Source organism: Podarcis raffonei, chromosome 17 (assembly GCF_027172205.1).
Source record: "Podarcis raffonei isolate rPodRaf1 chromosome 17, rPodRaf1.pri, whole genome shotgun sequence".
Taxonomy (NCBI): domain Eukaryota; kingdom Metazoa; phylum Chordata; class Lepidosauria; order Squamata; family Lacertidae; genus Podarcis; species Podarcis raffonei.
Genome location: NC_070618.1, coordinates 24,874,048 through 24,946,136, shown reverse-complemented (window position 1 = coordinate 24,946,136; position 72,089 = coordinate 24,874,048). Strand labels below are relative to the sequence as shown.

Genomic DNA, 72,089 nt, shown 5'->3' with positions numbered 1-72,089 from the left:
GGCCAATAAAGCGAGATGAGTGCCGCAACCCCAGAGTCGGCCACGACTGGACCTAATGGTCAGGGGTCTCTTTACCTTTACCTTTAAAGCTGCACCAATCCAGATATTCCCCAATGCTACTATATTCAACATTCAGGCGTCTTCATCCAGGCCACTACAGTATAGCATATTGTACCACTGGGGATATATTGTCCCTCGAATTGTTGCTGAACTACAACTAGCATCAGTCCTAGCAATCATGGCCAGGATGGTGGGACTTATAGTTCAGCAACAACAGAAGGACTCAATGATTCCCACACCTTTCTTACTGGATCTTTGAAATAGCCGGAACAAAAAGACTTTTTGAAACCAAGCTATGTGCGTCATACCCGCCAACATTTCTCCGATGAAAATAGGGACATTCTATTCTTCTTCTTCTTCTATTATTATTATTATTATTATTATTATTATTATTATTATTATTATTACCACTACTACTGCTACTACTGTCTAAAACATAGCACTCTTGGTTGCTTCCAACCTATATAAAAACATAATAAAACATTGAACATTAAAAAACTTCCCTATCCCAGGCTGTTTTCAGATGGCTTGGGTGTCTGATAACTCCATACCCTCCGATGAAAACAGGGATGTCCTAAGGAAAAGTGTGACATTCTGGGATCAAATCAGAAACTTGGACAGTTTCTGTAAATCTGCGACTGTCCCTGGAAAATAGGGACACATGGAGGGTTTGTGTGCATTTCTCTTTTTACCATTGAGGGACATGGAAAGTACACCCAATATCTTGATTTTGAGGTGCCTCTTTTGCTTTTATATCTGAATGCCACGTGATTCCGATTTCCTAACAATAAAACTGTATTCCTATTTTGCTGTGTTATGTGCTTAGAGAGTTAAAGTCTGTTGTGTTCCCTGATATTGATAAATAAATAGATTTTTTAAAATATAAAAATTGGGAACTTCCAAATGCCTAAATAGTAGCCTCAAAAGTATAATTTGTGTGTGTGTGTGTGTGTGTGTGTGTGTGTGAGAGAGAGAGAGAGAGAGAGAGAGAGAGAGAGAGAGTGTTAAGTAAATTTTTGGTGCTTGCTACCAGTTTTGGAATTTATTTACTTTTTATTTTCACTTGGGAACCATCTGAGAGTACCAGGCAGGAAGAACTGCCTAGATGAGAAAACACCCCCAACCCATGCACCCCGAAAACAGGGTTTTCAGCTCTTTAATTCTCTTTAATTCTCCAAAATGGCATTGGATGTTGAAACACCTCCATTTTCAAATTTTGGGTACATTAAAAAAACAATCAAAAATAATAATCAAGGATTTTAGAAAGCCTGGGGAACTTCTTAAGAGATGAGGGACCTATGATACTTTGATTATCTAAAACACGGTAAATGGGTTAATTTGTATTTTGAAAGCTTTGTGTAGTACACTTCGGCAGCGGCTAGCATTTGAATTCCAGCCATCTTTGCATATCAAGCTTTTGAAGCCTTGAAAGCTTTCACCATTTGTTCCGATTAGGTCTGTCTTCAGTAGATAAGTCTCACAGGTAATTTGAAGCACAAGCTCAAAATGAAGTCCGTTTGATGGTCGGAAGCTAGGAAATGTCTCTTACCAATTAATTAAATGCTGTTCTTTTTAAATTCTGGCTTGTGTTCTGTTTTATGTGCCATTCTCTCAGATGTGTGAACCCCAATGCACTTACTGTGGGATACCACCCCCAATTCTCTATCTCCCTCCTCTGTGCTTGTAAAGAGCTGGTTCTTATGTAAGTAAGTAGCTGTACTTCCTTTTTTTTTTTAAAGTCATGTGCTGTATAATGGCCTGCTTTCTCTTCTCTGCGTTTTCACAGGCACACACTCCCACCAGATCATTTTAACTCTATATTACACTTACTGTAGGATGTGGACAATTTGGATCCCTTCCAATCGGGATTCAGGCCTCATCATGGGACTGAAACTGCCTTGGTCGCGCTGGTTGATGATCTCCGGTGGGCTAGGGACAAAGGTGAGAGCTGTTTCCTAGCTCTGCTGGATCTCTCAGCGGCCTTTGATACAATCAACCATAACATCCTTCTGGACCGTCTAGAGGAGCTGGGAGCTGGTGGAACTGTCATACAGCGGTTCCGCTCCTTCCTCCTGTCCATGTCCATAAAGTGGTGGTGGGGAATGAGTGTTCAGACCCCTGGGCCCTCACTTGTCGGGTGTCTCAGGGTTCTGTCCTCTCCCCCATGCTTTGTAACATCTACATGAAGCCGCTGGGAGAGATCAGGGGGTTTGGGCTGGGTGTTCGTCAATATGCAGATGATACCCAGGTCTACATCCCTTTCAAATCAGAACCAGTGAAGGCAGTGAAGGTCCTGTGTGAGTGTCTGCAGGCAGTTGGAGGATGGATGGCGGCCAATGGATTGAAGTTGAATTCTGACAAGACAGAAGTACTGTTCTTGGGGGACAGAGAGAAGACTGGTGTGGAGGACTCCCTGGTCCTGAATGGGGTATTTTGGACTCACAGCTGTCCATGGAGGCGCAGGTCAATTCAGCCATCTACCAGCTCCATCTGGTACGCAGGCTGAGACCCTACCTGCCCGCGGACTGTCTCGTCAGAGTGGTGCATGCCCTGGTTATCTCCCGCTTGGACTTCAATGCGCTCTACATCAGGCTACCTTTGAAGGTGACCCAGAAACTACAACTAATCCAGAATGTGGCAGCTAGACTGGTGATTGGGGGCATCTGCCGAGACATTGGCTCCCAGTACGTTTCCAGGCACAATTCAAAGTGTTGGTGTTGACCTTTAAAGCCCTAAACGGCCTCAGCCCAGTATACCTGAAGGAGTGTCTCCACCCCGATTGTTCTGTCTGGACACTGAGGGCCTTTTCGGTAGTGGCGCCCACCCTGTGGAACGCCCTCCCATCAGATGTCAAAGAGATAAATAACTACCTGACATTTAGAAGACATCTGAAGGCAGCCCTGTTCCGGGAAGTTTTTAATGTGTGACATTTTAATGTACCGTATTTTTTGCCCTATAGGACGCACCATCCCATAAGGCGCACCTAGTTTTTTGGGGGGGAAATAAAGGGAAAAAAATTATTTCCCCCCCAGGCGTGGGGCTGGGGCAGGGGAGGCCCGCCCGAGCTTCCCCCGACCCCAGCCCCCAAACAGGCAGCTCTCTGCAAGCCGTGGGAGCCCAGCGCTGGCTCCCGCTGCTTGCGGAGAAGTCCGCGAAGCCTGAACGCGCTAAACTCAGTGCGCGCAGGCTTCAGCATGCAGGCAACTCTCCGCAAGCAGCGGGAGTGCTCCCGCTGCTTGCGGAGAGATCCGTGAAGCCTGGATGTGCTGAGCTCAGCGCGCGCAGGCTTCAGCATGCAGGCAACTCTCCGCAAGCAGCGGGAGCGCTCCCGCTGCTTGCGGAGAGATCCGTGAAGCCTGGATGTGCTGAGCTCAGCGCGCGCAGGCTTCAGCATGCAGGCAACTCTCCGCAAGCAGCGGGAGCGCTCCCGCTGCTTGCGGAGAGGTCCGCGAAGCCTGGAGAGCGAGAGGGGTCGGTGCGCACCAACCCCTCTCGCTCTCCAGGCTTCACCGAAAGCCTGCATTCGCCCCATAGGATGCACACACATTTCCCCTTCATTTTTGGAGGGGAAAAAGTGCGTCCTATAGGGCGAAAAATACGGTATTTGTAATCTTTGTTGGAAGCCACCCAGAGTGGCGTGGGAAACCCAGCCAGATAGGTGAGGTACAAATAAATTATTATTATTATTAAAACTAAACTGTTCTTTGTTTTGAAGAATTGCTCATTTCCAAGCATGCCTTGGATTATTTAAAGCTAGAAACAAGCACCTGATATGCTCAAACCCTCCAACATTTATCCAATGAAAATAGGGATGTCTCATTCCATAATGATAAATTTACTGTTTATACCGCCACACATCTTACTGGGTTGTCCCAGCCACTCTGGACAGCTTCCAAAATTTAACATTAAAAAAAAGATTCCTATATAGAAGCATGTTCAACTCCCAAGAGATTGCAATTTACTCCCACTATAAAAAACAACAACTGGCAGTGTTCTACCCATTGAGCTTTTTGGGGGGAGCCTTCACCAAAACCAAAGTTGTTGAGCTTGTTGATTGATCAGATTGACCAGGATCGATCAGGAATGCCCCGTGATCGACTGGTTGGACATGCTTGCTGTATAGGATTGCCTTCAGATGGCTTGGGGGTTGGATAACTCCATACCCTCCAACATTTCTCCACTGAAAATAGGGACATCCTAAGGAAAAGTGGGACATTCTAGGATCAAATCAGAAACTGGGATGGCTTCTCTAAATCAGGGACGCCCCTGGAAAATAGGGACACTTGGAGGGTCTGCATTATGCTGATGAATGCAGTCTCGCCATCAGACTTTTTATCAGTGTGTCTGTAGTCTCACCCCACTGTATCTTTCTTTAACACCTTATGTTTGAAGCTGGGTATTCTGAAGACCTCTTTCCTGTTTCACTTCTAGCAGTATTTCCTCCATTGTGCCGTTGGCTGCCAGAACAGACTGCAGAAGATTCCAGGTTCCGAAACCATTGCATTATTAAAACTCTCAGCTTCAGTATGTAGTTACTGGATTAATACCTATGTTTAAGATCATCGACTCATGTAAATGCTTAGAGCAACAAAAGCAAATGTCTTTGTAAATGTGCTATTGTCTTCCTTAAATAAAAGTGTTCAGTTTTAGACAACTTGATGTATCTGTTCAGTTCTGTTTGGAAGGTTAGAATTTTTCCCCTGGCATAATAATCTTGCAAAATGTTATTTGAAAGGCATGTATTTCATTGGGTTTGGGTTAATACTAGATCAGATCCATATACAATACGACATGCACCATGCATGCCAGCAGTAAGGTTAGGGATTACTGTATCAGATTTGAAACTATGGCCACAATTTTCTGCTTTTGGCATAGGCAGGAATGCTTTTTCAAAGTCCCTAGAGCTTCCAGTATGTGCTCTTAATATCTCTCATATTTAATAACACTGAATGCCTTTTTATAATAGTTGCTTTCCTCAATAGATTTCACAATGTTTAGATTTTGTTTGTGGAAGTTTCGAAAGAAACTTCTTTTGTGGAAAAGGTGCACAAGAATGGACTCTTTTTACAAATGTCTCAGAGCCACTAATTAAATTGTCTCCCTTCTAATTAAATGATTTCTGTTCTTGGATCTTTAAAGCGTCTTTGTTTAAGTTTAACATTGGGACAGGCTTCCTCGGCTAATAATTATATATTGGCAGTCTTTAATTAGAAGGACTGTTCACAGTTAATGACCCTGTCCAAGAAGCAGTCAACACAGAGCATGAGCTTCCTATCTCAGTGACCCTTATACCTCCTGCACTATGAACCTTTTCATAGCCAAACAAAGAGAACTTTGCCAGTAAATCTATTACTGCTGAAAGGTTTCGTGGTGAGCAGAGTGCAATGGAGCTTGCAACAGAAATGTGATGCTCTTGGTGGGGTGTTAAAAGAGAATTATTTTTGGCATCCCTTCTGGTTTCTCTGGCCTTCTGTCAAGACAATTAACACTGAAAGACTAATGGGCTGTATTCACCCCAAGATCTACACTCGTCAAGGCCAGAGCTAGACCAGGGACAAGAGTGTTGGCTTATGTGGTTTGGTGCTGAGAAAGAACAACTTGCAAACTCGTGATTTGATTAATTACCAACTTGGATAGCTGGAAGAGTTGATTGTAGGCCATTTAGAACTGCAGATGTGAACTACCTTGTTTTGAACACTATCTTGTTTTGAAACTTGGCGAAGAGAGATCTGTGAAGAACCACGCTGCATGAGTATTAAGATTACTCCCGATGGATTTGCTCTGCAACCCCCTGCCATCAGAGATGAGGCAGATGGTCAAGTGATGGGGCTAAGACCGGCCATAGCTTTGTACTGAGTAGCTAATATGTTTGGAGGGTGAGTCAGGATGATCCCATAAATTGAAATACTTTATTGTCATTTGTACAACTTGTATACAGTGAGATTACACGAGCACATCCCACTCAGCTCTCTTAGTCTTAATTCCCTCGTTTACTGACGCACACCCACCAAACCCGAAAGTCAGTTGCCCTGTTGTTATCTTTTCATTCAGCAGCTTAACAGCCCACGGATAGAAGCTGTTCTTTACCCTGTTGGTGCGACTAATCAGGCTTCTATATCTTCTGCCTGAGGGCAGGAGATCAAGAAAGTGCTGGCCAGGGTGTGAATCATCTCTGAGAAATTTCCTCGCTCTCCTGAGGCAACATTCTTCCGTGATGTCATCCAGTGGATTCACGGGACAGCCCATAATATCTTGTGCTGAATTCACCACCCTCTGTAGGCGCTTCCTATCCGTTGATGTCAAACCAGTGTACCACACTGTGATGCAGTATGAAAGGACACTTTCTATTGGAGACTGGTAGAAGGAGATCATCAAATGTTGATTGACATCTTTCTTCTGCAATATGCTGAGGAAATGGAGTCTCTGTTGGGCTTTCTTAACCACCTGGGTTGTATTGATTTTCCAAGTAAGGTCTTCACTGAGATAAACTCCAAGGAATTTAAAGGAAGAGACTCACTCCACACAGCCCTCCCCGATGTACAGCGGGGCTAGTTCTCCTCTCTTCCCCTGAAAGTCCAACACCATCTCTTTGTCTTGCTGATATTAAGGTGCAAATTGTTCCCTAGGCACCATGTAGATATTTTTTGGACCTCCCCTCTATACGCGGATTCGTCTCCACCTGTTATTAAACCCATTATGGTGGTGTCATCTGCAAACTTAAAGACCCCAACTTTGTGTTCTTCTGACTGTAAAAGTCCCTGGAGTAGCAAGAATATAGGGAATGGTCTAACAATATATTTGCCCATTGTGCCTAGGCATGTCTCTGTGTTACCTGAGGGTTATCAGTCCATCTGCTGCTTTTGTCAATGGGGATGAAAGGTTGGGGGAGCGGTGATGCCTAGGGATGTGGGGAGAAATTTGGTTGGATTCACATTTTTGTGAACCTAACAATACATGAACTGCAACCCAGCTATGCTTCAAAATCCTCAGTCCTCTGAATTTCTTTGATACAGTTCTCCAACAGCAAGAACACAGTGTATACAAAATGTATGTTAGGGAAAAGCAGGCACAAGAAAAACGTGCATAAATTGATGAAAACAACACATGAAAATGTATTATATTAGATAAACATGCAGACAAAAACATGTCTGTTAGGAGAAATACCACTGAGATGCTGACAAACTTTTGATATAGAAATGTGGTGAACTGAACCTAAGATTGCAAAAGAGAAACAGATGGAAACCACAACTGACATATTCATTTATCCCTAGGAATGACTCATCCTTTTGCCCTCTGCCTGGCCAGACGAATTGGATAGCTGAGCTTGAAGATTTTGGAATTCAGTCTTGGAACCGAGCCTAAAGGACACACAAAGGCCTGCCTTAATCTCTGAATCTGGAAGTTAGAACTTTGATAGCCACCATGAGAATCTGAGGAAGAGTTCTGTTAGCAATTTATATGTTTATTTATTCATTGTATATACACCTCACCTTTTCCTCCGGGGTGTGTGTGAACTGCTCTCCCTCTTCCTCATTCAATTCCCACTACAAGGTAGGTTAGGTTGAGAAGTTGGAGCTGGCCCAAGGTCACCAAGTGAGTTTCATGGCCGAGGGAGGAGTTGTACCCATGTGACCCAGGTCCTAGTCTGACACAACAGGAGCAGCAGCAGCAGCAGCAGCAGCAGCAGCAGCAGCAGCAGCAGCAACTTATTATTTATACCATGCCCATCTCACTGGGTTTCCCCAGCCACTCTGGGCGGCTTCCAACAAAAGATTAAAAATACATTAAGACATCAGTCATTAGAAACTTCCCTAAACAGGGCTGCCTTCAGATGTCCTCTAAACATGATATAGTTGTTTATTTCTTTGACATCTGATGGAAGGGCGTTCCACAGGGCAGGCGCCACCACCGAGAAGGCCCTCTGTCTGGTTCCCTGTAATTTTGCTTCTCGTAGGGAGGGAACCACCAGAAGGCCCTCAGAGCTGGACCTCAGTGTCCAGGCTGAACAATGGGGGTGGAGACGCTCCTTCAGGTCTACTGGACCAAGGCCATTTAGGGCTTTAAAAGTCAGCACCAACACTTTGAATTGTGCTCGGAAACTTACTGGGAGCCAACATAGATCTTTCAAGACTGGTGTTATGTGGTCTCGGCGGGCACTCCCAGTCACCAGTCTAGCTGCCGTATTCTGGATTAGTTGTAGTTTCCGGGTCACCTTCAAAGGTAGACCCAAGTACAGCGTGTTGCAGTAGTCCAAGCAGAAGATAACCAGAGCATGCATCACTTTGGCAAGACATTCCGTGGGCAGGTAGGGTCTCAGCCTGTGTACCAGATGGAGCTGGTAGACAGCTGCCCTGGACACAGAATTGGCCTGCGCCTCCATGGACAACTGTAACTACAAAATGACTCCTAGGCTGCGCACCTCGTCCTTTAGTGCACAGTTGCCCCATTCAGGACTAGGGAGTCCCCCACACCCGCCTGCCCCCTGTCCCCCAAAAACAGTACTTCTGTCATGTCAGGATTCAGCCTCAATCTGTTAGCCTCCATCCATCCTCCAACCGCCTCCAGGCACTCACACAGGACTAACCACTACACCACACTGACACTGGAATGCTGGTTGTATCTCATGCTCAGCCTGTATGTACATGCAAAATGAGGTCTCCAGGCGGGCAGAGCTGCTCTGCTGGCATCTGAGCTTACGGGAAGGGAGAGGCAGTAGGAAAGTCAGCACAGTGACAGGAGCTCTGGCTTGTCTTTGGCAATGCATTGGCATCACACTGCCTCACCCTTTGCCCTGTCCCTTCCAATAAGCAACAGTGATCCACCTGCTGGGCAGCTAGTTTGGCGATTTTGCTGCAGCCGGCAAGCCCATTCAACATGTCTGTAAGTAAACCTTCTACCCCGCGAACACCACTCACTGACTTTCATTTCAAGGAAACTCAACCCAAAGTAAATCCTGGGATCCCTAAAACTAAGACGGAGGGGCATGTATGTTTGACCCCCTATCATGTGTTAAAATAGCCCTAGTTTAGAATCCTCCTGAAACTATTGTAAGCTTTATTCCCAAGGTAAAAGTACGATATTTCGTGGATGAATGGAGCAACATGTCCTCCTGACATGGCGACGATAACGCTGACTGTGTAACAGTACCCATATAACTGATAAATCACAACCAGTTTAGTTTATAGTGGTATATAAACGGTAACTTTAGTTATGATACCTCTGCTTAATTTCATTACTTTGATATACTGTTGCTGTCAGGTATCATTATTAATACTTTACAACACAATGTAAACCCATTCAGTGTGTCACTACCTCAGAGAAAAGTCTTTAAGATGCTCAATGGCCGTCAGAGGAGTCTCTGGGAATTTTTTTTAAAAAAACTTTTAGTGAACAGATTGTTCTCAATCAGGGAATACAGAGTTTTATCTCTCTTCCCGCTACTGCCACCTCCAACACTATCTGTCTGGCAAGGAAACAATTAGATTTCTAAAGACAGACATTGCAACGGACGAATTCTGTTACTGGTTGCATCGGACCTGGTGAGTGGGGATTCCATACTTCACATGGCAGCAAACTTTAGTTGTGATGGGTGGTCAGTTTTGGCTCTTGAATGTACTTGTGCACTTGCTTCGCAACATATGTTTATGTCCAGCTTCTGGTGGTTCCCCCACTCTGAGAAGTCAAGCTACAGGGAACCAGGCAGAGGGCCTCCTTGGCAGTGGCGCCCGCCCTGTGGAACGCCCTCCCTTCAAATGTTAAGGAGATAAATAACTTTTAGAAGACATCTGAAAATTGCAGCCCCCTATCGGGAATTTTTTTGTAATGTTTGTTGATTTATTATGTTTTTATATATGTTGGAAGCCTCCCAGTGTGGCTGGGGCAACCCAGCCACATCGGCAGGGAATAATAATAACAATAATAATAATGTCAAAATAATATAAGAAGTGCCCTGCTGGATCAGACCAAAGGCTATACAGTGGTACCTCAGGTTACATACACTTCAGGTTACAGACGCTTCAGGTTACAGACTCCGCTAACCCAGAAATAGTACCTTGGGTTCAGAACTTGGCTTCAGGATGAGAACAGAAATTGTGTGGCGGCGGTGCAGCAGCAGCGGGAGGCCACATTAGCTAAAGTGGTGCTTCAGGTTAAGAACAGTTTCAGGGTAAGAACGGACCTCCGGAATGAATTAAGTATGTAACCAGAGGTACCACTGTACTAGGCCAGCATTCTCTGCTCACAGTGGCCAAACAGATGCCTGCGAGAAACCTGCAAACAAGTCATGAGTTGCACAGTACACTCCCCACTTTTTCTTCCCAGAAACTGGTATTCAGAGGCGTATTGCCCTTGGGAGTGGAGTTAGAACACAGCTAGCAGCCATTGATAGTTTTATCCCCCATGAATTTACTTAAACTGCCTTTAAAGCTATCCAAGATGGTGGCCATCATGATATTTTGTGGGAGTGAACTCCATTGCGTCCTATGTGAATAAGGTGGTTTTTTTTTGCCAATTACTTATAGCTTCTCAAAGTTTTTTGACAAATTAACATCAAATTAATTCAAATTTTACACAGAATTGAAAGTTGACTTCCCGCCCCTCTGCCTTGATGTTTCTGTTAGGATCGTCCTACTCTCGTGTAGGACTCTGGCAGAGACACATGCCCAACTGGCATGTTCTCTCCCTCCTGGTCGATCATTTGGGAGCTTCAAAAGCTTTCTTCTGCCCAAACATCACAGCGATTGATACCAAGAAGCATCAGCACACTTAGGGATCCGCAGAGTATTCGCAGTTTGCGTAACAGAACTCAGTAGCACAGCATTTTGGCTAATCTACTTTTATTTACATATAATACACTCAGAGCATTCTGACTTAGCTCCTTCCTCTTTCTCATCAGACAGCAAAGAGAAAGAAACAAAGGACAATAGTCCCACTTTCCGGAACACAGCAACACAAAATACCCTGTCTCCATCACTTCCCACACTGTGGAATGAAAACATACACCGTCATGTGATAGACAACAATCTCATGACTGCAAACACGGAGCAGGAATCTCAACAGTTTCAACATCCATCCTTATTTGCTGCTCATTATTACATAATGTAAATCTGGGAGACTAATGCCACCTTACTTGATTTGTCTTGGTGTATATTTGCTACCTTTCCTCTCAGGCCTTCAGGCATCTCTTCTCCAGACTGCACATACATGTTTATTGCTTGTCGACTGCAGTGACTTGCACATTGCTGCAAATGCACTGCCACAGACCCATCACAGCGAGGCAGAGCTTATGGCACCCTCAATGTCAGTGCAAGCACCGGCGTTTTTTTGTGGAGATTGTTCACTCTATCATCTGAAGGCTCAAACGATGCATAGCTGTACCAGTTTTGCGTGGCCAGATGGAGACCCCCCCTGGTCCCGAGAGACCACCAGAAGGAATAATGACTCATAACAATGTGTTATGGAATTAAAAATTGGCCACAACTTTATTAAACCTTTCAGATATAGGAAGACCTTGGCTTAGGCATTGGGCGTGTATCCCTCCCAGCCCCACAGCCGGGGGAACTGAGGCTCCTCAGGGTAAATGGGATATGGGAGGGTGCACAGCAAGACACTTGTGTACGCTGGCAGCCCACCCCATATCCCCGCAATGCAGGGGAGTTCACTGACAACATTTCAGTATATGGCCAGTGACTCCCATTTTACAAACCCCTTTAAGAGGGGACCCTGGAATCGCCGCTGTGTGTGTGTGTGTGGGGGTGAGTTGCCACTTCACCCCCCCCCATATAGGGAAGATAGACTAAAGGCTTCCACCTGCCCCAGACCTAAAACCGCCAAAGGTGTACCTCCTATTTAAGCAACTGGTCCCGCCTCCCTGAGGTACTGATTGGCTAACTGAGGTTTGGTGGGAACCTCCAATAACTAGCACAGGGAGGCAGGCCAGCCCAACCAGCTGGTGGGTCACATGTGGGCCGAGGTGCTGTGCACGGTCCCACAAAGGGCGCCCACAAAGGAAGGTGTGAGCGCTCGTTCTAAACACAAAGAGCTGCATTAAGAACTAGTCGTATGCAGAGCAGACCTTGTGAAATCAATCCACAAGGTGAACACAGGTCCATTAATTTCAGTGGGTCTGATACTGTGTAAACATACCCTCCAACATCTCTCTGATGAAAATAGGGAGGTCCTAATAAAATCAACAAAAACAAAAAATAAAATAAAATAGGGGCATCCCATTCCACAATGATAATTTTAGTATTTACACAACCCAGTACACTGTGAGGAGAACCTGAGCTTACAGGGTTAAACAGCTCAGAGTGTACGCCCTGCCTACAAGTTGGGAGGGGGGAGATTATGCGTCATTATGCGTCATTTCCGAGAGTCTCCAGCCTTTGTTCTCTCTCTCTACTTTCGCTTTTGAGGAGAGAGGACGTGTTTTCACGATGCTGTTTGCTGTGATAGACAATGGATAGTCTGCTGTAAATAAAAACTGCTTTTAGCTGCTAAGATCCTGAGTGGACTTTATTTAAGCACACTGAAGAACGCACTGGAGGTTCCAGCTTTCTCTGACCGCTGCTTATCTCTGCGTTTGCTCAGAGCCTTTGGAATGTGGTCTTTGAAGTCCGGAGGCCTATCAGAACTGCGCAGCCGAAGCGGGCTGGATGCCAAGGCTTATCTGAGCAATAAACATATCTTATTGGGTTGCCTCAGCCACTCAGGGCGGTTTCCAACATATATGAAAACATCATAAAACATTAAACATTAAAAAAACTTCCCTATACAGGATTGGCTTCAGATGGCTCAGGGGTCGGACAACAGGGACGTCCTAAGGAAAAGCGGGACATTCCGGGATCAAATCAGAAACTGGGACAGCTTCTCTAAATCAGGGAGAATAGGGACATTTGGTGAGTCTGTGTAAAGCTCTGCTGGAGACAATCCAATATGTATTTCCTACTCCTCACCTTCTGTAACATGGAAATCTAGATGATGAAGTCTCGCCTAGTAAAGGGATTTCAAGGTTCAGAAGATATTGCTTCAAATGAGGGATCTAGAAAAAGATGACCTTCAGATCTCGTCCTGTTCTGCAGTTCTCTCACACACATTTTCTTTTGCTCTACTGCTTTCTTCTAGGTTCCTTCTCACATTATTTATCACAATATGTCACTTCACAATTCCTTGCTGCCTTTTCCTGTGTGATGCCCCACTCCCTGGCTCCCTCAACACAGCCCCTTTCTTGCCCTGTTATATTATCTTCCTGCTTTGAACTCTTACTTGTTTTGCTGCTGCTGTTGTTGTCCAGGATTCTCTGAGGCTGAGACCGAACAACACATTTTCTTTTTCTCTGCTCCGATTTAATCTCAATAATGTTGTTTGCAGCAACGGCGAATGCACACTTTATCTCCTGCTCATGGAGCAGATCTGGAGAGTGCCAAAAATATATATATTTTCATCTCTTTTTTCTTTAGAGTAAAAGTTTCACAAGGGCAAATTGACTTTCAGGGGAGCATGATACAATGAGTTTCTATCTTCATTTATTTGAGCCCTGCCAGTCCATGTCTCTTCATTACACTCGGGTCAGCAACTTTATCCCCCGATTTTAGAACTGAAATTCCCCAGTAATCAGAAGCAACGTTGGGCAAATTTTCTTCCCTGGTATAAATCCGTCGCAGTCAAAGGACTTACGCGAGGGATGAATTTGTCTGAGGGTGTTTTGGCATAGTATCAATCAGTTACTAAAGTTGGCTCTGGCTCTCTTCATTTTCATCACCCTTGGCTGCTCTAGCTGATACTTACATTTGAGTGCTAGTCAGATTTATTGGAGCTCCTTTGAGGGGGTTTAGAATAAACTTAACACTAGTTGGCTTAGGAGGCACAGAGGGGATTGATGCCACAGTGGGCTAGGTCCCCAGTAAAATCTAGCGAAGCAGCTCTATTAAGCCCAGGAGTTATTCTGAAGTTAATAGAATTGTGAATGCTGAACTCTTAAGTGCAGGGTTAGGACACCCAAAGTCAACCAAAGCCCTCTTTGCACATTTCCTTTACCCCATTTTTAAAAGCCTGCCATAAGATTATTCAGGCTTGGCCATGTCTAAATGTAACACGGCAACCCCCCTCCTATTAAGTAAGACTGTTATGTGGGGGGTTTTATTTGGAAGGCCTGATTGCTTTGGTTTCTACTCACTGTGCAGTCAATTTCTAGATTTCAGCCTGGAAATTTGCCACCTGAGTTTACGTTCATAGGAATGTGGACACCAGGTAAACTAAAGGCAGGAGATCTGTGATTTTGTTCAGGGAAGGTTCCAGTAATTCTGATTGGGTGCTGATGTCAGGAGCTCATCCCACACTCGAGTAGGACCCTGGCAGAGACACATGCTCGACTGGCATGTTCTCTCCCTCCTGGTCATTCGTTCAGGAGCTTCAAAAACTTTCTTCTGCCCGAACATCACAGCAACCGATGCCAACAGACACCAGCACACTTAGGGATCCACAGAGTCTTCGCAGCTTGCGTAACAGACCTGAGCAACTCAGCATTTTGGCTAAACTACTTTATGTACATATAAACACAAACGGAGCACTTCAACATGGCTCCCTCTCTCTCTAGCATCAGATAGCAAAGAGAAAAAGAACAAAGGACAGTAGTCCCGCTTCACAGAACACAGTAACACAAACATCCTGTCTTCGTCACTTCCCACTCTGTGGAGTCAAAATATACACCGTCATGTGATAGACAACAATCCCATGACTGCAATTACAGAGCAGGAATTCTAACTGCTGATTCAGTTCGGCTTGCTCCTTACCCAATCCGATCCAGGCAGGATCTATGCCCTCAACTGAACTGAGGAAATCTGGCAGAGCCCTACAGTTGGGTGGTGAGGAAAAAGGAGAAGGAGGAGACACTGGGGCTCACCTGCATCATCTTATTTTTCCCAGCTTCCACTCAGCTGCATTGCTTTAGGGTTTAAAACCTATACTAAACATGTGGTTGGGCAGCAATGAGGGGCTGAGAGAAGGAGATGATGCAAGCAAGACTCTCTGGCCACCTTGTTTTTTTTGTCCACCCTCTCAGCATTGCCCAAACCAATGGTGAATTTCTCCCTCTTTTTGACAGCTCCAGATCAACTTGGCTCAGTCAAAGATGATTCAAGGCTGCCTCTACCCACTCTGGCCAAATCTGGAATTTGTCCAGACTGGATGCCCTAGTAGGTAGTCTGGAATGGGGAGTGTGCATGTCAGGTGCATTCAAACACAGAATTTTATATCATGTGCATGAATAAAAATTGGCAAATCTGTCGGGAGGTCCACAGAAAATTGTTGTGGTTGGAATAACAATTAGTTATTAGTTTTTTGGTTTTAAGTAATACAAGTGAGTTTTCTTGGATCAAGGGGAAAATGTTCGTTGAGCTGTTTTAAGTATACTGTACTAAGCATAGATCTCAGTCAGTGAGGTTTATCGCATCATACATGAATTGCAAGAGCTTACAATTGCCACCCACTTCCAGAGGTTTCTGGCAGTGAAGACTCACTAGGCAACAGGGTGAGTCCTGACATCACCACATTCACAGCAGTGGAGAAACCTGCTGAGACAGTTTCAGAGAGCTTCTTTGTAGCTGCTGTGTTGCACATGCAAACTGGACCCTCCATAGAATCATAGAATCATAGAGTTGGAAGAGACCACAAGGGCCATCGAGTCCAAACCCCTGCCAAGCAGGAAACACCATCAGAGCACTCCTGACATATGGTTGTCAAGCCTCTGCTTAAAGACCTCCAAAGAAGGAGACTCCACCACACTCCTTGGCAGCAAATTCCACTGTCGAACAGCTCTTACTGTCAGGAAGTTCTTCCTAATGTTTAGGTGGAATCTTCTTTCTTGTAGTTTGGAACCATTGCTCCGTGTCCGCTTCTCTGGAGCAGCAGAAAACAACCTTTCTCCCTCCTCTATGTGACATCCTTTTATATATTTGAACATGGCTATCATATCACCCCTTAACCTCCTCTTCTCCAGGCTAAACATGCCCAGCTCCCTTAGCCGTTCCTCATAAGGCATCGTTTCCAGGACTTTGACCATTTTGGTTGCCCTCCTCTGGACATGTTCCAGTTTGTCAGTGTCCTTCTTGAACTGTGGTGCCCAGAACTGGACACAGTACTCCAGGTGAGGTCTGACCATGTTGCGTGAGGAAACGGGAAATGATGCACCAACATTTCGATCAAAGCAACTCAAATATTATCTTGCAAAAGGTGCAGATTCAGTCTTGGGAAGCCATTCAAGTCCACTGGTGCATGGATGCAAATACAAGCTCGTCTCTTATGACATGTACCGTATTTTCCGGTGTATAAGACTAGGTTTCCCCCCTAAAAAATAATGTCAAAAATTATACTCTGGGGCCATCTCCCCCTGTTTTCTTAAATCCGAGTCCCCCCAAATAGGGGGCATCTTATACATGGGGGAGTCTTATAAATGGAAAAATATGGTATATTTGTCCATGGCAAGGTAAGACCACAAGTTTAATATAACGCCCGCTCATATCTGTGTACAGTTAATGATCATGCCCTGTTAGGGAATGAGGGTTTTTTTGGGTCTGAATTACAGAAGTGAATTCTGCGCTGGATTTTCACACTCGAAGTAAGAACAGTGACCTTGCCAAGGAGAAAGCACACTGCCTTCATCTGGTCCATTTGATAAACGCACTCGCATACAAATCTGTAGAAACCAATTTGTAGATTTGGCATATGCAATGCACATCCGACTCTCCTGCTAACAGCTTTATCCTTTAAAAAATAGGTCAGCTTTATACTTTACCTTTTCATGCTGCGGAGCAGTGAAAGTTTATTATTTTAACTAAATTATTAATGCATCTGATATTCATGCAAAAAAGGGCTTTGTTATGTTTTAATGTAGGTTTTTGTTTAGCTGTCGGAAACAATGTTCTCCTTTCACAGATATTTTCTTTTCACAATCTCTAGGTGCTCTCTGCCTGCGTTCCTTTTCTCCTTTAAATATATCAAAGAAAAAGAAAGACATTGTTATCTGTTTTGTAGGAGGATTGTGTGTGTGTGTGAGAGAGAGAGAGAGAGAGAGAGTGAGAGAGAGAGAGAGAGAGTCTTGACTATCCACAGGTAGATCATTTTGTCTTACAATGGCTTTTTTCAAAACAAAAAATAAATATTATTGATAGAGCTCAAGACCTTTAAAATGGCAAAAATGATCCATCTTGTCTGGAACTGTAAAGGTGGATAATATAGCAATGAGGTTTTAAAAAATTGATCTTAGCCCTACTCAACTGAGCATAAAGGAAAATATATGAGCTGCTGATCGGATGTAGTGAGCTTACAGCAGATAGTATATCACTGCCAAAAGTAAGAAAAGCTTTTTAAAGGCCTTCCTAGTTTTCTTTCTATCTGCTGTAAATTTCACAGACTTACCTGACCTTGAAGAATGGAGAGCTTAATCACGGGTGATCTGTTAACAGTTGTAATGTAAATGGATACACTTTGCTATATTTTACCATGTGTTCTCAGATATTTTATCAGCATGATTGCATGGTATCATAAGCGATGGTTACATATTTAAGAAAAAAAATCCATTCCATACTGGGTACACTTTGAATACGGGGCAGCTACTGAGAAAAAAATGTAGTAAGGGAAGTTAAGGGAACCTCACAGTTGACCATAAACTAGTTGTAAGATAGGAGGAGACCTTCTGGTCTGTTATCAGGTTCATGATTGATTGATTGATTGCATACTCCTACACTTCTAGTGTGCGTATCCATGCATGTGTGATATCCACGGGTAGTCAAACTCAGAGTTGACCCATTGAAATTAATTTCAGTGGGTCTACTTTGAGTGGGGGACGCAGGTGGCGCTGTGGGTTAAACCACAGAGCCTAGACATGCCGATCAGAAGGTCGGCGGTTCAAATCCCCGCGACGGGGTGAGCTCCCGTTGCTCGGTCCCTGCTCCTGCCAACCTAGCAGTTTGAAAGCATGTCAAAGTTCCGTGCGCTGCTCTGGTTTGCCAATAAAGCGAGATGAGCGCCGCAACCCCAGAGTCGGTCACGACTGGACCTAATGGTCAGGGGTTACCCACCTTACCTACTTTGAGTACACTCTGAGCTGGGACTCAGCTACATTAGCAAAGAAAAAGTGTTTTTTATGCGTTATAGCACTGTGACACCAGATGGCGCTGTGGAGTCGCGTCTTTTGCCAATGTGATCTTGAGGTTTATAACATGTTTTCCCGAAGCACTTTTTTGATATGTCTAGATCCAGCCTTGCACTCTCTCTCTCTGTGCGCACGCTTGTGTGTATAAAGAGATCCCATCTAGTGTAATCAGATTAGGACCTGGGAGACTAAGGTTTAAATTATAAAGCTCACTAGGTGACCTTGGGCCAGTCACCATCTTCTCTCAGCCTAACTGACTTCACAAGGCTGTTGTGGGGATTCAGTGAGGAGGGGGAGAACCATGCATGCCACCTTGTGCTCCTTGGAGAAAAAGGTGGGATATAAATGGATGCTTTAGTTGAGATTCCTGCATTGCAGTGGGTCAGACTAGATGTCCCCTGGGGATCCCTTTCAACCAGCTTGGAGGTGGGCTGGGCATTTTGCAGTAGCCAAGCCAGTTACCGTGAGACAAGAGGTGACTAATAAGCAGATGCTATTATTTTTATTTTTGAAATTTTCTACACTGCACCTTCACACAAAACACCTAGCAATGAGCACTAAGTAGGTCTGCCCTTGGGACGGATCCAGAAGCCCTAACTCCTTTGGCAACTGGCTGTCTTACTAAACCTCTGCTCATCTCTGGGAAGAATATTCCACAATGCAGGGCCTCGGAGTCAAGAAGCCCTCTCAATCGTTGTCTCCTGCTTGAGCTGTAAATAAAGAGCATCTTCATTCAACTGCTTCTTTCTCTCAAGACAAGGTTGCTAGGCTTCTCTCCTCCCAACAGAAATTCCAGGCTGACTGACAGGAGCCAGGTCATCAGTCTGACCGACGGAGTCGCCATATGAGACACACACAGATTAGCCTCTCCCCCAGGGAATGCCCTGGTCCTTCTCAAACGGCCATAATCTGCCTCCTCCTGTCTTCTCTGATTTGAGACCCATTGCCTTCGCTTTGATAGGTGTGCATCCTGCTACCTTTTTACCTGCTTGACATCCACAGGATATTGGGGCACTAAAACTGTCCCGCTGTGATTTGAGGGTGAAAAGGGACCAACATTGTCACAATCAGATGGCTGAGCAATGATGTCTTTCGTGATTCCTGGACGTGGACCCTACGGCCATCATCTGAGGCCCTTCTTCATGTGCCTCATCTGTGAGATGCCTGGCACCTTTCTTACATATATTTAGGCACCACAGGTAAAAAGCATTCCTTTTCTCCCAGGCCTTGGGCGAATTAAATCTCTGGCCTTTTAAACCGGGCCAGGTATTGTTTTCATTTGTTATTATGGTACCTCGGTTTTCAAGCATCTCGGAAGCCAAATGTTTTGGTTTCCAAACACCAAAAACCCGGAAGTAATTACTTGAAAGTCGCCTTGGAAGTTGAACGGCTTCCGGGGCGTGTTTCCCCATTTTTCCAATTGAACTTGCAGTCAGCATTTTGCACCTCGGTTTTTGAACGTTTCGGAAGTCGAATGGACTTCCGGAACAGATTACGTTCGAGAACCGAGGTACCGCTGTATGTATTTTGTGTATTAATAGTTTTAAACTGCCATATGATCTTCAGATGAAGGGCAGTACAGAAATGTTCTTGTTGCTGCTGCTGTCATTTTGTGTTGGCACCGTAATGAGGTTTTAAGGCATGCCAGGGTCCAAGCGTAGGGACGCGGGTGGTGCTGTGGGTTAAACCACAGAGCCTAGGACTTGCTGATCAGAAGGTCGGCAGTTCGAATCCCCACGACGGGGTGAGCTCCCGTTGCTCGGTCCCTGCTTCTGCCAACCTAGCAGTTCGAAAGGATGTCAAAAGTGCAAGTAGATAAATAGGTACTGCTCCGGCGGGAAGGTAAACGGCGTTTCTGTGCGCTGCTCTGGTTCACCAGAAGCGGCTTAGTCATGCTGGCCACATGACCCGGAAGCTGTATGCCGGCTCCCTCAGCCAGTAAAGCGAGATGAGCACCACAACCCAAGAGTTGTCCGCGACTGGACCTAATGATCAGGGGTCCCTTTACCTTTACCTAGGGTCCAAGGGTGCCAATAAAATATTAAGATAATATAATAATCGATCACAAGATGCAGTGTGCGCACACAATTTGAATTTGAATTGTCATGTCCATCAACTTGGGGGGGGCAGCCCCTCAAATATTTTAATGGGGGGATGATGACGGGACCTCAGCCCCTAGGAGTTAGCTCCTCTGCTAGGATCTCCTCTCTCTCTCTCTCTCTCTCTCCCTCTCTCTTTCTCTCTCCCTCTCTCTTTCTCTCTCCATTTCAGTTTTAGCTGCCTCAGAAGTACAGTTTCCCAAGATTCCTAGCTGCTGCTTGTTCAGGCAGGTCTGTGGCTTGCGCTGCATATTAATTCCTGTCCAACACGGGAATTCGATTTGTACTGTACATTTCATTTCTTCACAGATTTAGATTTATTTCATGTTCTCTGCTTTTAATTAACTCTCTGGCACAGCTGCTGGACAGGATATAAAAACTCATTGCTCTCCCTGTGTTATGAGCATACCACCAATCATTTACCACTTAGATGGTGGTACAAGAGCTATCAGTTTCTATGGCAACCACAACTGTGGTGATTGATTCCATGCCAGTGTGGCATCACCACAGGGAGTGAAGGCTCTGGTTTGTGTGTGCGTGTTTGTGTGTTTTGTGCGCTTGCAACATCCATCTAATTAAAATGGGATTAGAGAATCATCCTACTATATGTTCAACAACTGAACTGCAATCCATTTATGTAAATGTTGTCACCATTAAACATAGTAGTCAGAGCATCGACAAAGAAATAGTTACATTGCTTTGGGGCATTTTATTTTATTTTGTAAACGGGAAGGAAGGTTACAAAGATTGGGGATTGCTCCCGGAATTAATATTATTATGACAAACATGCCTACTTCTTTTATTTTTATTTTTATCTGGGTAGCCTTTGACTGACGATAATGCTTTATGCACAGAATATCTCCCTTCCAAATCTGAATAGGGAACACAGGAAGGAAAGATGGCAGGGATGTTATAGCTTGGATGGTGCTGCAGTGTCTGATAACCTGGGGATAATAATAATAATAATAATAGCAAAAAAAATAGTTTTAAAATGCAGCAATGCAATGCGGATGATGCCCGACTCCTGAAATTGGTTAATTAATTTTAGCGTGCATGAATTATTTATTTGTCAAAAGCCTTTTTTTAATTCATATGATTGATTTTTCTTAACAGTGGCCTCCCCTGAGAGGATGGTAGCTAACCCCTGCACTTTCATCCCCCCCGCTCCCTGTCTTTTCATAGAGCCTTCTTCAAGCCTTCTAAAAGTTACTTGGAATTTTTTTGTGCGAAAGCCTTACAAATCAGGTAAGATGACAGATACGCAGGATGCAAGGAGGGCTCCGGATGAAAAGAGAAGCTCAGGGATTTTGTTAAAGGCTAAAAAGAGAAACCTGATTCTTTGGAGGATTGCTAGATATAAATGCAAAGTGGGGGGAGAATAGGTGGCAGAGGAAGAGAAGGGGACACAGGGCGATGGATCTGGCAGGAGTCCTAACCCCCCCTCTTTTCTGTATTACTCTTTATTCTGCAGAGCGCTGACAAAATAATCTGTTAGCATGAAAAACGACAGTTAGCACTACCTAATAGTCTCATATCTGGGTGCGTTTATTTTTTTATTTTTTATTTTTTGCTACGGCGCTCTCGGTTGTAAAACTTAAAGCCATTTTATAAATTATAGATGAACCTAATGACCCTTGGGATGTTATGTAAAAACGCCATTAATATTTGTCATATGACCGGTTTAGAAAATAACAATATTGCTTGCTGGAGGCAAAGAAGAAGAAGAAGATGAAGGAGAAAGAGAAAATAAAATATAATAAAAAGAGGAACGTCAGACCACATACAAAGGGCAGAAACGAGGAGATGCCGCTGGAAGGATTGTGACTTGAGTCACCTGGTTCTGGGCAACATGGTGATGGCTCCTGAAAGGACCTGCGCATAAAAGTAATCCTGTAGACATAGTCTGCAAGGAGGAGGTTCTGCCATATAACTGTTGGTGCCAAGCATGGCAGCCTGCACAGAGCATGAGTTCTGAGAATTCAAGGCCTAAGGTTGGCTGCAGACAAGCCTATATTATATACTGACTACCTTGAATTGGTTTATGTGGGCACTGCTTCCCCATAACAAAAATAAACAAGTGGGCACTGCATCCCCATAACAAGTTGCCCTCCACACACACACACACCATATTTTTCCATGTATAAGACACCCCCATGTATAAGATGACCCCTATTTTTTGAGTCCCAAAACAGTCCTATACACTGAAAAATACAGTGTGTGTGTGTGTAATTAAATTTTCTGTTTTACAATTTAAAGTACTCATTTTTGCATCCTTAAGATATCAATGACTTCCCTTCTCTTTCAACGATCCATTTTGCATATCATAAATCTCTGCATATTTTATAAAAACTATACCATTCAGTAATCCATTATTACATCCATCAGAACTTATTTACACTGTTGAATTTATCTTAATGCTGCCAGCATTTTCAGCTGTACACAGTTATTTCCCATATATTCGATAAACGTTTTCCAATCTTCTCTAAACGTATGCATTTCTTGTTCTCTTATACTATATGTTAAGTCTGCAAGCCGTGCATATTCTGTCAACTAAAGTTGCCATTCTTCTTTGGTTGTGACCTCGCTTGTTTTCCATTTTTGGGCTAACAAAACACAGGCTGCAGTAGTGGAATACATAAATAACGTTTTTTTGACACCTTAGAATACAAATTGTCCTCCTGAGGTAACACATAAATCGAGAATTAATAAGCCATTGCCAAGCTATCTAAATATAGGTTTGTGGTGGTATGGTCAAAGGAGGTTTGCTCCAGACTATATATTTACCCCATGTACCCCATCAGCAGAAGCTCCATGCAATGACTTCTGTTTGTGCAGTGGTCCTCTCCACCCCACACGTAATACTACTACTACTACTACTACTACTACAACGACGACTAATAATAATAACAATTTATTTATACCCCGCCCATTTGTCTGGGTCTCCCCAGCCACTCTGGGCAGCTCCCAACAGAATATTAAAAACACAATAAAACATCAAACATTAAAAACTTCCCTAAACAGGGCTGCCTTAAGATGTCTTTTAAAAATAAGATAGTTGTTTATTTCCTTGACATCTGGTGGAAGGGCATTCCACAGGGCGGGTGCCACAACGGAGAAGGCCCTCTGCCTGGTTCTCTGTAACTTCACTTCTCACAGTGATGGAATCACCAGAAGGCCTTCGGAGCTGGACCTCAGTGTCTGGTCTGGACGATGGGGGTGGAGACGCTCCTTCAGGTATACAGGACCGAGGCCGTTTAGGGCTTTAAAGGTCAGCACCAACACTTTGAATTGTGCTTGGAAACGTACTGGGAGCCAATGTAAGTCTTTCAGCACCGGTGTTCTATGGTCTTGGCGGCTGCTCCCAGTCACCAGTCTAGCTGCTGCATTCTGGATTACTTGGGGTACTTGGGAGAACCCCCAGAACAGCACCTAGGGGAGGGTGATCGTTCCATCTGGCAAGCCAAAATGCTTTATCAGATGGAGCATTCGTAATAACATGACACTGTTTTGTGGTATTGTGGGGTCAGGTCTCGGGTGCAGAGCTCACACAACCTGAGGTGGAGCCCAGGAGTAAAAGGGCAGGACCTTGAGAATAAAAGTTTTAAATCCAAGATGTATAGTTCTTTCCCGACTTGCAAGTTTCCTTGCCACGAAGTAGTACCTCCGTACGAAGTCCCAGGCTCACACAGACCAACCAAACACAATCCATACTGTGTCACTGGCATAGAGGAAGAACTCAAAGCAGAGACGTCAAGCTAGGGCACCCAACCGCAGTTGTATCTTAAGTTGCATGCATAATATCTGCTTAGCATATTTTTAAAGACTTAAGCATATAAAAGTCGTTCTGGGAAGCCATTTACCTTTGTTACAGATGAGAAACTTGGAAGCCGAGAGTCTAAAAGATAAACAGCGAATCCATGGAGAGAATGGGGGGGGGGGAAGCCATGCAAAGCATTAAGTTCAGGAAAATGAGGAAACTTATAGCCAACTAATTAACCTTCTATGAAGCATTTGCACTCTCCTGCTTTCACACATACATACAACTGTCTCATATATGCTCATCAAGCCTCTTCCTCACACTTAGGATCTGATTGCTACATACCCTCCAACATTTCTACCATGAAAATAGGGACATCATTAATATTATTATTATTATTATTATTATTATTATTATTATTATTATTATACCCCACACATCTGACTCGGTTGCCCCAGCCACTTTAGGCAGCTTCCAACATATATAAAAACATAATAAAACATTAAACATTAAAAACTTCCCTCTACAGAGCTGCCTTCAGATGTCTTCTAAACGATGCATAGTTACTTATCTCATTGGCTCGGGGGTCACATAACTCCATTTCTGGCTCCCTGATCTGCCTACACCAGTATGCATTTGCATGCTATTCCTGCACACCCAAAGAAGGGTTATTGCTGTTTTAATTGCTGGGAAACCAAACTGGAGAGAGCACTGACATTTGCTCGCCTCTGGAGGCAAAACTGGCTGGGGTTAGAGTTTTTCAAGAACCATAAAACCGCACACATAATCGAAGACAGAACCAAAATTACAATTAATTATTAAAACTGTGACAAACGGTTTGTAACCTTCAGAGAACCAGAGGAAGAGTGAGGAAGAAAAGGCCCCATGGAAAAAGGGAGAAGGTTTGGTGATATTCTAGCCATGGATTGGAAGCTACAGCTCTCAGTGAGCAAACTCTCCCACTAACACTCTCTCCACCCTGGGGTGGAATTTTGGGAGCACTAAGAAGGTCGTTCTGTTTGCACAATAATTTCTCCCTTGCTTTCTCCTCTTTCCTCCCCGCATGCCCTGTGCAGAGCGGGGCTGTCACCCAACCTTCTAGAGTGGATTTGGGGGAGACCCAGAGGTGTGGGAACATTCAGGGAGGCAGGAGAGGATATATTGTTTAATAATATCCTCCCTAACTTGTGCTAGCAAGTTCTATAACTTACCAGAGTTCTAACATTCCTTTTCTAAATACACAGCGGTTAGCTTGTTGCAGGCTAGTTTAAGCCTCTCAATATGGATTCCTGGTAATTCCCTTATATCCCTCTTAAAAAGAATAGACACGGCCCAATCTTGTGTAAAAAAGTATAAAAGTAGTTTACTCACATCCATTCAGTTCACAGATGGATCTCTGAAGGCAGACTTAGGTTACAAAAGTATATACACATGGAATCTATCCCATAAGGAGATACTCCCTTTGTGCTCTGTTGGCTGGAAGCCAACAGGACATCTCTAGCTGAAGAGCTGTTGCTTCTTTGACAAATGGACTCAGAGAGAGAAAGGGCTGTGTCCCTGGTGCTTTTGTCACTTGGGCAGGTGAGGTCACGCCCACCTCTAGTCACATGTATAGGAAGTTTGATCCAGCCCAGGAGGAAACAGGATGCTTTCTACTGGCTGGTACAAAACATCCGCTTTCATGTTCACTCTAGGAATGTTGTACTTGACTGCTATCTGTGTTTTACATACCACAATAGGTGGGGAGGAGAGAGGGAAAATCCCCATTGCACTAGTGGGAGTTCTTGTTCTGGCTTCCGCTAATGGAACAGGGGGGTTGAATCCTGGTGTTCCCCTTGTATGGTGCAGTTTACTCCCCCCCAATCATTTTGGAGATAGGCTTCAGGGAAGCCTAGCCTTGTTTCAGAGTCTGAATACATCCACCTCACCTTGGGATTCAGACAAAGCAGTTGCACAAACTTACAATCTAAGCAAGGGCTGAATGCTCATCCGTCAGGGACATTGGAGTCACAAAATCCCTGCAGCTTAGCACCAGTCTAAATGACCTCTGTAGTCACTTCCAACTCTAAAATTCTACACTTTCCATGAAAAAATTGAAAAATATTTTGTTGTTGTTGTTTAGTCGTTTAGTCATGTCCGACTCTTCGTGACCCCATGGACCAGAGCACGCCAGGCACTCCTGTCTTCCACTGCCCCCCGCAGTTGGGTCAAACTCAAGTTTGCAGCTTTGAGAACACTGTCCAACCTTCTTGTCCTCTGTCGTCCCCTTCTCCTTGTATTGTCAATCTTTCCCAACATCAGGATCTTTTCCAGGGAGTCTTCTCTTCTCATGAGGTGGCCAAAGTATTGGAGCCTCAGCTTCAGGATCAGCTTCCAGTGAGCACTCAGGGCTGATTTCCTTAATACTTAGGTCACTTCCAGGCGCATTTTCCTTCGGGTGGGTGGGTGGTAGAGCTTCTCTCTCCCAAGTTTGCATATGGGGATAATCATTACTTATATTAAGTGAAAGTGTTTGCTTCCAGGTGACCATTTTAATTCCCCACCCCCCAAGTTTGAGAGGCTATTAGTCAAGGTGAGCTGCTCACTGATCATTTGTTCTCATTTGTTTGTGGGAAGGCTAAAGGACACTGCATCAAGCATGTTATCTCACAATCCCCAGGGCATTTTGCTATCACTTATCACAAATATATATATATATCCAGTTTTGGGGGAGAACTGGGTTCGTTGCACAAGAGCCCCGAGTCCCCTTGAATTGCACAACCTGAATTTGCTGAACGATTTGGAAGTGTGCTGAACGATTTGGAAGTGAACGATTGCTGAACGATTTGGAAGTGTGGAAAGAAGTGATGCATTCATGCAAGGTAGTTGTGGTTCGAGGACCCGACCCCCGCGATGTGGAAAGAATACACAAGGACACGTTATATAAGGTTAATGGGCAATGAAAGGCCACAACTTTATTGATTACAGCAGTGAAAAGGTATTGGCTTAGGCATTGGATCTCTCAAGCAAGTGGGTTTATTCACCAGTAGGTGGAGCCTGTTGATGCTAATCCAACTATAGGCTCACCCCTGATGTCACCGAGGGTTGTGCCATGGCCTCCCGCCAAGCAGGCATCGGACAGAATACACGACCGCCAGATTCCTTTAACGGAATACCCCTAAATTGAAGGCATAGGCGATGGCCACACCTAGCTCTTCGACACACCACAACACATTATTCCAATGCCTAACCTACCCACCAATACCACAAAAGTTGTGACGATTGCTACGAGGTAGGCGAAAAAAACAAAAAGCCTAATGCCAAATGGAAAAACTCCTACCAGGCCCCCTAGACAACCAGGGCGACCAACCTAAGGTCCATAGCAAGGCCAATGACCTAAACCCTAACTCAAAGGGAGTGGAGGGTGGGTGACTCGCAGCGAGACGACGAAGAATGAGGCCGGGCAGAGGCTGGCGCCGCAGCAAAAGGCTGCTGAACACGCCCCCTCTCAGGCACCTGGTTGGATGCCTGCCGAGGGGTGTGGGCGCTAGCCAGGTGAGATGGAGGCAGGGGGCTAACGCCCCCTGCTAGGGGCGGTGCTCGGCTCCCGCCCACAACCACTCCCCTCACTTGCAGGGAGGAGAGTCTTTGTTAGAAGGTTGCCTTGAAAAAGCTATCCTGTCCCCCACAATCCACAGAAGAAAACTATGCCATATTTACAGATGAAATGCAATCATTAAAATGGAGAGTTAAGAGGCGTAGTTTTGCTGTGTTTCCTTAACACAATCTCAACTATGGAACGACTGCCAACATTTCTTCTGTGGAGCTATATAAAAGTTACATTTTTAAAAAAAACAACATGGGAGGATATGCAGAAAATACTGAATGAGCTGCTGAAATCAAATGCAAATCCTCCAGTGACTTGAGGAAGGATGGTTCTGTTGGATATTTCTCTTGAATCCGATTCAACTTTTTCTCAAAAGCAGAAACATTTCTGCATATTGCATTTACCTTGTGCAATTGAATGTATTATCTGGCAACAGAAAAATGAAAAACTCCCAGGGGGTCACAAATAGATTTTCAGCTGCTTTGCTATTCACCACCATGGAAGAACTGTTCTGTGGCCCAGGAAATAATGATGCTTTTATTTGGAATTTTAAAACACCAGGATCTTATGAATGATTTGGGGTAGATTGTTAACTCTATTTCCTAGCGCCTCATCTTTGCCTCCAGAGCTACTAGCTGTAATCTTGCTCTCGGGCTATTAGAGTCCTGTTGACCAATGGGATTTTAAGGTCCATGTGTGCAAGACTCAATCTTGCCATTTCAATAGGTCTTCCTAATCAATCTGCATGTGGACCTCCTATAGTTGCAGAACAAGGCAAGGAAGATACCAATCATTGGTGGATTTAGGAGGACACCCTAAACCAGCCTCCAACCTCCTCCTCTCTTCTTCTTCCCCTCCTCCTCCTCCTCCTTGTTACCCACCCTCCACCCTAAGGTCCCAGGGTGGGTTACAGCATTAAAACACAACACAACACAACATGAAAACAGTTTAAAGCAACTTACAATTACAAAAAGTAGGAGTGAGGTTATTACCTGTATACCTGAAGGGGTGTCTCCATCCCCATCGTTCAGCCCAGACACTGAGGTCCTCCTCCGAGGGCCTTCTGGAGGTTCCCTCCCTGCGAGAAGTGAAGTTACAGGGAACCAGGCGGCCTTCTCGGTAGTGGTGCCCGCCCTGTGGAACGCCCTTCCATCAGATGTCCAAGAAACAAACAACTATCTGACTTTTAGAAGACATCTGAAGGCAGCTCTGTTTAGGGAAGTTTTCAATGTTTGATGTTTTATCGTGTTTTTAGTATTTTGTTGTGAGCCGTCCAGAGTAGCTGGGGAAACCCAGCCAGATGGGAAGGGTATAAATAATAATAATTATTATTATTATTATTATTATTATTATTATTATTATTACCCTTTTACTAGTATTTATACCAGATCACTCAACGATTGCTACTGTGTCTTTTCTTCTAGCAGATCAAGATAACCAGGTGGCAGCAAAAACTGCACTTTTTTAAAGCAGGGGCAGTTAGAATAAGATCTATGATTTGATTAACTTTCCAACATTGTTCATTTTACAAAAAACAAACAAAAGAAAGCCTATTGGTTCACACGTCTTATCTGTGGCTAGGTATCAGTTCTGTCCTTTGTATTGATGCAAACCTCTAGAACATATTTTGTATAGCTAAACATTTAGCTCTATCTTCAGTATATTATATTATATTATTATTATATTATATTATATTATATTATATTATATTATATTATATTATATTATATTATATTATATTACTATGGCTAGTGGATAATGGGAATAAAGATTCTATGACTAACATGGCGGGTCCTAAAAAATATGCACCTCAAGTTTCAAAGGTCAGGGCAAAATGGTGTGTCGTCAGCTGTATTATGAAGATTTTGGATGCAACTTAGGGGCTGCCACAGAGAATGTCCTCTTCCGGGCTATGCACTTGAGCTTTTGAGGGAGTGGCCTGCCTCTGCCAATCCTAGCACCCATGATGGTCTTTTGGGGAAAGGTTTAAACAAAAAAACAAAACGACCTCTCAACAAAAATCTTTCAAGTTTGTGATTGAAGAAAGTACAGTCGTACCTTTGTTCACGAATGCCTTGGTACTCATACAGCGCATTTTGGCTCCTGAACCCCAAAAACCCAGAAGTAAGTGTTCTGGTTTTCAAACATTCTTTGGAAGCCAAATGCCCGACACGGATTCCATGGCTTCCAATTGAGTGCAAGAATCTCCTGCAGCAAATTGGAAGCCGTGCCTTGGTTTTTGAATGGTTCCGGGAGTCCAACGGACTTCCTGGAATGGATTACGTATGACAACCAAGGCACCACTGTATAGCAAATTGGTATCATTGATGAAGGAAGAAGAAGAAGAAGAGGAGTTTGGATTTGATATCCCACTTTATCACTACTCGGAGTCTCAAAGCGGCCAACATTCTCCTTTCCCTTCCTCCCCCACAACAAACACTCTGTGAGGTGAGTGGGGCTGAGAGACTTCAGAGAAGTGTGACTAGCCCAAGGTCACCCAGCAGCTGCATGTGGAAGAGCGGGGAAGCAAACCCTGTTCACCAGATTATGAGTCTACCGCTCTTAACCACTACACCACACTGGCTCCCTCCACCTTGCGCCCCATAATTTCAAAGGCTACAGTTTCAAACAATTTATATTTGGGTTGAATACAACCACGTCCTATGACAGGATTCCCCAATCTAGTGCCTTCCTGTTTTCTTCCTTTTGCTACAATTCTCCTCAACCCAACAGTTGGCCATGCAGTCTGGGGCTGATGAAAGATGTATCTTGAGGTTCAGAGATTTGAGAAGGTGTGTTGTGTGCCGTCTGCTCTTCTGATGTTTACAGTCTCCCAAGGAATGGCACAGGATTGCAGCTGTACTAGATTTGTTTCCTGGGTAAGTTGTGGAGCTTTAGATATTGTGTTTAATTGATTTGTTGCAACTCACCTTGGAAGGGGATACACGCTAAAAGGCAGGCTAGGAAGGAATCAAATGATTATGCTTATGCTAACAAGGTAGAAATTGGTTCTATCCAGTGCTTTTTTTCTGGGGGGTACCCAGATGTGCGCATACCCCTAAACATTTTGTGAATCTAAGTTTGGCCTCATTGAGGGGCAGTATTTCAATATGAGTCGGAAAATGAGAGTACCCCAAACATTTTTAAAGAAAAAAAGCACTGGCTCTATCTATGTCTAGAGTGACAGAATCACATTCTCCTAAATTCTTGGCAGCACCCAATTTTGTGGTCATTCCTTTGGAGCACCAAAAATAGCCATAAGTAAAGTGATGATAAATCACCTGGTTTTGGTAAAAGTGATTTCTTCTAGAGAGACTAAGCAACTGTCTTTTTCTCAGATCTCTAAGAGGTTACGAGACTTAGTTTCAGAGCTTCAATTTTGCCATGAGTCAAATCAGCAACTGGGTGCATATTTGCACGAATGCTTGCTTCTATTGTCTGCATTTGCTGTATAAAAAGCAATTTTTGTTTTGTTTTGCAGGTGCTTCCAGTGTGGGATGCCTTCTTTGGACATGCTTTCAGTGGAACGTTCTATTCTTTTCATCATGCCAACCATCGAAAATCTTGCCTCTGTGGAACGCTTGGGCCAGATTCCCTTCAAAAAGTTTCCAGTGCCATCCCATGCAAATGTAGGACTCTTGGCACAGTGCAATTAGATGAGTTAGATAATGCTGGAGCAGCCTTTAACATTCCTCTGATTTTCATGTCTCTGCCTAGTGTGAAACTGAATGCAATTCCTCCTTTCCAAACGAACGAGAAACAGGTCAAGCAGATGAAAGTGCCTAGTGTCTACATGGATCGAGTGGGGAGGGGGGGAGAGGGAAGGAGTCTGCTTGCCTGAGTCACTCATTAAATGTGTATGCATAACAAACAATGTTAGCAGATAGAAAATTCTATTGGTGAACAGTTCAACACCATTCACGATGAATAATTTAATCGCCTCTATTTATCACAAAGGAAATCAGGCACACACTGCATGAGGACAGGCCTCCTGTCACACACTGTTAGGTTTCGAGCTCTCTCCAAACAGCAAAGTAATAACTTTCAATGGTGTATGTTGAAAAATTGAAAGCAAAACATTCGCTCTTCCCCCTCCACCCCACTTTGTACTCCCCTTTGCTTTCAGGCAATTGACCTGGGTGTAAACAGCACTGAACTGACAGTCTTGCATAGGAAATGAGTTTGCGCAGAAGAGCAACAGCCTCCTGCCCTCACATCACTGCGCATCAACTGTTTCTTGAAGACACCACATGAATAGTTAGTTCAGCCTCTCCACTAATTTGGTCCATAGCCTTTGGGCTTGTACATGAACCTACCATTTTCACCTCACCAGAAACCATATGCCATCCTTAGACTGTTTGTGTCTGACTAGCTCTGACTTGCAGCTAAGATTTGGAGGGTTCCCTCCTGTTTTGTTTTGTGTTGATGCTCTCATGGACTGGATGAATAGAGCTTGCTTGCAACCCAGAAGTGGATGCATTGCAGCCGAGGAAGAGGAACAATGGAGAAATATTCTGGCCAAGATCCAAAGATTCATTTGACATGTCTGTGTGCTCAAGGGCTCCGTGGAATGGTGATCCTTGTACAGCGATCCTCTCTAATCCCCACTTCCTCATGCTAGAAGACTTTTGGACCAGAGGGAAGTTGTGGAAGCAGGCTTCATGCAGTGGTTCGAATCATGATAAGACGCTTCCAACACCACCCAGTATTTTGAAATTTGATTAATTTACTAATATTTTATATTTCCTTATTGAAAGATAAAAAGTGTGTAGGTGCACAGGAAAAAATATGTGAAAAGAGGAAAAGAAAAAGAGAAAGAAAAAAGAATACACACACACACACAACTTATAAACATCACAAGATTGTTCTTGTCATTAACCTAGTGTGGTGTAGTAGTTCAGAGTGGTAGACTCGTAATCTGGTGAACCGGTTTCGCGTCTCCGCTCCTCCACATGCAGCTGCTGGGTGACCTTGGGCTAGTCATACTTCTCTGAAGTCTCTCAGCCTCACTCACCTCACAGAGTGTTTGTTGTGGGGGAGGAAGGGAAAGGAGAATGTTAACTGCTTTGAGACTCCTTAGGGTAGTGATAAAGTGGGATATCAAATCCAAACTCTTCTTCTACTAATTTAATACAGTGTTTATAGAAATGAATGCCAAATATAATTAAATTTGTCTATGCCAAGTCTACGTTTGTACGCAATTTGTTCTAAAGTCAGGTCTTGGTATCAAAATATGACATTCAAATCCCAGGTTGGGTATCAGGTCAGGTTTGTGCTGATTGGCTGCATGGCTGAATGACAACATAAAGATGCTGAATTCTGTTGCAAGTCCCATCAAATAACATCTTGTGCTGCATGCCTGAAACCATCAAATGGCTGAACCTCTACATGACATACAATTGGGTGCTCCAAGATGTTGTAGAACTCCAACTCCCAATAGCCCCCGGCAGCATGACTACTTGTCAGGTTCACTGACCAGCATGCCCAGTGGTTAGTCTCCCCCCACCCCTGTCATACATTACCAAATACTGACTGCAGTTGCATGGCAGCTGCCAGATTCCTTGAAATTTTGTTTGCTACTGCATGTCCAGTGTCAGATATTGTTGACCGTTGACAGCTGCTTATCACATAGTGAACGCTGCTTCATGTCGGATGTCAATTATTGTCAACATATAAATACTACTGAAAACATATATACTTGTTTGATACTGGTAAATGTTGACAGTTATATGCCAGATATTGTCAAATATAGACTGCAGCTGCTTGTCTGCTGTCAAGCATTGTCAAATACTGACTGCAGCTGTGCGTCAGCTGTCAGATACTGTCAAAAGTTGACACCTGTAAAATCTTTGGATGTCAAATGGTGAGTTTAAGTAGGAAAAGTTTCTGGGTGGGTTTTTTTTTTTTAAAAAAAGAAAACTGTGTTGCTCTTAAGACTGCGAGGGACTCCGTTATGTTGCTTTGAAGCCTGTGATTCCATATAAATAAATATTTATTATTATTAGCCCGACTCCCTCCTTTGGCAGTCTTCACAGATGTTTGCCATCAATTTGATTTGAATTAATTTTATAATTAAATGATTTTAGAATGTTGTATTATTTTATTGTTGTTAGCCGCCCTGAGCCCGGCTTCGGCTGGGGAGGGCGGGATATAAATAAAATTTTATTATTATTATATATTCTAAGCTATATTCGCAAACTAGAAATTGATAAACCAGTGGGCTCAGTAGTAACCTGTCCAATGAGCATGTGGCCACATTATGGCATAGGCCATAGAATGAGCATGTGACCATATAACAGCACATGGCATTCTGGGAAGGGTTGCAATGTAAGCCTTTGAAAGCCAGTGAGAACAAGGAAGATGTTGGGGATAATTCAGACAGAAATTCCCAGGTGCCAAAAAAGGTTATTTATTATGCCACTACTGCGGCCCGTGTTTTGTTAGCCCCCAAACGGAAAACGAGCGAGGTCCCAACCAAAGAAGAATGGCAACTTAAGCTGATGGAATATGCGCAGCTTGCAGACTTAACATACAGAACAAGAGAACAGGAAGAACATACATTTAAAGAAGATTGGAAAATGTTTATTGATTAGATAAATAATTAGATGCAATGTAAAAAAAGCTAATAAATTGGAAACTTGAGGGGGCAGGGGGAAGTCAATTAAGTTCAATGGGGATATGTTACATTATTGAAAATTGTTTTATTGAGAAAATACTTTTTTTAAAAAAAAGTAAAATATTTATTGAATATATGGGGGGAAATTGTGTACACTTGAAAATGCTGGCAGCAGTCAATTTTTTATTTTTTATTTTGTTTATAGTGACTTTGCAAGCTTCTATTAGTATGGCTCCATCTGAAGAAGAATGTGGTAGTTACCTCAGTACACTGAAGTTGGATAGAAACGACATGGGGAGCCAACCTTGCTATTCCTGCAACCAGTTTTTACAAGTTTTAGCTATATAGGTTAAATAATTTTAACTGATATTCATATTGTATTTTAATATTGTTAAGCCCTTATGGTGAAAGATGGACAAGAAATTTGAATAATAAAAATAAAAGCTAATACAAAATAATGACCACCTGCTTGTTAGATGCCCAGTTACTTATACTATTGTATATTTAACAACCAACAGTAATTGCATAGGCTTTCTTTAATTACATACTTGTTGAACGGGACCTCAATGCTATACCACTATCACTATATAAAAAAGTAGAAAGTCCAACCACAGAATCATTCAGTTCAGTCTAGCAAGTATTCAGTTTTCTCTAGCAGAAATACGCACTGTTAACCAGCCAAAGCCCTGGCCTGCCGCTGCTTCCCTTGCTTTGAATAAGGAAAAAAATGGAGGAAAAAAATGACCCCCATTGATTTATTTGTCTCACAGCATATTTATTTTCAGAAACATAATTTAAGCACCCCAAAGGTTCCCCCCTCACAGACTGGCTTACACGGGCAATTCATGTTGAAAAGAAGGTAAACCTGTGATGAAACTCATACGTTCTACCTTTACATGGGTGATGGAAATAATTACCTCTAGACATATCATTGCGCTGAGCTCAGCTGGCATGCAGAGATTGCCAGGTGTGGACTGTGATAGCAAATATGCCTCCTTATTATATGTCAGAGGCATCCAAGAAACACTAAAATATCTCCCTGAAATGCAACAGGGGGCACAAATTTAAAGATACCACTTAATTCTTTTGACTGCGGCCTGTGTTTTAAGATGATTTCCCCATCACCACCACCCTTTTAATCACTTGGGACCAGGAAGTGAATGTGGTAATAAAGAACGAAGGATGGAGCAGCAGAAATAAAATACTGTAGTCTTGTGAAGTCATTTTTCCTTTCCTAGTACAATTTTCTCCTTTCCAGTCTCCTTCCTGGTTTAAATTGAAAAGCATATGAAGTGCTTGCAAAAGTCAAAGCTTGAAAGGCACCAACAGCAGAAGTTGGTCTGCTTCTATTAAGGACGACGAGTCGTGTCCTGGCAGTGTCACGGTGTCAGGATCCAAAGACCACACACTGAGGACAGCTGAGTCATGCATTGCTTCGTTTATTCTATGGAGTAGCACAGAAAAACCACTAAGTGAATCACATTATACATCGGGCAGTGGGTAGCAGTGGTTTCCATTACTGTGGCTAGGAGACGTATTAGTGTCATTGTGAAAATGTCTGAGTTGCACAGTGTTTTTATCTGTGCGCAGTTCAGTTCAGGAGAGATCTCGTGAATTGATCTATGGTTAAAACCAGTGCTGGATTTATGTATAAACTAAACAAGCTATAGCTTAGGACCCCACTCTCTTGCCCCCCCCAATTAACTATTAATGTACTTCTTAATTGTATTTCAGTTTAACAATTACTTTGATAAAATACATATTTTGTTATGTGCAAATGGCTTGAGATACCTATTAGGTCCATAAATTATCATATAGTGTATATTCAACACAAAAAACAGTGACAATTTGTTGTTGACAAAGGACAGCTGGACATATAAAGGGCCCCATTATCTTCAGTAGCTTAGGGCCTCATCAAACCGAAATCCAGCCCTGGTTAAAACCAAGCAGCAGCTGGGAGGAATAAATGGACAGGGTCCTTACTGTAGAGAAACAGATGCGTCCAACAAGGATCTGTACTGGAACTAGTGCTATTTAACTTCTGTGAAGGATCTGCGAAACAGCCAAGTTTGAGGATGATGTCAGAATAGTCAGGAGGATGGAGGCCTTGAAGAACTTCAGAAAGGCCTCCCTAAACAGGATGACAGGGCCACAGTTTGGCAAATGTAAGCACATCCTCCAAGTGTCCCTATTTTCCAGGGACAGTCCTGGATTTACAGAAGCTGTCCCAGTTTCTGATTTGCTCCTGAAATGTCCTTTTCCTTAGAATGCCCCTATATCTGAAGGAGCGTCTCAACCTCCATCGTTCTGCCCGGACACTGAGGTCCAGTACTGAGGGCCTTCTGGCGGTTCCCTCACTGCGAGAAGCCAAGTTACAGGGAACCAGGCAGAGAGCCTTCTTGGTAGTGGAACCCGCCCTGTGGAACACCCTCCCACCAGATGTCAAAGAGAGAAACAACTTCCTGACATTTAGAAGACATCTGAAGGCAGCCCTGTTTAGGGAAGCTTTTAATGTTTGATGCATTACTGTATTTTAACATTTTGTTGGAAGCCGCACAGAGTGGCTGGGGAAGCCCAGCCAGATGGGCAGGGTATAAATAATAAATTATTATTATTATTATTATTATTTTCATCAGAGGGATGTTGGAGGGTACGGAGTTATGCAATCCCCGAACCAAGGAGATAAGTAGCTATACAACCTTTGGAAGACATCTGTCATAGGATTCTTTACCCGTGTTTGCAGTCATGAGATTGTTGTCTATCACATGATGGTGTATGTTTTCATTCCACAGTGTGGGAAGTGACAGAGACAGGATGTTTTGTACTACTGTGTTCTGGAATGTAGGATTATCGTCCTTTGTTCTTTTCTCTCTTTGCTGTCTGATGAGAAAGAGGAAGGAGCTAAGTCAGAATGCTTCGAGTGTATTATATATAAATAAACGTAGATTAGCCAAAATGCTGTGCTACTGAGTTCTGTTATGCAAACTGCGAATACTTTGCAGATCCCTAAGTGTGCTGATGCTTCTTGGTATCAGTCGCTGTGATGTTCAGGCTAAAGAAAGCTTTTGAAGCTCCTGAACGATCGACCAGGAGGGAGAGAATATGCCAGTCGGGCATGTGTCTCTGCCAGGGTCCTACACGAGAGTAGGACGATCCTAAAAATCTGAAGGCGGTCCTGTAAAGAGAAGTAATGGAGAAGTGAAGAGTGGTGTACAACAAGTCACACACACAAACAAAGCAAATTTCACAAAAAAGCTCTTGGGGCTCCCCTCCAGACTGGTGTTTTATTGTGGTTGTAGGCTGCAACATGTTCTTGACTTCAGGGGGAATGCAGTGTTTTCTAAGCTGCCTTGGGATCCATGTAAGAGGAAAGATGGGGTACAAATCTAACTAATAAATATAAATGAAGTATTTATATCCTTTAAAACAACAACTACAACCTTCCAAGGAACTTCAGTGTCCATCAATGCCCATTCATTACATATGTCTCATTACCAGTATAAATACATTTAGCTGTGCTTATTCATCACCACAGCTTTTACAATTTGGCGATGCTTTTCCGATTGTATTGTGTAGCGTATCCACAGGCATTTGATCCAGGTGGCTGTTAGGAGTTTGCTTTTCCTCCTGTGATCAGGAAAGCCCCTGCCCTTTTGAAATGTGTCACTCTCTTTCTCCTTTCGAATGATTCTATGAAATATAGGCATTTTTTTTTATTACTAGGACGTCTACACAATGCAAGGTGGACGCTTGTTTGTAATTTTAAATATGATCTCGTCTATTCTCATATATCAGCAAGTAGAGGTCCCTTCAAATAATGCTGTTACACAGGAAAAAATAACTGAAGAAATAATAATAAAACCCCCTCTCTTGTAGTTTGGAAAAATAAATAGACTGCAACTGTTGCTTAGGTGACAGTTATAAGTTATAGCATCAGTATTTCAGTCATACACCGAATCCAATAAAGTCAACAACAACATCCCACACAGCCCATCCTCTTGAGAGACTTGGCATCCAATTCATTCTCAGGGAATCCTGACAGGTTGGTTACTTTGCAGCAGGTCTGCACAACTTGTGACCTACTAAAGTCAAAGACCACTCACCAGCCATGTATTAAGGCCTGACAAGGGCTTGACAGCATCCCTCACATTTTGTAGCTCCAGACAGAAGAGCCTTGGCTTAGCTCTCTGTGCACCCTCAATATCAAGGCAAATTGAGGTGATTCAGGGTAGCCTCCATGCCACCAAGTTGGATTGTGCTGTTAACAAGACTTGCGAAGGTGGGTCAGGGGGGTGCCCCTTCGCCTTCGTAGCTCTGATGCCTTGGCTTTACCATAAAGTTCAACAAAGGGCCATTCCTCTTTTCTTTTCTGAGAAATGAAACCAAGCCGGTTGAGGAAATTGCCAGAGCTCAAGAGCGGGGTATACAACTCATCCAAAATGCAGCTGCCAGATTGGTGACTGGGAACAGCCACTAGGACCATATAACACTGGTCCAAAAAGGTCTATGTTGGCTCCCAGTACGTTTCCGAGCAGAAGTCAAAGTATTGATGCTGATCTTTAAAGCCCTAAGCGGCTTCGGCCCTGAATACCTGAGGTCCACCCACTGGACACTGTGGTGGGAAGGCAAATGGCATTTCCATGTGCTCTGGTTTCCGTCATGGTGTCCCATTGCACGAGAAGCGGTTTAGGCCTGCTAGCCACATAACCTGGAAAGCTGTCTGCAGACAAACGCCAGCTCCCTCAGCCTGAAAAGTGAGATGAGCGACACAACCCCATAGTTGCCTTTGACTGGACTTAACTGCCCAAGCGTCCTTTACCTTCTTACCTTTATATCTGCATCGTCTACCTCATCTTGTAAAGGTTGTTTGGATGCCCTGTATTACACTGCTGTGTGGGGTTTTAAAGGGTATATAAGGTTCTCCTCTACAATACCTTTAAGCCACTCTTCCCTTCTAGCATCACACAAATTGCCTCCTCAAGAAAGTCCTAGAAGCTTAAGCATACCTTAGTAGTTCCATGACTCAGTAAATGTGAAATACTCTCTCTGGTAAGTGGGCTGAGTTTTGAGTTGCAAAGGAGTCCTCTCTGCTTCCAGTCCACCAGGTACAATGAGACTTTGAAACCATGGTGTCTAGAGACAAGATGTAATTACATTTCCACATTCCATCGGAAGGCACATTCTTGAGAATGCTCTTAGGATTTTGATGGGTCAGTTGTTTTAAATTGAGTATCTTAATTGCTTCTTATTGTTTGGATGATAAATGAACATGGCAGAAAGGTTAACAACTTCTTCAGTGCTCATTGCTTTCTCTTATCTTCACTGCTAAGTGAAAGGAAATCACGATAGCAAGCGTATTGATGGGGGAGGAGGAAGTGAGCAGCACACAAAATGCAGAGTATTTTTCCGCAAGAGAAAAAGTTCCAAAGAAACAAAATAAGCTCTTTCACCAACAGTGGGAACAAAACAATATATAAGATATAGACAAAGGGACGCACACACACACACACACACACACACACACCTTTGCCTGAAGGCCTTTTGGTACGGAGCAGATAATAAAAAACACAAACTAAATAACTGAGCACGCACACAAAGACAGGAAAGGCTAAAACAAGAGATTAATAACAGCAGCGATCCAAACTATAAATGAAAGTTTCCACCAGTATGGAAAAAAAGCCAGACTTTTGCACAGCTTTACCAAAGACAACAATTCAGAAACCTGATATATTGAAGCAGGCAAGGAATTTCAAAGATGTAGCCCTTTGAGAAAGAACCCATTGCTCTCTCTTCCCCAGTGGACGCTCAAAAATTTTAGGTTACCTAATGACAAAAAGTACATGGGAGAGCTGCGATTGCCTCTTCTAACACAGTTTTCTTTCATTAAAAGCAGATAGGTGGTGGCTCTTTTGAATTTGAATCGGGGCCCTTCTGCATTGGATGAAGGTTAGCCCTTTCTCCTATGCTGCAGTCCCAATCCAAAATCAGAAACTTCTGTTAACCAAGGGCAGAAGAAAACGCAGCTATCCATATTGTAACTGGCACTGGCCATTGTTTCCTGTCTTTGGCTAATAGCAGATACTGGATGGAAGGGATTGAAGTCAATTAACTAATGTGGTGCAGTGGTTCTGATCAGAATTGGCACGCCCAATTCTTTTGCTGAAACAAAGCTACTTCAAGAGAGGTCTTCCATTTCACCCATGGTTTGGCCCGTAGATTCCTGATATGGCATGCAGAATGTGCAATAATGTACAAGAGGCTCGCTTTGGAATAAGCTGAACAGAATATTCAGTTCTGTTGCATTTTCTCTGTGTAGATGTTAGAATTGCATCTGATGTCACTCTGTACTTGCAAGTGCAATTGCGTGTTGAATACAGGGAACAGTTCAACATTAAAAAGAGGAACTTATTTGGAAATAATTGAGTACAGCATGATGTGGGGAGATCTGAATTTCAATGTTCTGCTTGCGTGTGCCTACATCTTGTACTCAGATACAGTTTTACCTCTTGAATTTTTCTTCACAAGGTGACCTCTTGTTTTAGTTTAGCTTAGCTCAGGCAGGTGTTTTCCTGTTCCAATCTGAATGAGAGTTAGCACAGCAGCAACCCCTGACACTTTGGGGACATGCTTTCAATGTAATGTGTGGAAAGAGTGTCAGGCAACACACAGATTACTTCTGACATAAAAAGTGGTTTTTGATTGCCGTGGTGGCAATTTTCATTTTATTTATGCTTCACATTTTTTAAAAAATAAACCGGTGCTCATTAAAAGCATTGTGAGAAGGTATTTGGCTCTCTGCAGATTTCTGCCTATGATTGACAACTTGCAAATATTAGCTTACAGACTGTCAGCCTTTCCATGTTTCATGTTGAATTGTATCTTTCATACTACATTCTCACAACCGAGTGAATCCTCAACAATAGAGTCCTCGTACGATGCACCTAAGCTGTGGCTCTTCAGACACAAATAGGAAGCACAGAAGTGGGACTCTGGAGTTTAACTGCGTTGGTTGGCTAACGATGGGCTCCCACAACACCGGCTGAATCATCATCTCTTGGGAGCTCTAGAACATTGGAATAAAACATTATCTGTGATAGTCTGCCTAGCAGTTTATGTGCAAAGTTACTCTTTCAACCTTTTATGCTCATCATGCTCCTGAGACACAGACTTTATTCCCTCCGCCCCTCTTTGCAGATGAGGAGCTGAGAAAGGGACTGATTTATCGAGGCCCCAATTGATTTGCTGACTGATTGCCACAGCTCACCGGACAGTTGCAAAGATTAATGAGTAGTGCAGGTTTGAGTTGCATAGCCCCATCAGGATGCCAATAAATAAAATTCAAAGACACTCTATTCACATTGTTTTCCAGGGGGATATGCTGCTGTTGGCTGTTGTTGTTTTCATAGAGGCTATTAGCATGGCATCATAGCTGCCCACCTATGCTTTGCTGTAGCGATGTGCTGAAAACCAGGCATAAGGAACCTGTAGTCCTCTGGATGTTACTGCAGCTCCCATCATCTCTGCCCATTGGCAATGGTGGTTGGGGCTGGTGGGAGTCAGAGTCAAATTCTGAACAGAATCATGGGTGTCCCAAATGACAGAAACATGACTTTTCCATGTGTGTCCATTTTCCTGCCACACCTTCAGGTTTAGACGGTGAGGTGGTTCTGCTCTTATGGTCAGTGGCACTCTGAGCAATGTGATCATTGCACGATTGCAACAATGTGAGAAATTGAAATGATTTCTGATCATTAATTTATAACCCATCTATTCTTACTCCTCTTGGTGCAACCAGCTTAGCAGATTCTGCAATGATCTAGGAGGGACAATCACATAAAGAGGTGGTGGAGCCCATCCATGCCACTGTGCCATCTTGATCAGGAAGGCTTCATAGGCCACAATCCACTTGCAAGGTTGAGAGTACCTAGGCATGGCAACAGATTTACCCTCTTCCGTCTTCATGACTGCAGTGGCGTCGCAATGGGTGGGGTGGGGCACCCTGGGTGCCACATCTCGGAGGGTGACAAGGCAGCAGCTGCGAGCAGAGGATCCTGACCCCGGCAGCAAACTGCTATGTACAGCGTATGTACGGCGTCACACGCATGTGCTGTACATGACGCCACACGTACGGTGTGGAGTGGTGCCGCTGGCAAACCACTATGTACATTGCATGTGTGGCGTCGCTACATACAGCGCATGCGTTGTACATAGTACGCCACACTTGCTCCCTACGTAGTGATGCCCCACCCCGGGTGTCACGACGCCTTCGTTCGCCCCGCACGACTGTACAGCACGGTGCCCTCCAGATGTTCTTGGACTACAACTCCCATGAGTCCCAGTCAGCATGACCAATGGTCAGGGATTATGTGATCTCCACAATATGTGGAGGGCACCCTGTTGGCTACCCCTATTGGACCCATTTTCCCTCCCTGATCTTCTCAGGAATTTACCACCTCAGTATGAAATGCATTCAGCTTTAATCGGTTAAACTAGGCTATGTTTTCCTAATGGTTAGTATTTATTTTTGAAACAATAAAGACTCTCCTCCCTGCAAGAGAGGGGAGTGGTTGTGGCCGGGAGCCGGACTCCGCCTCAAGCAGGGGGCGTTTGCCCCCTGCCTCCCACTCACCTGGCTGGCGCCCACGCCCTCGGTCAGGCACCCAACCAGGTGCCTTCAAGGGGGCATGTACAGCAGCCTGAATTGCTGCGGTGCCAGCCTCCAGCCCTCACTTTTGTCGTCTCGTCGCGAGTCACCCACCCTCCACTCCCTTAGAGCAGGGTTTCCAGTTTTCTTTTGGCCTTGCTATGGACCTTAGGTTGGTCGCCCTGGTTGTCCGGGGGGCCTGGTAGGAATTTTTCCATTTGGTATTAGGCTTTTTGGTTTTTTTGCCTCATAGCAAACGTCACAACTTTCATGGTATTGGTGGGTAGGTTAGGCATTGGAATAATGTGTTGTGGTGTCGAAGGGCTAGGTGTGGCCATCGCCTGCGCCTTCAATTTTTGGGTATTCCGTTAAAGGAATCCAGCGGTCGTGTATTCTGTCCGATGCCTGCTTGGCGGGAGGCCATGGCATGACCCTCGGTGACATCAGGGCGAGCCTATAGTTGGATTAGCACCAACAGGCTCCACCTACTGGTGAATAAACCCCCTTTGTTTATTTGTTTGTTTTTTAGACTCACCCCTCTCCGAGTGGGTGGAGTCAGCTGACGTAATCCAATGCCTAAGCCAATACCTTTTCACTTGCTGTAATCAATAAAGTTGTGGCCTTTTCTTGCCCATTAACCTTATATCATGTGTCCTTGTGTTTCATTCCACTGTGCGGGGTTCGGGTCCTCGAACCACAACAATGATTTTGCTGCATCTGAAGGTATTACGACTCAGTGACACCCCTAGCAGATGGGCTGGGTGTAAGTCTAACTGCAAAAACGGACCCTTTGTACAGCACTTATACAGCTGTGCCAATTGGCTAATGCTGCAATGGCAAATATTGCATTTTGCCAAAACTACTGCAGGTTCAAGCAACCACTCAACTCCAATCAGACTGATGGAAATGGGGAGTTAAGAGATGTATAGCCAAAAAGTCAAGAGGGTCTTTTAAAACAAGAGAAGAAAAGATGCAATGAGAGAAAAACTATGCATCAAGATCAGCCATGGCTATCTTTGTACATCATCTGACCTGAGTATCGCATGTGCATAATCATCATTATTTGGAGAAGAGGACGGGCAGAGGAGCAAACACATCAATCTGAAGGAAAAACAAAGTCTAAGTGTGTGCCAGCCACACTTATGCCCTGCAAGAAACAATTCAATTGAATAATTAAAAGCCTCCAGGAGGAAGGCTAAAGTGCCCATCTTCAGAGAAGATTAATGTTTTGTTGAAAATTTCTCCCATGTTACCCTTCTCCCCAACTGTTCCCCATCAATTAATGAGAAAAGCTATTGCATGAGAAAACCACCAAAGGGAAGAGATCCTTATGGCTGGGGCACAGGGCTTTTGTTGTGCTTTCCTTGTGGTTTAGTAGCTGAGGGGTATTTCTGAGTGCCTTTTCTTTCAGTCTGCAGATGGTCTGAACTTGCAGCCTTCCTGGGTGCTCACACTTCAGTCTGCAGATCATCTTGCAAGTGGTCTGAACTTGCAGCCTTCCTGGGTGCTCATGCTTCAGTCTGCAGATCATCTTGCAAGTGGTCTGAACTTGCAGCCTTCCTGGGTGCTCTCGCTTCAGTTAAAAGCTGGGGGGGTTATCATGATGTAATGCCTCCCACAAGGCTATTTCAGATCAGGAAGCATGGGCAGCCAGGGAGGCTGCAGAGCACGGGAGAAATGATTACTGGGAAGAAAGAAAAAGCCCACACACCATCCTTGCAACAATAAAGTAAGCTCAAAAACTCGCAGCCATTGGAATTCTAAAGTGCCCTCTGTGAGGCACAAAAACGGGAGAAAACCTTTTAAGAAATTGGAGGTAGGATTTCTGTCTGATTCATTCCACTCACCCTCTGCTGGGGCTAAGGATTGCTGCTGGTTCTCGCTCTGCATCAGTCACAATTGTATAATTCCATCACTCCCTTTGAAGAGGTGCTGCAGATTTCCCTCTGAGGAGGCTGCCTGATACATCCTTGCATGCTTGGATTATCTGACCTCCAAGGCCCCTTCCAACTTTATAAGGGACACTCAGTCAGTTATATTGTTGTTGTAACTCAGTTGTAAAGATGAGACACCAGATGCAGGGGCGGAGCTACCTGCCCTGGCACCCGGAGCGGGGTGGGGCTAGGTGGCCCGTGGGGAGGGGCTAGCTGCCCGCATGGCGAGTGTCCTTAGCTGCCCGCCGCCCACCCGGCGAGCGTCAGGAGGGGCGCCGCTAGCCTCCCACGGCAGCATCGTCCTTAGCAGCCTGCCACCCACACAGTGAGTGTCTGGGGGTGCCACCTGCGCAGCAAGCCGGGGGTGGCGTGGCAATGTCAACCCCCCTCATGGCTGACACCCAGTGTGAACCGCACCCCCCCAGCCTTCCTCCGCCAGTGACCAGATGATGCAGTACAGCAAGAAAGTTTGTCTATGTGATTTTACACATGTGTTTTTTCTTTGGTTATAACGATCTAATTTATGACTTATTTATAGCGTTTCTCCCCCTGCGTGTAGATCCAGCCAAGGTGATTCACCTGGGACTTCTGATTTGAGGCAGAGCTGCTTCATTTCCCCTGGCCTCCCTTGGTACCATGTCATGCCTGGCAAGGACATGAGCCAAAGGGCGAGAGAAAAGGAGCTCTCATCCTCTGGTTCTCAGGTGGCAACAAGCATCTGGGATGAGCGATTCTTACCAAAAAGATGAAGATGAACATGAGATGGGGCAACCCAACAGGCAGTGCTCTGGGAGGCCAACCCTCCTTGTGCTTGGATTGGTGTTATGTATTTTATCATTGTAATGACTTATTCTGTTTTTATCACTGTATTTCCTGTTTCTGTAACCCATCCTGGGACCGTATAAGATGCCCCCTATTTTGGGGAGCTCAAATTTAAGAAAATGGGGGGAGATGGCACAGAGTTGTAGAGCTTTTTTGTAGAGGATTGCCCAGAGTTGTTGAGCTTTTTTTGGGGGGGAGAATTGACCAGAGTTGCTGAGCTTTCTGGGGGGAAGGAGTGCCAAACCAAAGATCACTCACCCAACTGGCAAGCGCTAAAAATCGCAAGCCCTTGCCGCATCTGCTAATAACCCACCCATTTGACAAAGGAGCAGCCAATCCAAAGCAGCCCTTACAGCAGACTCCATTCACCCACCCAATTGCTAGAGCCTGCTTGTGGGTGCAAACAATCACCCGTCTCCCCTCAGCACTACCCACGTATAAGACAACCCCCCCCCATTTTTTACTTTATTTTGGAGTAAAAAACCCTCGTCTAATACGCGGAAAAGTACTCTAAGACATTTACACATCATCATGACTCCTCCCCATACACTTTCTGCACCTTAGTCTCTTGTTTTAATTGTGCCGTTGTTTGAATGGGATTGCTTTATTATCATAATTTAAAGATGGGTGCTTGTGTTTTAACGGGATTGTTTTGTTGTGGATTCTGATCGTCAACTGGTAGCTATACTAAAACTGCTCGGACATCTGTTTTGGCATTAAGAAGTATAAGGACAACAACAGGTTTATACCCGATCCTAAAGACCGACGCTTCATGCACACTATAACTTTAAAGTTCAGTTGAAACACATTCCCCCCCGCCAAGAATTATGGGCATGTTAGTTTGGTAACAGTCGCTGAGAACTGTAACTTTGTGAGGGGTAAACTACGGTACCCAGAATTCTTTGAGGATGAAAATGTTCTTCAAATGATATTAAAAGAGAGCAAGCGAGACCATGTTTATGTCCACAATTCAGGGATATGCCTGAGGCCCAAGTAATACCACATTGCTAGCAAGTTTACAAAGCAACTCCTTTGGTGCCTATATCTATGCGAAAAGAAAATCAAAGAAAATGAAAAACGGAGCTTTCTTATTCAATGTTTGTTTATCTCCAGTACCCTAATTCAAAGTGTCATATTCATGCTTCTAATTCCAGGGCTCCTTAGTTTGTTTTATGATTGTGCATTTGTTGATTTGAACAAGCATTTTCTTTTTCTTTTTCTGCAACTTTAATGCCTCCCACAAGGGGCTTGTAAGATGTTTATTATTAAAAACTGCTTCAGGCATCCAAAAGCAAATGTATTCTACAGCATAAATATTCTGCGACTTATAAAAACCTATGGATGACAAGTCACAATCCAGCCATCCTCAATAATTTCTGAAGGCACTTTCTGTCAGGATGGCAAACTCTGAACCAATCATTTTATCTCACAGGAAATCCTCTTCACTGGTTGTCAGAAAATCTTCTCTGTTTACATTTACCTCATGACACTGGATATCAAAAAACTTCATAGTGAAATATACCAAATGTAGTAGAATATACTAAATTTATTTCAGGTTATACATCAGCTGAATCTCTTTATGTATCAAAATGGTCTTTTGCACATAAATTTACTGAGACACACTGATTCTCTCGCTCTTTTTTGAAATAAGACTTCCAGACTTTCTCTGGGGGCAGAATTCAAACACCTTGCAAATTCAGGTTGTGTATTCCCCACATCTGCTGTATATGCACATAATGCACACATAGGAATTTGTCTGTCTACACACACACAAACACCCAATGTTACACAATGGCTCAAGATCCTCAGTCAAATTGCGAGGAGAATGAAACTCATTCCTAAAATGACTTTGCATTTGTTTATCATTTATATTTGAAATTGACTTTTGGAACATTTCAGGTTTTAATGGGTTTCCTGTGCAGAATGGACAACCGGTAACTTTTAGAAGACATCTGAGGGCAGCCCTGTATCGAGAAGTTTTTAATGTTTGACATTTTATTATGTTTTTATATTTTGCTGGAAGCTGCCCAGAGTGGCTGCGGAAACCCAGCCAGATGGGCAGGGTATGAATTAAATACTAATATTAACAATAACCACAAACCTTCCTTTATTGTGAATTTCATGACTCTGAGCTTTTAAGAAAATCAGATGGAAATCATGTCTTCTGACCCGCATTTTTATTCCCTTTTCTGAGTGCCAGCACCAGAAATGTATTTAGCAGAAGACGCTTCCTCTTACATGGGTGCTCGGCCTTTTTGCCTTTTGAAGCCTACTCCTACTTCTGTTTATTACCATTGATTCATTTTCCCGACACTCCTTCAAGCAATTACTTTATTGACTTGGCCTTTTAAACCTTGTGACCATTGACTTTGCATTTATATTCTTATATGGCAACACTCAGGTTGTATTCTCTCTGCCCCCTTCCGTCTCTTATTATTATGTGTTTTGTGCCCATTTTCTTCTCTCTTTTTTTGCATCTTTTGCCTTTTTTTGGTTCTAATTCCCTTTCTACTTCTCGCTCTGTTGCTGTATTCAAGAAATGAACAATTTTAGCTTCTACAATACACTACAGAGATAAATATTTTCAGTACAAAAATCAACCCAAGCGGCTACATTAGATAAAATATGAGCTGCTGCTTCTTCTTCTTCTTCTTCTTCTTCTTCTTCTTCTTCTTCTTCTTCTTCTTCTTCTTCTTCTTCTTCTCTTTTTAAAAGCGCAATCCTAGGCATGCCTACTCAGAGGCAAGTTTCGCTGAGTTCAGTGGGACCCACAAAGTGTGCCTAGGATTGTAGCTTAAGCATTTAACTGCCATTGTCAGCTGCCTTCTTGTTTTCATTCGGGGACGGGGAACTTGTGGGCTTCAGATACAGTGGTACCTCAGTTTAAGAACAGCCCTGTTTACAAACTATTCAGTTTATGAACTCCGCAAAACCAGAAGTAGTGTCCCGGTTTGCGAACTTTACCTCGGTCTAAGAACGGAATCAGAATGGTGGAAGGGCACTGGCGGCGGGAGGCCTCCTTAGGGAAAACGCGCCTTGGTTTAAGAATGATTTCAGTTTAAGAACGGACTTCCGGAACTGATTAAGCTCGTAAACTGAGGCACCACTGTATCACTGAATGACAACTTCCATAATCTTTGACCATATTGAGGGTCACCAGTTCCCCATCCCTGTTTTGACTGTTCACAACTGCGTATTTCATTTGACTATTATTGTTTGGCGTTATTGTATTTTATTTTAATGTGGCTAGTTGGCCATGCCCTTCATACCACCTAGGGAGCCGTAAGGCTGTATGGTCAAAATAGTTCATATAGTTACTTGCATAAACAAGGGTGGCCAGAGGCAAAAATGCACAGGGTTCCTGCACCTCTTAAGAGTTGTATAGAAGAGGGGAATTCTGCATGTTGAAACAATGTGCAGCTCTAGCCAGCAAGCCTCAAGATGGATGTGGTGTAGTGGTTAAGAGCGGTGGACTCGTAATCTGGTGAACTGGGTTCAATTCCCCGCTCCTCCACATGCAGCTGCTGGGTGACCTTGGACTACTCACACTTCTCTGAAGTCTCTCAGCCCCACTCACCTTTCAGAGTGTTTGTTGTGGGGGAGGAAGGGAAAGGAGATTGTTAGCTGCTTTGAGACTCCTTAGGGTAGTGATAAAGCGGGATATCAAGTCCAAACTCCTCCTCCTCCTCCTCATAGAAAAGATGCAGAAAAGATCAGCCCCAATGAGGAATTTGGGAGGCATTTAGGGGGGAAAAGGCAGGAGGGGGCACAACAGAGATGTGTAACATTTTGCATGGGTACAGAAATTGGAGAGAGATTCTCCATCACGCAAATCCAGGGCGTCCAATGAAGCTGAATGTTGGAAGATGCATGTGGGATGAATTAAATTCTGGAACTCACTGCCACAAAGATGTAGTGAAGGCCGCCAATTTGGGTGACTTTAGGAGAGAAATTGAAATTGCAGAGTTTTGAGAAATTAAAAGATAAAGTGCGAGACTGGCTTCATTATTATCAAATAAGAGAGGCCTATAATTTGGACAAAAAAATTGGCTTCCAGGTGGAAAAATCAAAATTGGAAACAGAACTGTTAGATCCCAAAACTAAGACACTTTCAAGAATGTATAACTTGCTGTTAAAATGGAATACGCAGGATGAAACGGTTAAATCTGCTATGATTAAATGGGCACAAGATATTGGTCATAACATTATGTCTGCGGACTGGGAACAGTTGTGGACCACCGGTATGAAATTTACGGCATGTAATGCCTTAAGAGAAAATATTGTGAAAATGATATATAGGTGGTACATGACACCAGTCAAGCTTGGAAAAATATATCATTTGCCTGATAACAAATGTTGGAAATGTAAAGAAAATGAAGGTACATTCTTTCACCTTTGGTGGACGTGCCCAAAGATTAAGGCTTTCTGGGAGATGATCTTTAATGAAATGAAAAAGGTATTTAAATATACCTTCCTGAAGAAACCAGAGGCCTTTCTTCTGGGCATAGTCGGCCAATTGGTGCCAAAGAAGGATAGAACATTCTTTATGTATGCAACAACAGCAGCAAGAATACTTATTGCAAAGTATTGGAAGACACAAGATTTACCCACCCTGGAAGAGTGGCAGATGAAGATGATGGACTATATGGAACTGGCGGAAATGACTGGCAGAATCCGAGACCAGGGAGAAGAGTTGGTGAAAGAAGATTGGAAGAAATTTAAAGACTATCTACAGAAATACTGTAAAATTAATGAATGTTAAAATGATGATTGGATTGAATAGGGGGTATTAGCAACAAAGTTAATAAGAATATGTAAAAATGAATTGATAAATGGATGAAAATATAGAGTTATAATATGTTAAGATATAGAGTTAAGATAATTGAAAGAGGGTAAGGATTTGCTGATTTGATTATGCAAATGGGAATACAAAAGGGGGAGGTGTGAGGTCAAGAAAACAAGCTAATGAGCATAAAGTTATAAAAAATGGATTTGTTTTTAATTCTTTTTTATCTATTCGCTTTCTGTATTTTTATGTATTTTTTTTCTTAGGTTTTCTTTTTTTTCTATTTTGTTCTTTTCATATGTTCTTTTTTGTATTTTGTAAACTTATGTTTTTGTAAAATTCCAATAAAATATTTTATAAAAAACAACAACAACAATTTGGGTGACTTTAAAAGGGGGAATTAGACAAATTCATAGTGGAAAAGACAATGTGTGGCTGCTGGCCGTGATGGCTATATGCTACCTGCAGTTTTGGAGACTGTATGCCAGGCATCCCCAGCCTTCAGCCCTCCAGATGTTTTGGACTACAGTTCCCACCATCCCTGACCACTGGTCCTGTTAGCTAGGGATCATGGGAGTTGTAGGCCAAAACATCTGGAGGGCCCCAGGTTGGAGATGCCTGCTGTATGCCACTGAAGACCAGTTGGTGCAGGACATGAGTGAGGGATTGCTGTCGGCTCTTATGGAATGGAAAGCTGTAATAGATGGACCTTATATCTGATTGAGTAGAACTCTGCTAAGGTTCTTCAATTCCCTCTTCTGTACAACCATCAAAAGTGGAGAAAGTGCTCTCTTTTTAATCTGGCCATCCTAGTTAGAATGGCAGTGCTTCTCTTCATCAAATCCTTTCCCTCTTTCAAGCGATCCACATTGAGAAGAAGTCTTCCAATGTGCCCTAATCTTGTGAAACTTTTAATTGGTGCAAAAGTTTCTCCATTATCAAAAGATCCCAGGCTTCAGAGAGCAAATTCTCCAGTGTAGAGGCTGTTTCAAGTTTCCCAAAGTCTATTAATCACCTGCTTGACTCCTAAGAATAGAAAAGGTAGCAATTTTCAGTTAATCTTAAAATGTTCTTGTTGTTGCTGCTGCTGCTTTTGTGGGTGTATTCAGCAACATGTCTCTGACACCATAACTGCATTCGTTGGGGATTTATATTGGATTATCCACATATTGTTCTGCTTTATTAATTGTTCTGCAATGCATTGTTGATGTCTGGAGGGACACTCTTGGACAACTGAAATATTTGTGGTATGGAAAGTTACAGGATTGCAGCAGGAAGCTACAGGAGATACATGGATAATAAAGCAGTATGTCCACTCCAAAATGCACACAAATGCAGAAAGCATTGAAAGCAAGATTGCATATAGCTATACCAATATCAATATGAGCCCAAATCATCATGAAAGTACAGGTAAAAAAGGTAAAGGTAAAGGACCCCTGGATGGTTAAGTCCAGTCAAAAGTGACTATGGGGTTGCAGCACTCATCTCGCTTTCAGGCCAAGGGAGCCCACATTTGTCCACAGACAGCTTTCTGGGTAATGTGGCCAGCATGACTAAACTGCTTCTGGTGCAATGGGACACCGTGACAGAAACCAGATCACATGGAAATGCCATTTACCTTCCTGCCGCAGCTGTACCTGTTTATCTACTTGAGACAGTGTGCTTTCGAACTGCTAGGTTGGCTGGAGCTGGGACAGAGCAACGGGAGCTCACCCTGTTGCAGGGATTCGGACTGCTGACCTTCTGATCAGCAAGTCCAAGAGGCTCAGTGGTTTAGACCACAGCGCCACCCATTGCTCAGAATGACGTCTGGAGGGGTCCAACATGATTCTCAAAGAAGCACTACACAAGGAGAGGAAAACTAGGGGACTTCTTTTTTTGACAATAGCTTTGGTTAACTTTCAGACTTCATCCAAGTAGCCCATCAAGAAGCAACAGACCACCTTGTGTGTATGTTTCATAAAGCCATTTCTGAGCTAGGGAGGAGAGGGGGTTGCGGGCTACCCCCTCCCACAAACGCGGGGGCTGGCCTCTTGCCCCCGCGAGAACAGGGAATCCCCGGGCGCGCCTTCAACCCTGCCTGCCAATCGGTGGGCAGGGGAGGCGTGGCCTAGCCTATTTAAGGCCAGGTATGCCCGGGGACCGCCCTCTTTCCCCTTTCCAGCTGAGCGGTTTTTCCCATCCCACCCACCCTTTAGGCTTAGCTAGCTATGACCTTGCTATGGACTCCGGTTGGTCGCCGCAAGGGGCCTGGTAGGAATTTTTCCAACTTGGCGCACTTCTAGCCTTTTGGTTTTTTCGCCTACCTCATAGCAAACGTCACAACTTCCACGGTAATGGCGGTTAGGCATTGGCAGGGGTAAATTGTTATGCAAATGAAGGGGGGAGGAAGCGCCATCACCTTCCCCCAATGAAAAGGGTAGTCCGGTAGAGGACTCCGGGGGACGTTGCCTTGTCCGAAACCTAGGGAGGTAAGGGCCTCCGGCACGCCCCCGAGCGGTGACACCCGTGGGATCCTAGTTGGCATACTTCAACAGGACCCCCACGATTTGTGGATAACCCTTCCCGGTCCCCATGCCGGGTAGTCGATAGGAGCCAATGCCTAAGGCCAATACCTTTCAATTCTGTAATCAATAAAGTTGTGGCCTTTTTATGCCCATTAACCTTACATAATGTGTCCAGTGTCTTCATTTCACATGGGGGAGGGGACTTGCCACGCAATCATTCATTTTCCTGAAGCATGGCTGTTCAGCTGAAATAGACTCCTTCAGCAATTTACAAAGAAGAATGAATTAAAGCTTTTTACAAATTTAAAACATTTCAGCCAGTTGCCCCAACCCAAGCGTTGCTCCAGTAATGTCCCTCCAGCCCCCCCAAGAGCCTCTTGGGAGCAGACATGTAGAAATGGAACGGAATTCAATAATGCAAAAAGGAAGGAGGTGCATTGGGAAATAATTCCATTATTTGAAGGTATGTTCCCTCAAGGTACTTGGGTATGGAATTTTGCCCGTGAGTCCTTCTTTATGTCTGGGACATACCATGCTCTGAATTTTGCGGACTGAACTGTGTGAGAGGTTGAAGTGTGTGAAGGGTTTCAATTTTGAGGGCAGTTCGTACTTGGGGGTTTTCCGTCTTTTCCTGCTCTATAAGTAAATGCTCAGAGGACAATATTTATAGAGCCTCTTCTTCACACTTTATGCAGCAATCATAAAGGCCAAACCAGACATGGCACAAAATGTACCATTAGAAAGCACATTAGGTGGGTGGGTGGGGTTTAAAAATAGAAAATGTAATAGCAGGTAGTGTGATTTGCATTTAGACAATAGCTTCAAGATATTGAAAATCTAATTGCCAGCACCCCAGGAAGAAGAGTCAAGAAAATCAAATGTGGGTAAATAGGTTATATTTATTAAATATAACAACTTGAGGATCCTCAAAACAAACAAATTAGTCAGATTCAACCTATGCAACCAAATCAAATTAATTTGAGGCTGTAGTTCATTAATAAATGGGGGCAGTGCTTTTATCTGGGGGTACGCAGGGGTATGCATACCCCTAAACATTTTGTAAATCTAAGTTTGGCCTCAATGAGGGGCAGTATTTCAAAATGAGTAGGAAAACGAGAGTACCCCTAGACATTTTTAATAGAAAAAAAGCACTGGGTATGGGTAATTATGGTATGAAACCCCATATATCACTAACCCCTCCCCCCGCAACAACTTTGGGGGCCCCTGCATCCACCACACACTCCTTAATGCCATTACTCAGAAGTAAACATGATGAGTGTTAAATAGGACCAGCGGCGGAGCAAGCCAATCAGGCGCCTGGGGCAGCGTGCGTGCCCTGCACCCAAGGGCATGGCCAGACATCTGTGGGGGTGTGGCCAGCTGCCTGTGGGGGTGGGGCCAGCCAGGGCAGGACCATGGGGCCTCCGAGGAGTCTGCCTGCCCCTCCCACACAGCCACCCTACAGCTGAGGGGGAGGCAGCGGGCGGACTGTTTGGGGCAGTGTGGAGCCTGCGGGCGCCCAAGCCACTGCGTCACTCCCAGGAGAGGCCCTGCGGTGAAAGCCACCCGGCATTTTGTCACCCCCCTCAGGGGTGACACCCGGGTCAATCCGCCCCCACCACACACCCCTTTCTTGTTGGGATTCGCAGGATACTGAGTAAGTCTGCAGGCTTCAACAGGCTGATGCAATACTCTGTGAAGTGCTGGGTCAGAGTGACTCAGCAGGAGTGTGATTAATGTGATTGGCTATCACCTGTTCTAAAAAGGAAAGCCTGTTCAACAGTAAGTGTGGTGGTTGTAGTGGTGGTTGTGCTGTGGTGTGGTGGTGCTGTGGTGGAGAGTATTCGTTTGCCTTAAGGAGCAGGTACTCTGTATGGACTGTTTTTGTAAATACCTGTATATAAAAGGTAAAGGTAAAGGTACCCCTGCCCGTACGGGCCAGTCTTGACAGACTCTGGGGTTGTGCGCCCATCTCACTCAAGAGGCCAGGGGCCAGCGCTGTCCGGAGACACTTCCGGGTCACGTGGCCAGCATGACAAAGCTGCATCTGGTGAGCCAGCACAGCACACGGAAACGGCGTTTACCTTCCCGCAGTAAGCGGTCCCTATTTATCTACTTGCACCCGGGGGTGCTTTCGAACTGCTAGGTTGGCAGGCGCTGGGACTGAGCAGCGGGAGCGCACCCCGCAGCGGGGATTTGAACCTCTGACCTTTCGATTGGCAAGCCCTAGGCGCTGATGCTTTTACCCACAGCGCCACCCGCGTCCCTCCACAGCGCCACCTGTATATAGCTCACATTAAAAAGACTGCACTGGAAAACCCTGGGACTCTGAGCGTTTCGCTAAAAAGCGCCGCGAATAATTCGCGACATTCCTCTGCCCCTGAATAGGGCCAGCTGTGTTAAACGAAGCTTACAGTTTTAAATGGGGTTTCCTTCCAAGAAAGTGTTTGCAGAACTGCAGAGCAATTCTGCCTTTATCTACACAGAAGTCCCTGGTAAGCATGAATCCAGGATCGCAGCCTTACGTCTTCGAAGTTCTTTGTAAGCTCGTGGGCTGCCATTGTCCCTGTCATGTTAATGAGACTCAAAAAACTCCCCAAGAAGCAAATACATTTACTTCCAACCCACAAGGGGAAGCGGGGAGGATTAATGAGATAATGACTCTCAATCATGTTGCACGTCTGAAGCGTCAAATAAATGATAATGATTTCATGCTAAAGATAGGAGACTGAGACAGAGATTGGTGACTGGGTCAAAAGTTGAGAAAGGTTTCTTTTTTGAGTAAGATGACGTCAGGCCTAGAATGGGGGGAGAGGGGAGGCAATGCGTGTAATTTAAGGGGTGGTTATGTGGAGTTTTGGCATTTTGCTGGTGGGCCCAATGGATTTGCTCCTATCTGGTTCTGAAGGCATGTGCAGACTTTATATTAAAAAGTAAGCCAAAAACATACTATGATTTGTACAGAACTGGTTTCTCTGAAACAATCAACAAATGCTGGTCTTCGTAACTGCTTTCAATGAACTGCAAAAATCTGAATTATTGATGGTGCTTGCATCAGCACCTATTTATTTGGTTATTTATTTGCAATATTTATAAGTTATATGCACTACCAACGAGGTCACTAGGAATGGCTGAGGAACAATAAAAAAGATTAAAACGAGATAACAACCTATTAAAAACAATCATCCATTCAGTATATATATATATATAAAACATAAAGGTATAAAAGCCAATACAAATCTCAGGGAGAAGCATAGACTATCACAGCTTTAGCGTGCATCTATAGCCCTGGCCAAGTGTTCTTCATTTGTGTTTCAAGTTACATACAGCTATAGAATTTGTGCTTCCAGACACCCTGAAACAATATCACAGAAACTAGGGACTTAGCTAGATTGGTAAAGAAAAAGCGATTTATATGTGTTGGGACGTGGGTGGCTCTGTGGTTTAAACCACTGTGCTGCTTGGACTTGCTGATCGGAACGTCAGCGGTTTGAGGCCCCACGACAGGGTGAGCTCCCGTTGTTCGGTCCCAGCTCCTGCCAACCTAGCAGTTCAAAAGCATGCAGTGCAAGTAGATAAATAGGTACCACTCTGGCGGGAAGGTAAACAGCATTTCCATGCTTTGCTCTGGCTTCGCCAGAAGTGGCTTAGTCATGCTGGCCACATGACCTGGAAAAATTGTCTGTGGAAGAAGACAAACGCTGGCTCCCTTGGCCTGTAAAGCGAGATGAGTGCCGCAACCCCAGAGTCATAAGCGACTGGAGTTAACTGTCAGTGGTCCCTCTACCTTTACGTTTATGCGTTGTATATGCAATATAACACCGTGCCACCAGGTGACGATGTGGAGTCCTGTTTTTCCCTATGGGATTTCCCTGTTTAAATTCACAACGTGTTTAACTGAAATGCTTCTTTGATGTGCCTAGATCCAGCCTAGCTTTCAGCCTATCTCAGTGGCTACCAAAGGAGGGTTTAAGATGGAACACTGTCCAGATTTGAAACGTCAAATGAATCTGCAGTTTTGCTCGATAATGCTGGAAAGCCGCCTTCCATACCCTTCTTGATCTGTAGAAACAGTGTTAGGGTGAAATTCATAACTCAAGAAATTTTTTTGGGGGGGACGGACAGTGCTGGCTGGTACCCACTGATAGGGCAAGAGGTAGGGAGCCAGAGCTAATGAAAGTCAGGTCCAACCAGTGTGCATGTAGGGCACATGGACGGTTGCCTCAGGTGCAAACTTGTTAGGGGTGCAAAATTTCAACACCCAGTGCTGCCTCGATACAGCTGCGCATTTCTGTGAAAATGGCTTCTCCATGCAAACCAGGAAGTGACCTATCCAGACTCTTCTTATCTTTGAGGCTGAGTTCTCCTGGGTTGACTGTGCATGTGTACTCTGTCCATTTAACTCCTTACTACCAGCCTTCTGCATGGCCCCGGGCACTGGCAACTCATGCTATGCCACTGGGTCCAACTACTTCTAGTTCCATCCCATCCTCCTCTCTGCTTCCTGAGTTCTACACAGGAAACACTGAGACCTCTGAGGAGGAATTTGACAGACAGTGACCCCCTGGTCCAGCTGAGGGTAAGAAGACTGGCAGGCGGGCAGACAGACTGTCTGAGGGCAGACGGAGGTTGGTGGAGCTGTGTCCCATTCACCCTAATTAACCAGGCTCCACTGAAAGTAGAGGATAAAGAGCAACAAAACGATCATCTTCCACCCAGTTTGTCAGCCTCAAATAAACCAAAACTGCTAATTTTAGTTGGCAGGCTCCTGCTAGAGAAGAGGCAGCTCGTCACAAGGAATGGCACTTTAAAAACTGTTAATTTATATGTTTAAAAAGGTCGTTTTAATTAAGTCTATCTGAAATGTGTCACAAGCAAAAAAATGCAAAACGAAAACTGATAATAATTAAACATCCAAATATAAAAAAATTAAAACGATGATAAATGATAAATCATGTGGTTGTTTTTCTTCTTATTATTAAAATAATAATTGTCAGACTAAAACAGACTCGCTGCTATTGGGAACAAAATACTAGGCTTTTGATGCAACCCAGAAAGGCTCCACTTTGGTCTTAAGAAAATGAATACACATTTGTTCAAAGCACTCAACATCCAAGATGATTCCAGCAAGGCGGATGCGTTGCACACCTATGAAGCCAAATATAGGGCCTCAGGTTGGCCCAACTAAAGTAGGGTGAGGCATTCCGCCTCTGGAAGCAAATTTGTAGATTTTTTTAACCACTACACAAGGGTAGGGGGCGTGACCTGGTGAACGTTAAACCCAATGCCAGATTTACATATAAGCTAAACAAGCTATAGCCTAGGGCACCACTCTCTTGGGCTCCCCCAAAAAAATTAAAGGAAAAAACAACAACTGGATGTACATTTCCAAAATATAAGATAAACTTATTCTTAATTGTATTTCAGTTCAACAATTATTTTGATAAAATACCGTACATATTTTGTTATGTGCAAATGGCTTTAGATACCTGTTAGGTCCATCAATTACCATATAGCATATATTCAACACCAAAAACAGTGACAATTTGTTGTTGACAAAGGAAAGCTGGACATATAAAGGGCCCCATTACCTTCAGTAGCTTAGGGCCTCATCAAACCTAAATCTGGCCCTGGTTATACCACAGGAATCAAACTACCAGGCACAAAAAGGTCTATGGAGCATCAGTTCACAGTGGCTTGAATCCACAGAAGCTTATGCTCTAAGACATGGTTTCCCAAACTTGGGTCTTTGGCTGTTTTCAGACTACTGTTCCCATCATCCCTGACCACTGGATCTGCTAGCTAAGGATGATGGGAGTTGTAGCCCCCAAACAGCTGGAGACCCAAGCTTGGGAAAACCTGTCCTAAGACATTTGTTAGTCTCAAAGGCGTCACAAAGCTCTGGCAGAGCACATGATTCCTGATATCTTACAGCATGAGTTCAACTCTGTGCACGCACTACTTGTGCAAAGGGTACACATGTCCCAATGGTGACTGGGGTTCAGCTCCCCATGTGCCGTCAGGTCTGCTTTCTGCAGCGACCTCATTTTGTGCATGCAGAGAATGCTGAATTCACAAGCGTCTAATCATGCGTATGTCCTCTAGAAACGTGGGTATGAGTGCGTATGAGTAACCCTTAAATTGGGTTGTTCGCATTTCTACAAATCAGGAGTGAACTCCAAATGTCCTCCGAAACTACTACAGAAATACAACCAACCCACTGCTTGGCCCATAATTTTACTTTTTCTTCTTCTTCTTCTTGAAACTGTCAAGATCAAGAACTCTTAAAATCTCCGTTATAAGAAGAATATTCAGTTCTCTTTTTTTTTTGAAAGAAAGAAAGAAAGAGAGAGCGAGAGAGAGAGAGAGAGAGAGAAATGGTTGTTGATTGTTCCAGTTCTATATTCAGAATTTCTGAGCTATTTCAAGCTGTTAAAAAAATATATAAACCTGAATGGGGAACCTGCATATTGTACAGTTCCCTTTAAACCATTATTTCTGGGCCGCTGCCACTGCTGCTGTGAAACATCGCACTTACAAAAGCCCTTTTATTTCAGTGTGATCTAAGTGTTTGCTTTACAGCACCACGTCTGATGTTTCTAATCTGGGGACCAATTAAATGTACATTTATATGTTGCATGTGTATGATCTGCAAGGAGCACAGAAGCTCAGAGAGAGAAATGAATCCAGGTACAAAAATACATCGTAACTTCAAGAACAATGAACCCTATTTACACACACACACACACACACACACACACACACACCAAATTCCCTGTGCCAAACTTTCCTCTCTCCCTGTATAGCTAATTCTATATAGGGATGTTCAAATTAAGGGTATTGGATGTTCATTTGTTGTTGTTGTTTAGTCGTTTAGTCGTGTCTGACTCTTCGTGACCCCATGGACCAGAGCACGCCAGGCACTTCTCTCTTCCACTGCCTCCCGCAGTTTGGTCAAACTCATGCTGGTAGCTTCGAGAACACTATCCAGCCATCTCGTCCTCTGTCGTCCCCTTCTCCTTGTGCCCTCCATCTTTCCCAACATCAGGGTCTTTTCCGGGGAGTCTTCTCTTCTCATGAGGTGGCCGAAGAATTGGAGCCTCAGCTTCAGGATCTGTCCTTCCAGTGAGCACTCAGGGCTGATTTCCTTAAGAATGGATAGGTTTGATATTCTTGCAGTCCATGGGACTCTCAAGAGTCTCCTCCAGCACCATAATTCAAACGCATCAATTCTTCAGCGATCAGCCTTCTTTATGGTCCAGCTTTCACTTCCATACATCACTACTAGGAAAACCATAGCTTTTACTATACGGACCTTTGTTGGCAAGGTGATGTCTCTACTTTTTAAGATGCTGTCTAGATTTGTCATTGCTTTTCTCCCAAGAAGCAGGCGTCTTTTAATTTCGTGGCTGCTGTCACCATCTGCAGCGATCATGTAGCCCAAGAAAGTAAAATCTCTCACTGCCTCCATTTCTTCCCCTTCTATTTGCCAGGAGGTGATGGGACCAGTGGCCATGATCTTCGGTTTTTTGATATTGAGCTTCAGACCATATTTTGTGCTCTAATTCTATATAGGGATTATTAAGGGTATATTAAGGGTAAGGCAGATATTCATATTAAGGGTATTAGATGCAGAGTTCCTAACATGACCTCAGAACAGACTGGAGCAACATGCTGCTTCGTGCCATGTCCTTTTTCATGATGCTACTGCTGCACATCCCTCCCCCTTCCAGCCTTCATCTTGTCCAGTCTCTGCCCACCCACCCCTAGTGCACACACATATGCATTGGAAATTGGAATCAGGTTCTTTCAGGTACATTTCCAGACATTTTTATGAATGCATATGGATGCACACTGGCATGGAAGCAAAGAGTGCAGCGGCACGGTTCATGACCCATGGTCAATGGCAGCAGCAACACATCAGTAGGAAGTATTGTGAGGTAGCATGAGACCGGCTCATGCTACCTCACAAGGGTATAGTTTGGCTCATTGTGTTTGGTTATTCAGACTTTGGGACCTCAGCTAAATTACAAATACAAATACTGTCAGGAGCTCGTCCTACAGTCGAGTAGGACCCTGGCAGAGACACATGCCCGACTGGAACGTTCTCTCCCTCCTGGTCTATCGTTCAGGAGCTTCAAAAGCTTTCTTCTGCCCGAACATCGCAGCGACCGATACCAACAGACACCGGCACACTTAGGGATCCACAGAGTTTGCACATCATGCGTGACAGACCTCAGCAACTCAGCATTTTGGCTAATCTACTTTATTTACATATAAACACACACAGAGCACTGCAACATGGCTCCTTCTCTCTCTAGCATCAGACAGCAAAGAGAAAAAGACAGAGGACACAGTAACACAAACACCCTGTCTCTGTCACTTCCCACTCTGTGGAGTCAAAACATATACCGCCATGTGATAGACAACAATCCTATGACTGCAATCATGGAGCAGGAATTCTGCTACACCTTCAGTTTAGCCCTGGGGTCCTATTCTAGCCTTCTGAGTTATGCAAGGAAACTGTCCAGCAATGCTTGCAGAAGAGGAGATGCCAGAAAGCTGTTGCTCTATGGAGTCTAGTGGAGTCTGATCTAGATCTCATACTCTTGACATGGGATGCCTTAGACTGTTATGTGAGCTCTATGCCAAGGGGTGATTTGGGCTTATTGCCACCCAGATTGGGGGATGAGACTAGTTGGGAGCACGTTAGTTTTGCTGATTCTGCCTTTCCATGTCCCTGGTTCATAAATGAGCCAATGTTGGCAGGTGCGCTGGGTTCGGGCCCACACTGCTGCCTTGAGCATGTGACATTCAAATAAAATGAATGAATGAATGAATGAATGTTTGCCTCTTCCATTTTCCCAATAGCTACACACAATCTGTCATACCCCATTCATATTTAAAGACAATGGGAATACTGAACATCCAAAACTGATAATGCCAAAGAAACTCATCTTAGTCATAAGTCAAATCTATTAGTTCCATCATTCTCAACTGAATAATTCCTAAATGTATAACAAACCTTGGTGGGATCACGCGCAAAGATGATATTTTTGTAATTCAAACTGAGATTGATTTCAAGTTCCTTTATATACATTTATCGTTTCTGTGTCTCCACAGTCTGCAGGACCAAGCATCCAATCTCAGCCATTTTTTGGTGCATACTCAGATATTTGTTGTTGTAATCCTTCGTAATACACATACAGAAGGAGTGATACTACACTAACCCTTTGGAGGGGTGGTGGTGAACTTATGGCCCTCCAGATTTTGTTAGACTCCGGTTCCCATCACCCCTGCCATGTGACCATGCTGGCTGGGGAAACCCAGAAGACGCAACATTCCCCCACAAGTGAAAAACGGTTCCTTCCTCACAGAACTACAATTCTTAGAGTTCCCTGGGAAGAGCGATTGACTATTAAACCACTCTGAAAACTATAGCTCTGTCCTCACATATAGGGGTCTCCTAACAACTCTCAGCACTCTTAACAAACTACAGTCCCCATGATTCTTTGCGAGAAGCCACGCCTGTTTAAAGTGGTATGATACTCCTTTAAACGTATAGTGCAGATGTACTGTATTTTTCGCTCTATAAGACGCAACAGACCACAAGACGCACCTAGTTTTTGGAGGAGGAAAACGGAAAAAAATATTCTGAATCTCAGAAGCCAGAACAGCAAGAGGGATCGCTGCGCAATGAAAGCAGCGATCCCTCTTGCTGTTCTGGCTTCTGGGATAGCTGTGCAGCCTGCATTCGCTCCATAAGACGCACACACATTTCCCCTTACTTTTTAGGAGGGAAAAAGTGAGTCTTATAGAGCAAAAAATACAGTATCGTACGTGGTGCATTTTTGCTACTTCTTCCAGTACTCATGAGGAGTTTACAGAAATCTCTGGTACACAACAGTTTCATTAAGTTAACTAAAATAGGCTAATTTACTTGGGAGCAGGCTCCACTGAACTCCATTGGACTGACTTCTGAGTAGGCATTTGTAGTATTCCAATGCATCCTCCTTGATTTTATGGCCTCCTCTGCCCCCTCAGTCAAAGAATCCTGAAGTATTCCCCCTTTCAATGATGCTCCTCAAGCATGGATCTTTCAGCTCGTTCATTCAAACCAGAATCCTGTTGTCTGTGTCATTTACAACTACAAAACAGGTAAGAGGTGAAAGCTTTGCTCCAGTATCATAAAAAGCTGCGGCAGATATGAATTTTGTGCTGTGGGTCTTTGGTTAATATTACAGGAGGGGGTGGTCCATCACATTCTCACCCCATCCCTCTGCCCCAACATTTAATGATATTAGGTTAACTTAAGATTCAGCCCTGGTAAAATTAGTCCCCATTTTAAGCCGCTAAGTATCCGTATCAAAATTACTAGAAGTTATTTCTAGCCTGAGAGGAGAACTAAATGAGAATTTAATTTTTAAGAGAATTTCATTTCTAGCCAAAAGGGATACCAATTACAAAGAATGAGTTGAATGGCTCCCCCCGCCATCTCTTAAATTCTATAGCAAATGACAGAGGAGGGGTTGCTGTACAGCAGCTTAAAATAGCATGAAGTTGGGGGGGGGTATTCAGAAGACATCACTGATATAAACCTCTCACACTTGGCCATATCTTTATTACCCCAAAAATGTGTTCTCCTCGCTCCCCCCCCCCAACATTTGACAGCTAGGAGTGTTGCCAGGCATGGCTGTCTTCTGGATTGTGTACATTTCAGCAGTGACATAGCGTGGGTTACCAAAGCCCAGGGCTGAATGGAGGGTGGGGGTGGGTGAGAGGGAGGAAAATGGAGATTTTGCACCTTTAACAATTTTGCACCTGGGGTAACCACCTCTGTGCATGTCCCCCCCCCCAATGCCACTGCATTTTGGTATATGAGGAGGAGAAACCATTGTTCTGGGATACCAAATAATGGAACATTGATTTTTTTAAAAAAATGGTATTCTAAACCCTATTCAGTTCATGTATTACTCATGGGTAGGAGTGGTTGTGTTGAATCTGGTGCATTCAAACCCAACTCCGATGTCATGGCTGCTTCCGCCAACAGCAATGTGCTGTGTGCAGCTATTTGTAAAGAAACTACAACATATGAGTAAGCACTTGATGTAGGGGTGCCAGTTCTATGGGTGCTGCTCTGATGGTGCAGAACCCTTACACACTTTCCCCACATCCCCCCCCGCCTATTATTGGGAAAAGGAGATGTGATGTTGAGTGGGACTAAAAATATGCCCAGATTGATTGCAGCGACACTTACCTGTGAGTAATGCATGTATAAGGCTCTGTTATCCTCCCCCCAACTCTGCCATTATATTAGCCACATGCCTTCAAAGCCCTTTCTCCAAAGTCACGAAACAGTGTTTGGAACTCAGCCAGAGGAAGAAGAGATTCTATTCCTGTACACATAGCTTCACGCATTTAAATGTAAATGTGTCATCTGGGAAAGGAAAGAGAACACTGCAGAAACTTTCTATTTAGGGTTTATTTTCATTAAGGGCTTTATCCAGATGGCATGTTCAGCCAAGGACTGGATCCAGGTCTCCACAGGCCCCCGGTCCTCCAACCAAGCCAGTCGAAATGTGGGGGCTTCTCTCCAAAATTTCCCAGTGATAGCACTGGGATGGCACATGGCGGCTACTCATTTCAGGAAGAGCTTCAGTGGTTGGGTATTGGTGAGTGTAGCCAACATGGAATGATTTGGATCAAACAAATTCATGGAGGAGAAGTCTTTCCATGTCAACTATCCATTATGGCTATGTTCTGCTTCTGCCATTGGAGTCCATGTGCCTCTGAATACCAGTTGCTGGAAAACACAGATGGGGAGACCACTGTTCCACTCAAGTCCTACTTGGGAGCTTCCCAAAGGCAACTGGTTGGCTACAGTGAAAACAGTGGTGTAGCGTGTCTTCATGGCGCCCGGGGCAGGCATGAGGGTGACATGAGGAGAATGCAGAAGGCCAGGCACTTACCCTTCCAACCAGTCTGGATCAGACAGATTGGAAGGTGTCAGGGACTGGATTGAGGAAGAATGGTGGAGATCACCCCCCCTCCCCCCTCCTGAGAAGAGGGAGACAATATAGATTTACAACAGTGGTTTGAGGGAGGTCACAGCTCAGAGACAGATGAAGAAAAGGGTCAGGAAATAATGGGAGAAGCAGAGCAGGAGCAGCTGGCTGACACATCATCACTGGAGAGCATCCAGACCCCCTTCTTCCAGAACCCAGCAAGCATTGAAAGTAGGAGAGCAAAGGGCTCAGAGACAAATGGCCCTTTGCGGCCACCGTAAGAAGGGCTGCTGCTGCTGACAAATGGGGAGAGAAGGGGGGGTGGAGATTACTCAGAGCAACGCAATTAAGAGGCAGCGTTTCTAAGCCTCTCTCTGTGAATATTGAATCAAGACTTGGTAAGAGTTTTCTTTGTCCATGGAGTTTTCTTGGCAGGGATACTGGAGTGGCTTGCTGGTTCCTGCTCCAGGTGGATCACGTTTGGTCAAAACTCTCCACTATGACCTGTCCATCTTGGGTGGCCCTGCACGGCATAGCTCATAGCTTATCTGAGTTATTCAAGCCCCTTCACTACGGCAAGACAGTGATCCATGAAGGATATATGGAAGTGAGAGCTGGACCATAAAGAAGGCTGATCGCCGAAGAATTGATGCTTTTGAATTATGGTGCTGTAAGAGACTCTTGAAAATCCCATGGACTGCAAGAAGATCAAACCTATCCATTCTGAAGGAAATCAGCCCTGAGTGCTCACTGGAAGGACAGATGGTGAAGCTGAGGCTCCAATACTTTGGCCACCTCATGAGAAGAGAAGACTCCCTGGAAAAGACCCTGATGTTGGGAAAGATGGAGGGCACAAGGAGAAGGGGATGATAGAGGATGAGATGGCTGGATAGTGTTCTCGAAGCTACTAACATGAGTTTGGCCAAACTGCAGGAGGCAGTGGAAGACAAGAGTGCCTGGTGTGCTCTGGTCCATGGGGTCACGAAGAGTCGGACACGACTAAACGACTAAACAACAACAAGAGTTTTCTTGTATACTTTCCTTGGCAGCCTCCCGTGAGGGGGGGGGAGGATCAGAATTCCCTGAAGCCTAAGAGAAGGGCGCATGCCTGCTGCAGTCTCCTGATGCCAACCTGCCAGCCCCACGCTGCTTTGTGATGCTGGGATGTAGGATTGGACTCGCAAAGCAGTGTGGGGCTGGTAGGGACGGAGTGAGGAGCAATATGCACCCTCCAATAAAAAGTGCCTGGGACAACAGACCTGCCCCCTCACCCTGCCGACACTATGCCTCTGTGTGAGAGTAAAGTTCATGATCTGATGAGCCCTTGGCCTGATCCAGCAAGGCTCTTCTAAAACTTATTAGAAGAGCAGCTTTTATTTACTCTTCAGGGACCCAAATAGCAGATATGTGTGGTCCTTCACTTTGTCCATGAAGAATAGATTCAAAAAATTAGTAAAAGAGAGATTTATTAATAACATCCATTCACATTCCTAGCATTTTAATTACGTCTCTATCCTTTCCATTCTCCCATCTTTTCCTCAACTACGGGGTCCTGCTCAGGACATGCTTCATAAACACAAACTCATCATTAACACAATACATCCCCTGGTTCCCTCTTCTAATAACGGTCCATTTTAGAGCCAGTTTCCTGTCGAATCTCCAGTCAGCCTCACTAAGATTCACTTTTATGGAGCTGTGTTTCCAAGCTATGCCCTCTGCCGTCCTAGATGGACGATATAACAGGATACCAGATGAAGATATCTTGTACTATTTACTATATTGCCAACTATACACTGGACCCAGAAGACAATTTCTCACCCTACCGTCCTTACAGGAATGATGTCTCCTCCCTGGCAGAGAAGGTCCTATGGCTTCTTAGCGATGTAAACATTTCAGTGACTCATAAAGTCGCCCTTTTGGCTCTGGTGGCTAAAAAGATCAGAAAGAAGACCCCAAATAATATAGCAGTGAACTGTAAGGGAGACGCAGAGATCTAAATAGAGACTATTATTTGTGGCACGGCATCCCTTTTGCTTGTATTTATTTTTGATTCAGATTTGTCACGGCCAATGGCTAGCACAATAAAGTTATTTGGATTGGATTGGAATTAACATAATACGACAAGCTGTGCCCAGCTATCGAAAGACTGGAAAAGCATGCACTACAAGCAAAAGCTGAGATAATATTGGGAACATTTTCAGGGTCGGATCAGTCTAAAGGGCAAGTGCTTAAGTGTTCCTTGGCCTACTGGTTCTTCGCTGCAAATGCCCCCTTCAACCAGGACTCAGCTGAGGAAATATATCTGACTTTGGGTGTAAACAGCTGATGGATGCATTAGAATTGGAAGGCATGGAGCGAATTAAGCAAGCACAACTACAGTGAGACATAGGTCACCATTTCTCCTCTATCAGTACCCCCTTTATTCATGTCTTTGTCAAATGCCAGTGTAATGTTAACATGATATCCAATTCCAGAGAACGTATGAACCCCAACACCACAAACTGGAATTTGTAGCAGGAAGGTGTTCTGTACTGAGTTGAATAGGATCCAAAATGCAGCAGTCTGATTGGTCCTAGAACAATAGGATTCAGAATGCAGCAGTCTGATTGGTCCTAGAACAATAGGATCCAGAATGCAGCAGTTTGATTGTTCCACAGAAGCCACCCAATCCAGCTCCAGGTGGAAGTGAATCCGCAACCTGATTGGCCTACAGGAGAATCCCGGAATTAGCCAATCACGTGGGGCCCATTGTGTAAATAATGTATATAAAGCAGACATTCTGGGGGAACTTCCATTCCTCCTCACCACTATGAGCTGAAAAAAAAGTATGAAATCCACTCTCGACTCTGAGTATATTTCATGCACATTTCCCATGTGCACATTTCATGCACATTTCCCACAACCAGCAAATCCTTTTTGACCTGTATGGATTGAATGCAGGGATTCAATAGCTTGTGTGGGAAGAGATTACCTGTTTAGTTAATGATGCCCCATCAGGCATGTATGGAGGTTATACAAGTCGACTGCTGTGACTGATTTGTACACCATGCAAATGTAATGAGCATAATTATGAGGGCTGTGCATTATTGCAGATGCAGAAAACTTGTATGGGGATGTGATTGCTCCAAGGTTTCATCTGCACAAAGGCAATTTGGAAGACTCTTCCTTATGCATCAAATTTCACTTGTGCAAAGGGATATATATATTAAAAAACCATGCTGACCTTTTCCTGAACTTTATTTCCTTGCCTACTCAACACCAGTGACCTGGTGCAGTGTGTGTGTGTGTGTGTGTGTGTGTGTGTGTGTGTGGTGTGTGTGTATTCCTCCAAATAACTTTCAGGGCTTAAATAAACTAAATGGTAATCAAAAGATTATATTTTAACTCCTATGTACCAGGAAGCCTTAGCTATTGAAAATTAACAGTACGATTGGCTTGGCTTTTAAAGGCTCAACGTGAGTTTCTCATTAGCCTTATTATCATTTCTGAATCATAAATATGTAAATGATGAGTTTCACACGGGAGACTTAATTCTGTGCTCTTATTTCTGATTAGCTCGAAATACATTCTGTCTCTGTCAGATAATTGGTAACACTGCACACCAATATGGCATTTCCCTATGCTTCATGAGGAGCGGCTGAAATTACAGACGCCAGCACTGTTACAATTTTGACAGTTTTGTAACACCAAGTCGTTATAAGTTTTAACTCGGCCATTAATATTGTCAATGCATTATGTTTGCGTTAGAGGCTTGTTGTTGTTGTTGTTTTACAAAACTGAGATCTAAGCCTTGAGTACAAACACTGTAAGAAAGAGAATTTTCGTGTGTGAATCAGTGTGCATGTTCTCTCTACTCACCCCTGCTGCCCCATGTATTCAAGACAGAATATACCTATTTAATTTGAGTCTGATGGAGGGAGAGTCACTGGCTAGATCTTTCTTCTTGCTGAAAATGCAAGCTCGTAAAAAGAACATTCCTATGGGTGAAGATGTTCCCCGCCCCCTGAGCTGTGGAGATAAATGGGTTTGATTGAAGTAATAGCTTTACAATTGATTAAGTGACAACGCTCAAGGAAGTTTGGAAAATAAATGCGAATTTCATGCAGCCTGGGCACTGTACAAAAAAGAAAAGAAAATCAACAACAAGACAATGTAAATCTTGCCCAGCTTCAGGATTGATGGTAGTCCCAGAACTTTGTACAAAAATAATATTCCACCCGTGTTTTCAAGCATCATCAATCATACAAGGCTGGCATAGCACTACCCATTGGTGAAGGGCTAATAATAATAATAATAATAATAATAATAATATAATTTGCAAGGTATCCTGGAGTGGGGAATTTGACCTGTGGTAGCACCACATTTGATCACACCAGATTAGATCTAGATTTTGTATGGTCCTAAATCATGATGTCCTCAGTGGGTTTGCCTCCTTGCTGCCACCTGTTCAATTTTTCTCCTTGTGATTCAATTTCCCTACTGGGAACTCTGCACCCACTTTTAATAATAATAATAATTTTTTATTTATATCCCGCCCTTCCCGGTTTAAGAACCAGGCTCAGGGCGGCTAACAGCAAATATAACACACTGATTAAAATGTGACTTAAAAACAGCATATAACAGCATAGAATACAACATAAAATGCAGCATCAATAAAAATCAATAAAATTCAAAAATTCAGGGGTCATTTTTTTTGGGGGGGGGGGAACCCAGTCAGTAGACATCACCAGGGTTAACTGGCCAAGTTGGTCCTACTAGGGCCAGCAAGGAGGTGTGTGAATAAAAAATGAAATGTGGGGTCCCAGAAAGGGTTTCTTCATAGAAGAGGAAAGAGAAAAGGGAATAGAGGATCAGGCTAATTCAAATTGAAGGTCTGGTGGAATAGCTCTGTCTTACAGGCCCTGCGGAAGGAGATCAAGTCCTGCAGAGCCCTAGTCTCTAGTGGGACGGAGCATTCCACCAGGTCAGAGCTGTCACTGAAAAAGCCCTGGCCTTGGTGGAGGATAGTCTGGCTTCCTTTGGACCCGGGACCTTTAAACTATTATTATTCATGGACCTTAGGGTCCTCTGCGGGACATACCTTTTGACATTTTAGAAACCTTTCATGCAGAGGAAGGAGATTTCAGCTGGGCTCCTGACTGAAAATGGTGGTCCCCCCCCTCTCCCAGCTTCCCAGGTATTGCATTTAAATCTTATGCCCGGCAAGGACAAGAGCCGTAGGACAAAAGCATCCTGGAGCTCTCAGCCAAGGGTGAGCAGCTGAGCATGAGTTGCTGGCCAACCAGCCATCAATGCAGCATGAGATGGAGCAGGCCAACGGTGGAAAAGGAAAGCCTAGTATCTGGTTGGCCACAACATTTTTAGTGACCTTCAGAGGCATAATGTTTTTGTCTGCTGCTACTACTGCTGATTGTTTCTTTATCAGGTGTTTTGGTGGTACGGTATTCCACATGTTATGATTCTCTAGCTGGAAGTGAGTGGGTGGAAGTTGTTCCAGACCCTCCAGGGTAAGACCCTGCTCTGGTGTAGGGTTACCAGGTGTCCCCGGTTTCCAGGGACAGTCCCCGGATCTGCAAATCTGTCCCCGGAAAAATTCCGGCCACAGAATGTCCCCAGATTTGCAAATCTGTCCCCGGGAAATGTGGCAGCGGCAGCCTCAGCAGCCCAGAGCCAGCCTGGTAGCGCAGTTGGCTCTGGCTAGCTTCAGGAGTTGCTCATTGCTGCCGCCACTGCCAAGGGGGAACCAGGGACGTCTGGCGGTACAGATCTCCTGCCCCCTTCCCCCTTTGTTTTGACTGATCGGGGGAGGCTTGGGAGTCGTGGGCAGCCGACCATTCCCCAGTTTTATTAAAACTCTGTGCATTTATGTTTCACAGGATGCAAAAGAAAGGCTTTGCACTGTGCCTGGCAGAGAAACGGCGTGCCTTGCGCCCCTCCTGGGCAACGGCCACCCGCCCGCAACTCCCGAGCCTCCCCCGATCAAAACAAAGCGGGGAAGGGGGCAGGAGACCGGGGGAGGCTCGGGAGTCACAGGTGGGCGGTGCACCATTGCCCAGTTTTTTAAAAAACTCTGCGCATTTATGGTTCACAGGGTGCGAAAGAAGGGCTTTGCACCTTTATACAATATGCATTTGTGCTTGGGCCCAGGGTCTTTTGCCTTACCATCCCCACTACTGACTCACTGCTGCTACTCAGCTTCCAAAAAAAGAAAAAAAGTGTCCCTGAATTCATTGAAAAAAATCTGATAACCATACTCTGGTGTAGAGAAGTTGCTCATCACCAGTTAGCACCTGGGCAGCAGACTGAGCAGGTATGCAAGTCACCTGATCACTCTCTTCCCTGCTGCGGTGAAATGTATCACAGTTCAGTTTAAATGACAGCAATTATTTCCAAATTTGCATCTATCCGTAGAAGTTAGCATTTGCAAAGTGTATGCAAATTGCTGTCCTCGTTTGTCCTCTCTCTTGGCAAGGAGCCTAAGAAGCCTCTGCCCACGCAGGTTGCAGTAATCACAGTCGGTGCAATAAGGTCTCGGTTGCTCACTTGACACTGCAAATGTTTGCAAAACTGTCAGGTCATGTCCAGATTGACTTCGGTCATCATTTAATCCACACAGCATTGCTATTTAGCCAAAATATTGTTTTCTAATCTTTGAGAGGGGGAGCTCTTTGCTTCTGCACTTCAGAAAGATTGAAGAGGCTTCTTGAGAATCAGGCCAGTGTCAATTGCTGGCATTTTGGCCTTGGGTTGTGGATTAAACAATTTATATATGTTATTGTATGCCCAAATCAGTTTACACTGTGCTTAATCTCTGTGGTTGGTTTTCTATCTATCTATCATCTATCTATCTATCTATCTATCTATCTATCATCTATCTATCTATCTATCTATCTATCTATCTATCTATCTATGTATCTATATATCATCTATCTATGCTTCAGTAATTATTCCTCACTACACACAATCTCGAGCATAATTGCATGACATGACACACAAAGCTAAGCAAAGCTCTGTTTTCATGTTGTATCTCATTTGTGTTAAAATGATGAAATGGCAAGGATGCTTCCCTACACCCTTTCTCTGACTTCCAGCAGGCTAATTTTTTCAGGGTCTCCTGTTAGACAA

General features: G+C 44.1%; 1 long non-coding RNA gene across 1 annotated transcript; it reads left to right on the top strand.

Moving 5' to 3' along the window:
* The first annotated feature begins 33,960 nt into the window (after positions 1-33,960).
* LOC128404753 (uncharacterized) lies at positions 33,961-34,727 on the top strand. The gene is made up of 2 exons (XR_008328170.1): positions 33,961-34,042; positions 34,472-34,727. It is a non-coding gene; the product is annotated as an uncharacterized LOC128404753 (long non-coding RNA).
* The last annotated feature ends 37,362 nt before the right edge of the window (positions 34,728-72,089 follow it).